The sequence below is a fragment of the Phocoena sinus genome, chromosome 4 (genome assembly GCF_008692025.1).
Source record: "Phocoena sinus isolate mPhoSin1 chromosome 4, mPhoSin1.pri, whole genome shotgun sequence".
NCBI lineage: Eukaryota > Metazoa > Chordata > Mammalia > Artiodactyla > Phocoenidae > Phocoena > Phocoena sinus.
The window spans coordinates 32,824,361-32,896,449 of NC_045766.1; the positions used below are offsets into that span (position 1 = coordinate 32,824,361).

General features: G+C 39.4%; 1 long non-coding RNA gene across 1 annotated transcript; it reads left to right on the plus strand.

Annotated features, from left to right (window-relative positions):
- Positions 1-2,625: 2,625 nt before the first annotated feature.
- On the plus strand, positions 2,626-40,368 carry LOC116753371. The gene is made up of 3 exons (XR_004349745.1): positions 2,626-3,005; positions 36,617-36,736; positions 37,797-40,368. It is a non-coding gene; the product is annotated as an uncharacterized LOC116753371 (long non-coding RNA).
- Positions 40,369-72,089: the final 31,721 nt, after the last annotated feature.

The window sequence follows — 72,089 nt, forward strand, 5'->3', positions numbered from 1 at the left end:
ACATCCCACTGTGTTAAGGAACGGCAGACCCTGATGTTTTGATTCAGTATCACACTCTCAGTTGGATAATCCTCTTTCTCCCTCCTCTGTCCTCACATATAATGCTTTCTTTTTCTTCCACAATGTAAATAACCTACTCTGCAGTCTGGTTACTTGAATGGATGTTTGTTTCAGAGACTTTAAGCTTTCTGAGGGCAGGGACCTTATTTTACTCATTCATTCTTCTATTAATTTATTTATGCAGGGAATGTTTATTGTGGAATGATGATTCATTCCTGCTTTCAAGGATCTGATTATCTAGTAGAAGAGGAAAAATCATATATCAGTTTGTAAAGAATGTGTAACCTTAACATTGAGTCCTGGCAAAACGTTGTGTGAGCACAGAGAAGAAAGCATCGCCTTGGCCCCTCCTGCACCTGTATCCTAATTTGTCTTCCTGCTTCTATACCTGACCCCCTAAAACCCAATGTGCACTCAACAGCCAGAGAGGTTTATTAAACTATGTTAGATTCTATCAGTCCTCTGCTTTAAATTTTCGATTTAAACTTCTTACGGGCCTCACAAAGCCAGTGGGGTCTGGTGGCTGCCTTGCCCTCTGGCAGCACCTCAGTCACGCTGGCTCCTTTCAGTTCTTGGGAACCAGGCTTGCTCTCTAGCTTAGCGCCTTTGAATGAATGGTTCCTGGCTCTGCACGACTGGCTCCTTCTTGTCATTCAGAGCTCAGCTTAAGTGACTGGATTCCTGACATCCAGTGTCACTGAATGTCATATGGCCTGCCTAACCCTAACCATAATGAGTTAGCAACTCCCCTCGTGCCTTCTTCTTTCCTTCCTCCCACTGCCCTTCCCTTGCTCCCTTACTTCTTTCCTTCCTTCCCTCCCTCATCCATGCTTTCTTTTTTTTCTTTCTTAACTTTGTCTCTCTTTCTGCAGTAAAATGAAAGTTTCATCAGAACAGTGACCTTCTTCCCTCTCCCATCTCCCCGTGTCTGCCTCATAATAAGTGTTCAGTAAATACTCTTTGAGTGTATGAACAGATGAATAGAATTCTGAATGCTGCAGGCACTCCCTGGGTGGAACAGAGGGGGAGAAAAGAGAAAAGAGCACCTTATTCAAAGACACATAACAAGGGACTTCCCTGGTGGTGCAGTGTTTAAGAATCCTCCTGCCAGTGCAGGGGACACAGGTGTGAGCCCTGATCCGGGAAGATCCCACATGTCATGAAGCAGCTGAGCCCGTGCGCCACAGCTACTGAGCCTGTGCTCTACAGCCCGTGAGCCACAACTACTAAAGCCCGCGCACCTAGAGGCTGTGCTCTGCAACAAGAGAAGCCACTGCAATGGGAAGCCCACGCACCGCAACGAAGAGTAGCCCCTGCTCGCCGCAACTAGAGAAAGCCCACGTGCAGCAACGAAGACCCAACGCAGCCAAAAATAAATACATTTATTAAAAAAAAAAAAAAAAAAAGACACATAACAAGGACCAAGCGCGCTAAAAGTATTCTGGCACGGTCAGAACACAGGGTGTGAGCTGAGCTTGGAGAGAGCGGGAAAATAAAAGGAGGTGAGAACTGAAAGGTTATATATCATAACACACAGGAATGCAGACTTCTGCCACTTTCTGACAGCAGGAAGAGAGGGAAGTGGCCTTGACAAAAGATACTGACAAATTTGGTCTGCTGTAATGACTCATTTCAGAGTTTTAACCTGAATTGGAAATGTACTACTGAACTTGGCCAGTTGTGAGAAACATGTGTATAATCATTTTGTGTCACTTATTCATTGGACTCTTCCAACAGATCACTGTGAGCAGCAGGTTCATTTATGATTTTTTTTTGTTTTTGCTTGAGCTTTGTTTATTATTTGTGAGGTTTCCAAACAATTTAGGGAGACAGTGGAAAGGCTTTCATTCATTTTGATAACTTCCTCATTTGTAAAATGGGAACAGTAATAATGCTTGTCTCGAAGGGTATTTGTGAGACTTAAATGACTTCAAATATATAAAGTGCTTAGGGCAGTTCTTAATGTAATAATTGTTAGCCTTTATCATCATGATAATCATTTGCTGCTCTCATGAAGAGAAACATAATGTAACTTTATTGAAGCAATTTTACACTAGGTTCAAAACACTGCTGTAGATGTGTTTACATTTTGCTGGAGAGACACTGCCGTCTTGCATTGTGAAGGCATTGCTTGATAATGATGATTGATATCATTCCTCGCGTGTTTTTTAAACAGAGTATAAATGAGGACCACTCAATTAACTGTGTCAAGCCCACTGTTTAAGAACAATGCGAGGGCCAGAATATACCAGGCAGATACTGCATAAAAGTGAAAAGAGAAATCTCAACAGAAACAGTGCTCTGTAGGATGAGTAGAGCATGTTTTCCTGGCAGCTGGGTCCTGACGTTTTAATCCATTTGGCGAGCCCACCGCAGTGGCCCAGACTCTGCCTGTGGCTCTAGCCCTGCTCCCCAAGATTCTAGGCTCCTTGTGGCCTGTGGTTCTGCAACTCAGCTGGTCGGGAGGGCAGGAAGGAAGGGTGGACCCGCTTGACATTTCCTGTCTTGCTGTGAGTCACTGATACCAAGTACTTTTCTTGCACTTCTCTGCCTGCTATCCGGAGAGCAGGAATGCGGCCACAGAAGTCAAACCGGAACCATCCTCTGCTTCACGATAACGGCTCTCACCGCGGTAAACTAGTGCGGTCTGCACCGATATCAGGGGGCACACCCTCCCTGTGCAGGCAAGGAACTGAAGGATGGGCTCGCCATTACATTATCCTTTGTGAGAAGAGGATGATGACACTTAGGAGAAAGAAAATCCTCCTGTATCACTTTGGTGCAGTGGAAAGGAGACTCATTTTGGAGAAGGAAGGCAAAATTTCCAGTTCTGACTTGGCTGGGAAAGATTGTAAGCCCGTCTCACACCTGCTTCCCTTCTACTCCCTGCCTGCCTGCCTGCATTGCAAACAAACTGAAGTTGAATATGGGGTTTTGAGATTCCTGTAAGTAGATGCCTTAAAAATAAAAATTTTAAAGTAATTCTTGCTTGTGGAGTATAACGTGAACGGGCTTAATCTTTGTAGGAAAAGTCTGTCAGGGGGGCATGATGACAGTTGTACTACTTAACTGCTAAGCTTGCTGGGAGGATCAGTAATAATAATAATAGCTACTGAGCACTTGTCTTACATTGGATATTATACTTTATATACATTATTGCCATTCCTCACAACACCCCGCAACAAGCACCCCATTCTACCAGCTGCCTTGAAATGGGATGATGTATACGATAGTGCTTTGAACATATTAGTCATTAAATAAAAGTATTTTTATATAAAGGTATAATTAACATTAGTAAAAATTCCAGGGGCAATATTTTACTTAGGTTACAAAGAGCATGAGCTATGGAGTTACACACAACTAGGTTCAAACACCATTTTGCCCCGTAGCTATTGCTAAGTCTCTCTGGGCCTCAATTTCCTCCTCTGCAAAATGGGTACAATAACAACTACCTCTTGTGATTATAGCAATCACAAGGACTATTTGTAAGAATTCCACATCTTTGTATTTGACACAATAGGTTCACCCCAAATATGGACTCCCCTTTCTTTGTACTCAGTAACTTGTAAATGTACTCAGTACATTTTTCCTCAAGGTAACAGAAATAAGACAAAGATCTTTAGAATCATTAATTAGGTATTTGAAAAATTTTCAGAGTGCCTACAGCAATACTGAGGAAGAGGAAGGACAAGTATAAGAAAGAGGAATAACAGAATAGTATAAATGAAGGAGTTTGCTGACCATGAGGAAAATAGTCTGATTGTTCTCATAAAGTGTATTTGGAAGTAACTTTGTATCAGAGACTTGAAAAAAAGTTGTGATGGAAGAGGAATTATTAATGCATTTTACTTTCTTTAACATTGTCTGATCATAACAATATAACTTGATTCTAGGGTTCTGGTAGGGAAGTTGTTATGAGTTCAGTTGTAGGAATGAATTTAAATTGCTAGTCGTTGAGTAGCTGCCTCAGAAACCTGGCCTGTCATACTGAGTATTCACTGGAGGGGAGAGATTAAGCTGTATAGTGGTCACTGCTGTGCAGTAGAAAATTAGATATTTTCAATATTTTACTTTGTTCACACAATAAACTTTTTATCCACGAGAGCTGGATCAGTTCTCAAGATGGTAACTATTTGATTAAACAAACAGCTCCTTTTCTCAATCTCTTGCTAACTTTACACTTCAGAGTAGAAAATAACAAGTCAGTATCTTTTTTATATCAGTGCAGGTTACATTCAGTACACTTCATGATATTCTCTACTTTTCATGGACACTTTTATGAATGTGGAGTTTGTTAGTACACTTGAAAGACTGCTTGTGTTGAAAAAAAACAGTCTTGAGAACTATCTCAGCAAACACACCGGCACCACCCTGTTACATGCCTGAAGCATCATAGTTTTCTGTTCAGGCAAGCTTTGTAGAGATTTGAGCACCGTATCATTGTGTTAGCCCTAAATACTTAAGTACATAAGTAGCATTCTTTTCCACAATTTTGGAAACATAAAACACTGGGTTCTGATTATATCTGCACATCTAAAAATAAAGTATACTTTGCAAAGGAAAGACACAAAGACCAGAAGAAACATTCTTAAATAGTAACAAACTTTTTACTACAAGGTCTTCATTTTATTTCACAGTTATCTCCTAACAAAATTCTTACTCTCTTTGTACCTACAATCTCTGCTATGGAAATGGCTTCAGTTATGGGTGGTAAATACAAAGCTATCTGACAAATTGAGTATACGGCCCTGATAATTATCTTGTATATTATGGTGTCAGGTACTGAGCTGCATTTTCCTACAGTAGTTGATAGTTACTGAGTACATATTTGATAAAGAGTTTAAAAGGTATTATCCAGAAAAATGAGTCCACGTCTTTAAAAAGGATAGAGGGGGATAAAAGGAAATGAGTGAAACGTAGTATAGCTTTTAGAAGCGGTTTATAAGATCTTTGTGTGAGCCACATTTAACTAATGGCAGCAGTGTTGGTTGTAGCTTTCATTATTCATGGATATCCCGAGGACATAACATAAAAGTATTTTAATGCTACTAATATCGCTAAGCTTAACATGAGTTTCTCAATCATGAAAGGGGATTTTCTACTTGTTTAGTTCCTTATTCTTACACCAAATGTAAGCTGTGATTTTTTTTTTCATATTTTGGTTATTTGATATCCCTGATGCACACAATACAGGATCCACATCTAAGGAACAGAAGTTTGCTAGTGAGTCACATGGAAAAGAAACTTGAGTATTTTTCAAGGTGAAGGAATTTTACAGTAATAATGTAAAATAGGCAAACTCAACCTTGCCTCATCTCTGAGGTTTTTTTTCCTCCCTTCCCCTTAATCTTCCATATGTCACATAAACTAAATTTAGAGAGGTTTTTCATTTTCAAAATAATTATGTTTAACACAGGAAGCAAAATAGGTCAATTTTGAAAAGTGACTTTTTCATTATAAAATTAGAAATACACCCTTACAGTTCCCAAATCCACACAGTTGAAACTTACTGAAGGAGTTAAGGTGGAAGTAAGGCTTAGGCCGTAAAAGACCCCGTCGTTCTTAGAGAATTGGAGTTCTTACTTAGATCCTGAATTTGGAATTTCCCTTCTACTATTAACCTTCTACTTCTTTTACTATTTAACCCAAAAGTCCATCTCCCCTGTCAGAGTGAGGCCTCATTCCTCCCACGAATGTTCCAGCTTGGTGCTTGGCTTTCTGACTGCATAGGTACAGTCTTGGTCCGAATCAGCCTCTCCAGCCTTCTGTGACAGAGCCACATGGCGGTGCAGTGGTTCTCAAACTTTAATGTGCATCAGAACCACCTGGAGAACTTGTTACGACACAGCTTACTGGGCATCACCCCTGGAGTTTCCGATTCATTGGTCTGGGGCGGTGACTAAGAGGTAGCATTTCTAACAACTTCTCACACGATGTTGATGCTGCCAGTTGGAAACCACCAGTGTGATGCAAAGTGCCCCAGACCGAAAGCTGAGATATCTTGCCTTCATCTAGTTTCATAATTTCCCTCCACAAATACACTAATGTGTGACCTCTGGGCCTTATATTTTTTTGTTGTTGTTTTTAAAACAAAAAAAGTTTGAGCCGGTAAACTCTTGCTCAGAATTTCCCAATAACCGTATTTTGTTATCTTGATTATTAACTAGTCTTCTAATGTTTGTCACCCTCTTTTTATATAGCAAATTCCCACTCTTTAGCAAGCCTTTCTGCTTGCTGAAGCATCGTTTAATTTATTGCTTATGAAATAGTTTAAGCTGACCCATGGGCTCTAAGTGAGCTGTTTTCCATCTCCAGTTGCCTCCTTCACCCAGAAAAACTATGCAAAAGCTCTATAGCGTCTTCTTCTGGAACCAGATGGCTCTCACACAACCATGAATAAAGTTAACACGTAAAAACCTATCATTTTTGTGGTAGTACCAAACTGGTTTTTACCTCCAGTTAGTCAGTCACTTTTAGCAGAGGGAAAGCAGATGACAACATTGGGATCCTTGTGAAAAACAGACAACGTCCAGAAGATACTTAAGGCTGTCCTAGCTCCAAGCTGGGGAAAGATCATTTCCCTGGGGCTTAATTCCATTTTATACTTCTCCTTCTAACTTAATTTCTCAGTTTATTACTCATTACTGATAATTCTGTGTTTGACTCTGGTTGGTCAGGATTTTGAAATGGCAAACCATGTATTATTTTCGTTTAAATTTGCTTCAGGGTTAAAGGAGTCTGAAGATCACTGTTTTTTGACAGGAGAATCATCTAGATGTACATTCCAACAGATATGGAATTCCTTTCCTTTATTATCCACATCTGCTTTATGTAATCCAACCTTCTCCTAGCACTGAGAGACAACCATCTACCCATCTAATTTGCAACCATCTAATTTGCAAATTTCTATTCTGCTGAATACCGTCCTGCCTGGTTTTCGTAAGAATATTCCTACTGTTATTCTCTTGAGCATTAAAAGCAAGTATAAGCCAAGAGACATACTATGCATATATTAATTTAAAAAAACCAAAAACCAAGTCTAATAACACAAGACAGCTCCTTGCTAAGGGGCACTGCCACCATCAACACCCTCATTCCCAAAGCTTCACCTGTTATCTCATAGTACTCCATCTGGTTCTTATCTATCTACCTTTCAATAGGATTTCCAGCTCCTGGGGGCAGGAATCCTGTAATACATCTTTTGCATCCTTCCTAGTGTCTGATGGAGTACTGAGCATCACAATGGATATCCAATAAGCAATTGCTGAGTCATGCTGAATTGAATTAAAAATTCCCATATTCCTGGTGCTAATGAAGGAAGCAACTGAACCTACCCCTGCTCTCCACAGTCTGAGAATTATCATCAAAAGTAAGGATTATCAGATAAATGAAGATTACCAGGAAGGAAAAGCCAAAGACCAATGAAAAATAGTGCAAAGAAGGGTTACAAGAAAGATAACTCCCCTTTAACCTAGTCGTCTCTCTGCTGCAAAAAGGGAGTGTTTGGTAAATGTTTGGTGAAAGTTATAGCCCACATGGTCTATTGTGATTGTCACATGTACCAGCTGCATAGAGCAAAACAACTTTTTTTTAGGCCTGAATTTCTAATAAAAAAGTTTAGTGTTTATTTCTTTGATTCTATGATTAGTAAGCTTGTGTATAAATAATGAAAAGTGCTTCTCCAAGTCCATGACTAATTCCTAAATATTAATTCAGTGCTCAGACACTAGTTTTTACTGCACATTTTCCTCCCTAATGTAAACCTTGTGAGTGTCATGTGCAGGAAGTAGGACAGAGAACAGAGGTCTTCTGTTAACTTTAGTGCTATTACATGGACTTCCTTGAGGACTGTGTGTTGGGTTCCATGTTCTACAACCGTGAATAGTCATCTTTACCATGCCTTGGCTAGCTGCTGGTTTTTAAAATCTACTTTTGAATCTCTTGCTTTTTAGAGTTGTATTATAAAGTCTGTCACTTTATACATTGTTTTCCCCAGTGTCTAGTGGAGTCATGAGCATCTTGTGGGTTTCCAATTAACAATTTAATCATGTTGAACTGAATTTTAAAAATTTAAAAGGAATTTAAAAATACAATTCTTTGTTTCCAGGATGAAAGTTTTGCATGGCATCTATGGTATAATCGAACAATTATTACAAACTAAATTATTACAAGCTAAATATCATAAAATATTGAAAAAATATTGTAACCAAAAATTGTCATTGCATACAAATACAGACACACCTTTGCCATTTCCTATAACATATTTGTCTTATAGTTTTTATATAAAGATTTTATGTAAAAGCATTAACCACATTTTTTGAAAAGTATTTGGAATTCTTTGTTGTGTACAAATACTAAGGTAGGACCACATGGACCCACTGTTTTGGCTTTTGAAAAATTAAACTCAAATTTTCCAATAAGTCTATGGACATTACATGGTAGGTAATGTAGGGTTGGTCCAGTAACAAATCAAAGTCTTAAAAAAAAAATTAATGTCTTGGCACCACCCCACCTCAACTTTAAGGAATTCTCTGTAATAATGAATTTTCACCCTTTATAATAAAGATTTTCTTCTCATGCAGATGGTGGTATTTTGAATGAACACAAGTGTATATAAAAGATCAATAGGAAACAAAGTTATACCCATGTGAAAGGTGCTTTTCTCTAAATAACAAAAATTGGACTATAAAATAAAGATGATGGTTTTAGTTTTCTAAGTTCTCCCTCATTGTAATTTCATTGGCCCTTGTTCGGCAAAATGAAAATTGAAAATTAGCCTTCGTTGTTTTATTATACATACATATATCTTGCAATCCACTTGATAGGCCACCATTGTCACTGGCAAAGCTAGAACATTTCATCAGACTGTTGTTGTGACTAGAAGTTTGGGATTGTTTAGCAAAACTGAGCTGGGATCAGGCCTGTTTTGCTGTGCTCACAGACCTGATTAACTGCCACTTTTCATATACAGTAGAACCTAAAGCAGTAGTTTCCAAAGCATGGCCTGAGAATCATCTAAGAAGCTTGTAATTATGCATATACCCAGGCCCCACACAGACCAACAGAATCAGAACCTCTGGGTGCAGGGCCTGGAGATTTACATTTACACAAGCGTCCCACGTGATCATTACGCTCACCAAATTTGAAAGCCAATAACTGCAGGCTCACACTTAATAATTAAAAAATATACAACTCATCTTTTGGTTAAAAAAAAAAAGATTAGTTTGGTAAAATTTATCTTTCGTTTTTATATTTGCTTTGCCTCTCCATTCAGTGTGCTTCCGTTATTTTCTGCTCTCCTTTTCTCTCTCCTCTTACTAAAGTAAGTCTCAGAATTTTAGAACTACGTGCGATTAGAATCCTTTGGTTACAAGCAGCAGAATCTAATTCTGAATGAGTTAAGCTAAAATAAAATTTATTGCAATTTATGGAGTAGCTCATAAGTCAAAAAGAAATCTGAAGACCCAGTGTTAAGAAAAAGTATATATGAGTTAGAGTAGAGTAAGAAGGACCTACCGTCTTCACTTCCTGTGTCATTTTATTCACATTACATTTAAAAAGTATAGGCTTTGTCTACCATGGTCCTCTTCCCATATCTTGGCCAGGAGAGGGAGTGTAGCTTAGGAGTGCTTTCCAGAACTGTATCTAGTGACTGAGGGGAGATCTCTAAAGCAAAATAGTAGTACCTTTACAAGAAGACTGAAGAAAGATTTCCATGTGGTCAAAAATGATAGATTCACCATGATGCAGAAAACTTTAGAATACTGAATGTGAAGTCGTCATTTTAATCATAAGTCACCTAATTTCTGAGAGTTAGTTAACAAATACTTATTACACAACTAGTACTCTGAGTCAGGTGCTATATTAGGTGTTAGGGAAATAATAACAAAGTTACTAGAGGTCAGGGCAACAAATTAAGGCAAATAGTAGGTGGGCTAGGTTAGATTGAATATGTTTATAATAGGAAGTCTCTAATCAGGACTAAGGGAAGAGCCTGTTTATGTAAATAAAAGTCTGAATCAGATGCCTTTTCAATGGACTGTTGTTTCCATTAACTAAGGAAGGCAGGTAAACACTGTTTGCCTGCTGGGTGTTCTTACCGGGCCTTAAGGAATAGATACCCGGGCTTGCAATTTGTATAGTAGTGGATTAAATAATTATTGAATGAATAAAATGACCTGATTACAAGTTTTTCTCTCAGTTAAGTAGGAGAGTAGTCTTTCTGAAATTATTTTGTGTTATATTACGTTACATTATTTATTTGAACAGACCCCATCATTTCAACCAACTTTTATTGAGCACCTAATATGTGCTAGCTACTGGGGATACAGATTGTTCCTGCACTCAAGGAGTTCACATTCACTGTCAGGGAGTGCCTTTATTCAGCAATAATGGAAAAGCAAACGTTAACCTGGTTGTATATTAACTTATCACAAGTTCAATGATTTGCTCTCTTAACTTGTTCTTGCAACAGGTGGTCCTGCCAGCAATGCTCCAGTCCCCAGTCACTCCACTAACCAATACAGATTCATCCTTCATGTTTGACATAAAAAGACCCTCTGGGTCGAGTTTTCTTGCTTCCCCTAAAATTTAAGTCTCCTATGGTATTTTATGCCAATACTTCCATCCCATAATTGCTTACCTGCCTTGCTCCCCACTAGACCTTAACTTCTTCATCTTCCAGGAGCCTAGAGCCTCCGTAGACAATGTCTTAAGTTTCAACCACCATTTATACTCTGAGAAAGCTCAAAGCTATGTCTCCAGTTCAGAAATATCTGTTAATTTCTGGATTTATACAGCCTACTGCACACACAGAATTTCCAAATCTGATCTCGCTGATCATTCCCTCATTTGTTTCCTCCTCTTGGAATCCTCAATTTGGGTGAAGGCAACTGCCTTCTATCTAGTTTTTCAAGACAGAAACCTGGAATCTCCTCTGCCTCTTCCGTCTCCTCCTCCTTCCACATGAATTCAGAATTCCTCACCTTAATATATTTCTATACCACCCACTCTACTGCATCTCCGCTGTCACCACCTTTGTTCAAGCAAGTTTGTTTTTAACGTTTTTATTGGGAGTATAATTGCTTTACAATGGTGTGTTAGTTTCTGCTTTAGTGAATCAGTTATACATATACATGTATCCCCATATCTCTTCCCTCTTGCGTCTCCCTCCCTCCCACCCTCCATATCCCACCCTTCTAGCTGGTCACAAAGCAAAGAGCTGATCGCCCTGTGCTATGCGGCTGCTTCCCACTAGCTATCTATTTTACATTTGGTAGTGTATATATGTCCATGCCACTCTCTCACTTTGTCCCAGCTTACCCTTCCCCCGCCCCGTGTCCTCAAGTCCATTCTCTAGTAGGTCTGCATCTTTATTCCTGTCTTGCCCCTAGGTTCTTCATGACCTTTTTTTTTTTTTTTTAGATTCCATATATATGTGTTAGCATACAGTATTTGTTTTCCTCTTTCTGACTTACTTCACTCTGTATGACAGACTCTAGGTCCATCCACCTGACTACAAATAACTCAAATTCGTTTCCTTTTATGGCTGAGTAATATTCCATTGTATATATGTGCCACATCTTCTTTATCCATTCATCTGTTGATGGACACTTGGGTTGCTTCCATGTCCTGACTATTGTAAATAGAGCTGCAATGAACATTCTGGTACATGACTCTTCTTGAATTATGGTTTTCTCAGGGTATACGCCCAGTAGTGGGATTGCTGGGTTGTATGGCAGTTCTGTTTTTAGTTTTATAAGGAGCCTTCATACTGTTCTCCATAGTGGCTATATCAAATTACATTCCCACCAACAGTGTATGAGAGTTCCCTTTTCTCCACACCCTCTCCAGCATTTATTGTTTGTAGATTTTTTGATGATGCCCATTCTGACTGGTGTGACATGATATCGCATTGTAGTATTGATTTGCATTTTTCTAATGATTAATGATGTTGAGCATTCGTTCATGTGTTTCTTGGCAAGCTGTATATCTTCTTTGGAGAAATGTCTGTTTAGGGCTTCTGCCCATTTTTGGATTGGGTTGTTTGTTTTTTTGATACTGAGCTGCATGAGCTGCTTGTAAATTTTGGAGATTAATCCTTTGTCAGTTGTGTCATTTGCAAATATTTTCTCCCATTCTGAGGGTTGTCTTTTCATCTTGTTTATGGTTTCCTTTGCTGTGCAAAAGCTTTTAAGTTTCATTAGGACCCATTTGTTTATTTTTATTTCTATTTCTCTAGGAGGTGGGTCAAAAAGGATCTTGCTGGGAAATATGTCACAGAGTGTTCTGCCTATGTTTTCCTCTAACGTTTTGATAGTGTCTGGCCTTACATTTAGGTCTTTAATCCATTTTGACGTTTTTTTTCTGTACGGTGTTAGGGAGTGTTCTAATTTCATTCTTTTACATGTAGCTTTCCAGTTTTCCCAGCACCACTTATTGAAGATGCTGTCTTTTCTCCATTGTATATTCTTGCCTCCTTTATCAAAGATAGGGTGACCATATGTGCATGGGTTTATCTCTGGGCTTTCTATCCTGTTCCATTGATCTATCTTTCTGTTTTTGTGCCAGTACCATACTGCCTTGATTACTGTAGCTTTGTAGTATAGTCTGAAATCCGGGAGCCTGATTCCTCCAGCTCCATTTTTCTTTCTCAATATTGCTTTGGCTATTCGGGGTCTTTTGTGTTTCCATACAAATTGTGAAATTTTTTTGTTCTAGTTCTGTGAAAAATGCCAGTGGTAGTTTGATAGGGATTGCATTGAATCTGTAGATTGCTTTGGGTAGTAGAGTCATTTTCACAATGTTGACTCTTCCAATCCAAGAACATGGTATATCTCTCCATCTATTTGTATCATCTTTAATTTCTTTCATCAGTGTCTTATAGTTTTCTGCATACAAGTCTTTTGTCTCCTTAGGTAGGTTTATTCCTAGGTATTTTATTCTTTTTGTTGCAATGGTAAATGGGAGTGTTTTCTTGATTTCACTTTCAGATTTTTCATCATCAGTGTATAAGAATGCAAGAGACTTCTGTGCATTAATTTTGTATCCTGCTACTTTACCAAATTCATAGATTAGCTCTAGTAGTTTTCTGGTAGCATCTTTAGGATTCTCTATGTATAGTTTCATGTCATCTGCAAATGGTGACTCCTTTACTTCTTCTTTTCCGATTTGATTTCCTTTTATTTCTTTTTCTTCTCTGATTGCTGTGGCTAACACTTCCAAAACTATGTTGAACAATAGTGGTGAGAGTGGGCAACCTTGTCTTATTCCTGATCTTAGTGGAAATGGTTTCAGTTTCTCACCATTGAGGACGATGTTGGCTGTGGGTTTGTCATATATGGCCTTTATTATGTTGAGGTAAGTTCCCTCTTGCCTACTTTTTGGAGGGTTTTTAATCATAAATGGGTGTTGAATTTTGTCGAAAGCTTTCTCTGCATCTATTGAGATTATAATATAGTTTTTCTCCTTCAATTTGTTAATATGGTATATCACATTGATTGATTTGCATATATTGAAAAATCCTTGCATTCCTGGGATAAACCCCACTTGATCACGGTATATGATCCTTTTTGTGTGCTGTTGAATTCTCTTTACTAGTATTTTGTTGAGGATTTTTCATCTATGTTCATCAGTGATACTGGCCTGTAATTTTCCTTTTTTGTGACATCTTTGTCTGGTTTTGGTATCAGGGTGATGGTGGCCTTGTAGAATGAGTTTGGGAGTGTTCCTCCCTCTGCTATATTTTGGAAGAGTTTGAGAAGGATTGGTGTTAGCTCTTCTCTAAATGTTTGATAAAATTCGCCTGTGAAGCCATCTGGTCCTGGGCTTTTGTTTGTTGGAAGTATTTTAATCACAGTTTCAATTTCAGTGCTTGTTATTGGTCTGTTCATATTTTCTGTTTCTTCCTGGTTCAGTCTCGGAAGGTTGCGTATTTCTAAGAATTTGTCCATTTCTTCCAGGTTGTCCATTTTATTGGCATATAGTTGCTTGTAGCAATGTCTCATGATCCTTTGTATTTCTCCAGTGTCAGTTGTTACTTACCCTTTTTCATTTGTAATTCTATTGATTTGAGTCTTCTCCCTTTTTTTCTTGATGAGTCTGGCTAGTGGTTTATCAATATTGTTTATCTTCTCAAAGAACCAGCTTTTAGTTTTATTGATCTTTGCTATTGTTTCCTTCATTTATTTTTCATTTATTTCTGATCTGATCTTTATGATTTATTTCCTTCTGCTAACTTTGTGGGTTTTTTTCTTCTTTATCTAATTGCTTTAGGTGTAAGGTTAGGTTGTTTATTTGAGATGTTTCCTGTTTCTTAAGGTAGGATTGTATTGCTATAAACTCCCCTCTTAGAATTGCTTTTGCTGCATCCCATAGGTTTTGGGTCCTTGTGTTTTCATTGTCATTTGTTTCTAGCTATTTTTTGATTTCCTCTTGGATTTCTTCAGTGATCTGTTGGTTATTAAGTACTGTATTGTTTAGCCTCCGTGTGTTTGTATTTCTTACAGAATTTTTTCCTGTAATTCATATCTAGTCTCATAGCGTTGTGTTCGGAAAAGATACTTGATACGATTCCAATTTTCTTAAATTTACCAAGGCTTGATTTGTGACCCAAGATATGACGTATCCTGGAGAATGTTCCATGAGCACTTGAGAAAAAAGTGTATTCTGTTGTTTTTGGATGGAATGTCCTGTAAGTATCAATTAAGTCCATCTTGTTTAATGTATCATTTAATGCTTGTGTTTCCTTATTTATTTTCATTTTGGATGATCTGTCCATTGGTGAAAGTGGGGTGTTAAAGTCGCCTACTATGATTGTGTTACTGTTGATTTCCCCTTTTATGGTTGTTAGCATTTGCGTTATGTATTGAGGTGCTCCTATGTTGGGTACATTAATATTTACAATTGTTAAATCTTCTTCTTGGATTGATCCCTTGATCATTACATAGTGTCCTTCTTTGACTCTTGTAATAGTCTTTGTTTTAAAGTCTATTTTGTCTGATATGAGAATTGCTTCTCCAGCTTTTTTTTTTTGCGTTACGCGGGCCTCTCACTGTGTGGCCTCTCCCGTTGCAGAGTACAGGCTACAGACGCGCAGGCTTAGCGGCCATGGCTCACAGGCACATCCTCCAGACCCCAGGCTCAGCGGCCATGGCTCACGGGCCCAGCCGCTCCACGGCATGTGGGATCTTCCCAGACCGGGGCACGAACCCGTGTCCCCTGCATCGGCGGTCGGACTCTCAACCACTGCGCCATCAGGGAAGCCCTCCAGCTTTCTTTTGATTTCCAGTTGCATCGAATATCTTTTTCCATCCCTTCACTTTCAGTCTGTTTGTGTTCCTAGGACTGATGTGGGTCTCTTGTAGACAGCATATGTGTTGTTCTTGTATCTATTCATCCAGTCTATTTCTTTTGGTTGGAACATTTAATCCATTTACAATTAAAGTAATTATTGACATGTATTTTCCTACTACCATTTTCTTAATTGTTTTGGGTTTGTTATTGTAGGTCTTTTCCTTCTCTTGTGTTTCCTGCTTAGAGAAGTTCCTTTTGCATTTGTTGTAAAGCTGGTTTGGTGGTGCTGAATTCTCTTCGCTTTGCTTGCCTATAAAGGTTTTAATTTCTCTCTTGAATCTGAATGTGTTTCTTGCTGGCTACAGTAATCTTGGTTGTAGGTTTTTCCCTTTCTTCACTTTAAATATACCCTGCCACTCCCTTCTGGCTTGCAGTTTCTGCTGAAAGATCAGATGTTAGCCTTATGGGGATTCCCTTGTATGTTTTTTGTTGCTTTTCCCTTGCTGCTTTTAATATTTTTTCTTTGTATTTAAGTTTTGATAGTTTGATCAGCATGTGTCTTGGCGTGTTTCTCCTTGGATTTATCCTGTATGGGACTCTCTGTGCTTCCTGGACTTGATTAACTATTTCCTTACCCATATTAGGGAAGTTTTCATCTATAATCCCTTCAAATATTTTCTCAGTCCGTTTCTCTTCTTTTTCTGGGACCCCTATAATTCGAATGTTGGTGCATTTCATATTGTCCCAGCTCCTTCAGGCTGTGTTCACACCGTCAACCCCAGTCCTCTCTCTGCACTCCGACCGAAGCCTGAGCCTCAGCTCCCAGCCCTGTCCGCCCCGGAGGGTGAGCAGACAAGCCTCTTGGGCTGGTGAGTGCTGGTCGGCACCGATCATCTGTGCAGGAATCTCTCCGTTTTGCCCTCTGCACCCCTGTTGCTGCGCTCTCCTCCGCGGCTCTGAAGCTTCCCCCCGCTCCGCCACCCGCAGTCTCCGCCCTGAAGGGGCTTCCTAGTGTGTGGAAACCTTTCCTCCTTCACAGCTCCCTCCCACTGGTGCAGGTCCCGTCCCTATTCTTTTGTCTCTGTTTTTTTTTTTTTTGTTTTCTTTTGCCCTACCCAGGTACGTGGGGAGTTTTTTGCCTTTTGGAAGGTCTGAGGTCTTCTGCCAACGTTCAGTGGGTGTTTTGTAGGAGTTGTTCCACATGTAGATGTATTTCTGATGTATCTGTGGGAAGGAAGGTGATCTCCACATCTTACTCTTCCGCTATCTTGAAGCTTCTCCAAGCCAGCATAATTTTTGTGAGGAGAACTGCAGTAGCTTCTAAATTAGCCTAGCACCTTATGGTCCATTTTCCAGAGTTAGCAGAAGACAACTTTATAAAACAAAACTTATTTCCCTTACCTCTTTTAAAAAACGTTTCAAAAGCTCTTGTAATGTTAAGGAGAAAGTTCATGTTCACAGGCACTATATGAAAACCTCTTCATCGTCCATCCTTGCCCATCAGTCTAATTTCTAGGTCTGCCAAAGCCAGCAAGTAGTGTTTAAGATCCCACCCCACCACCCTATCCCAAGGCCTTACCATTTTAGTGAGAGTGACTTCCAGCTGCCTGATGTCTTTCTCCTCTAGCTGTCCTCAACCAACAAATATCAAAAACTGATGCACGAATGAGTAATCCAACTTCCCTCCTCTGGTTAGATAACTCTAAGGCCTGTGTCCTATATCAGCTCCCAGAATTCCCCAATGTAACTGATTTCCATTCATCTGTATTTACCACAGTGGTAACAGACTTGATAAAGTAACCTTTGTGGCTGTCTCTCCTTTCCCAGCTTACTTTCCCACGGTCCTCCCAGTGTCTCCTGGGATCACCCCATTGATACAATGAATCCTTGTCTCTAAATCAGATTTTTAGGAGCCAAATAGACACCCAACATGTATCCGTTGCTTCAGAAAAAAAAAAAAATTGTATTTTTAAAAATGTCATGTTTCCCCTGGAATGATTCTGGCTCCTACCTCCATTACTTTGCTAAACTTTACTAATTTCTTAAAATTTTTGCTCAAGCACTGCCTCTTTAAAGGAAGCTTAACACTGAATTGTGGACTGGAAGCTCTACCTCACTGTACACAAGCATACCTATATCATGGCAGACAGCTTAATCTTTGATTTGTTTGTCTGGCTTCCCTAGTAGACTGTGATCTCCTTGAGAGTAGGGATCAAGATATATTTGAATGTTTAGTCCAGCCCTAAAAATATAAGGGAAGACAACATTGATTAAGCTCACTAAATGTTTGCTTGAATGAATGGTTTTTAATGAATACATTTTGAATGAATGAGTAAAAAAAATGAAACCAACAAGGGCAGATTTAATTCAAGTAAAGAAATCTATTGCTGAATGAAAATTTATGCAATTAATCCCAAGTTTCAGAAGAAATAGTTTAGTTTATTTGCACCATTGTTCTTCCAGTAAGTGTGGATAACAATAAAATATTACATTATAAGCAACTGTTATGTCCCAGACACTGTGTAAGCACATTAAAAATATTACATATCTAATCTTCCCATTGTATATGACATTATGATATCATATTACATTACACCTATTAGAATTTATTATTATGACTGTTATAGTTAATTTAACAAAGAGTTAATTATGCTCATGCTGGATATTTTAAAGCAGTTTCTTTTCACAAGAGTCTCAGAAAGTCTCATTATCCTTATCAAGGTGGTACAGAATAATAAATTCAAATGATGGGTTGAGTTTGGGAACTTTCTTCCTTTTGCCTTGCTCAATACAGAGGGTTAATAATTGTCAGGGGCAATCTTCTGGCCTCACACTGTTTTGTAACTTTTTTTTAAAATTTATTTTTGGCTGTGTTGGGTCCTCATTCCTGCGCGCACGCTTCCTCTAGTTGTGGCAAGTGGGGGCTACTCTTCCTTGCGGTGTGTGGGCTTCTCATTGCAGTGGCTTCTTTTTGCAGAGAATGGGCTCTAGGCACGCGGGCTTCAGTAGTTGTGGTGCGCAGGCTCAGTAGTTGTGGCTCGCGAGCTCTAGAGCATAGGCTCAGTAGTTGTGGTGCACGGGCTTAGCTGCTCTGCGGCATGTGGGATCTTCCCGGACCAGGGCTCGAACCCACGTCCCCTGCATTGGCATGTGGATTCTTAACCCCTGAGCCACCAGGGAAGCCCTGCTTTGTAACTTAATGCAGCCAAAATACTCTTATTATGACCATAGGCTAGAATTTCCTAAAACCAGTTTCAGAATTATATTTTACAAACACATTCAAATTTTAGGTTCACAATAAAGTAGTAAAACATTTATTTAACAAACGTAGTAAGCCCTTTTTGTATATATTGCATGGTATTAACTTCTGGGGATACAGATTTAACGAAATCAGGATTCTGATCACTGGCATGTGGTAGCTTATCTTGAATAATACAGCTGACCCTTGAACAACATGGGTTTGAACTGAGTGGGTGCAACTTATACTCAGTTTTTTCAATAAATACACAGGCCCTCAGTATCTACGGGGTTCCATATCTGTGGATTCAACCAACCGCAGATTATGTAATATTTATGATCTGGATCTGCAGTTGGATGAATCCATAGATTTGGAGTCTGTGGATACCGAGGGCAAATATGGGACTCAAGCATCCATGGATTCTGGTATCTGTGGTGGGTCCAATCCCCCTCAGATTCTGATGACTGTAATTGCCCTTTCCAACTTCAGGATCGATGACCAAAAGGTACCACCTAAGTCTTTTTTTCTCTACTGTGACTAGAATTAAAAATAAAGATTGACTTGGTCTTTGATAATTTTATATTTGTTTAGTCTTTCTGCTAAGAAACTCCAGATGCTTTATAGACATTAGCATGTTTTTATCTTGAAATGACTACTCCCTTTGTGTCAAAACTGAACTGAACAATACTTTCATTTTATCTATGAATGAATGAATGTATTAATTTTGCTTTTCTCTTCCGGCTTTCTCTCTGTAAGAGTACTTGTTTTTTTTTTTTGAGGAAAGGGACTGTGTTTTACCTATTTTTGTATCACCAGGACCAGCCATGGCTTTAGGCACCTCATAAGCCCTCTATAAGTGTTTCTACAACGGATTAAAAAACAATTCTGTAAACTATTTCATGCTTTTAAGTGTAAAAACTAGAAATGTTTTTGCAGAGTAGTTCTTTATAAATTTTTATCAATAAAGGCATTTAGGTTTAAGTCCTATGAACTAATCGGTACCTTAGTTAATCCCCACCCCAGTATCTTTTCTTCCAGACGTAACTTGAAATCAGTGATAAATTCTAATTCATAAAACTAATCTCTAGTGTTACGTCCTGTCTGCCTCATTCACTAGCTTTCCAACAATAATCTGAAGTAGTCAGCTTGTAGTAATCAGGAAACCTTCACTGGCGTGCTTCCAGGCCCTAGTCATCATTTATGAGCCTTAACACTATTAAGTCACATTGACTTAGGCTCAACCACATGAATGAAAATTCCATGATACTCTAAGCCAGGATGTACATACAGGTCCACAATTTACAAAGAGGCTGTACTTAGAAGTTCGTTTTCACATCAGTGTCTGCAGCTTGGAGAGCATTTTCATAAATTCCCAAACTAGCCCATCAAATCCTTTTGTAAACTTTATTTAAAGACAGCTGAATCATAAATGCTAATAGTTGTACTCAAAGTTATGGATTCTGGGTCGTGGACCTCTGATGCAGAAAACTGGGGAGTAGGGATGGGGTTTGTCAGAGAGAGATGTATACCCCGAAGGCCTGAATAGACCAGTGTAGCAAATCCCCCAGTCTTTGCAAAGCCTATGCAGCACCACTTTCAGGTCACACATACCTTCCGGAACCCAACAGCAGGACGAAGGCAGAGGGCTGGCTTCCCAATGTCTAGACTTACAGCTTTCTTTGGACATCCCTGCCACCTTTTCTCTAAAGGGCCAGACAGTAAATATTTTAGGCTTTTCAGGCCATACATTCCCTGTCACAAGTATGCACCTCTGCTGCTGTGGTGTGAAAGCAGCCGAAGATGATACATAACATATGAGCATAGCTGCGTTATAGATAAACTTTACTAACAGATACTGAAATTTGAATTTTATATAATTTTCACTTGTCACAAATATTATACTTCTTTTGAGGGTTTTTTTCCCCCAACCATGTAAAAATATAGAAACATTCTTAGCTGTGCTGGACAAAATAGACAGAAGGCTGGATTTGGCCCGCAGACCATAGTTTGCCAACCCTGCTTTAAAACAATCCGTGTTTGAGACTTCCCTGGTGGTCCAGTGGTTAAGAATCTGCTTTCCAATTCAGGGGGTGTGGGTTCGATCTGGGGAACTAAGATCCCACATGCTGAGGGGCAACTAAGCCCACACGCCACAACGAGAGCCCTCGTGCTCTGGAGCCCATGCGCCACAGCTAGAGAGAAGCCTGCACGCCGCACGAAGAGCCCGCGTGCCACAACTAAGAGCCGACGCAGCCATAACTAAATAAATAAGTAAGTAAATAAATATTAAGGAAAAATATCTGCGTTTAACTTCACATTTGCTAAAATTCTCTTTCTGCCTCCTGTTCCATCTCCCTCATGCATGCTGAACACCTGTTTTGTTCTAAATCTCCTGCAGGATGATACTAGGCCAAAGTATCCCATGCTCTGATGTGTCTAAATTTTCCTTCCTGCCTTCCCATTTCTCAGGTACAGCTTTCCACATAGTTCTTAAGAAAAATTAAATGGATTCACCAAGAAGTGCTGTTACCAGAGTATTCTCTAGAAAATACAAATCTGGACCTGTCATCCCAGTTCCAACATTTCCCTATCTTTCCTTTGACTAAAAGAAATTAATCTTTTAAAGTCAGCTGTTAAGTCTTTGGCCACCTGTCATCTCCCGTCATATCTTGCTTCTTATCAGTGCTGTGATTCTCACGTGCACTACATACCCTGTAGCCAGGCCAATTGTTTGCCCATTGCCAAGCAGGGCAGTTTTTGGCCCTTTTGCCCTCGTGCAGACCACTCTCTCTGTAATTCTTTGACCCCTCTTCCCTGATATGGAACTTCAGTTGACCCTCCAAGGCCCGGCTCTAAAGTCACACTCACAGTGAAGCCTTTGCTAATACCTTGAGAAATCGCTTTATAAAAAAAACTATAATGTATATATATATATATTTTTAAAATTTATTTATTTTTGGTTTGTGTTGGGTCTTCGTTGCTGCGTGCAGGCCTTCTCTAGTTGCGGCAAGTAGGGGCTACTCTTCGTTACGGTGCGTGGGCTTCTCATTGCAGTGGCTTCTCTTGTTGCGGAGCATGGGCTCTAGGTACGTGGGCTTCAGTAGTTGTGGTGCACGGGCTCAGTTGCTCCGCGGCATGTGGGATCTTCCCAGAGTGGGCCTCAAACCTGTGTCCCCTGCATTGGCAGGTGGATTCTGAACCACACTGTACCACCAGGGAAGTCCCTACAATGTATTATTTATTATGACATATAACACATTGTGGTTTAACTATCTGTTTATATACCTTTTCTTCCTACCAGACTGGTTTCAGTTGGTTAGGGATTGTGCTTTCTTCATCTTCACCGATACCTACCTCTACGACCTGCAGGTCCTAGCCCAGATTTGGCAAATAGTGTATTCCTATGATAGGTATTAAATTTAACCCTCCAAGAGTGTTAAATGTTTTTTTTAGAAGTGTCTATTCCTTAACTCTAGTGAATTTGGAATTGGCAGAGTTTCAGGCTATAGTAAAATAAAGTGAACACATTTGGGCATAAAAAATAAATACGCTGTTTGTCCTCAGGGTCAGCTTCCCCAAGGGGTGTCCATGGTTTACAGTCCTTGTTTCTTTCTGGTCCCGCAGGCTCACTATCACATCCAATGTCCCCATGGCCTTCATGGGTAAGGCTTCAGGTCTGAGGAGGGAAGTGGAGTGAGAGGAGCTGCCATTCAAACTACCAGTCAGCTGTCACTTGTTTGAAAGCTAGTGACTGAGGCAATACCTGGTTCTGCCATTTTCCTTACCTAGCACATGTGGGGAGCAGAGTGGGGTTTAAATGGGAGTGACACAGACTCTGAAGTGTGCCACTTCGAAGTAAGTAATTTTACTAAATGCAGAAAGAGTTAGGGAAATGAACAACTTTTAGTCTAAAATATATGGCAGTGATTCAATGAAGGTCCTGTCAGGAAGGTAAAATGTAAACAGTTTTCTGATTTCTCCTTGGAAACTTTTCTACCTTTTAGACCTATTCAATTTGATTTCTAAGGGAAAAAAAAGTAAAACTAAAAACAACAGAAAGAAATTATATATATATATATGTATGTATATATGTGTATATATATATATTTTTTTTCTTCTTCTTTTTTTTTTTTTGCGGTACGCGGGCCTCTCACTGTTGTGGCCTCTCCCGTTGCGGAGCACAGGCTCCGGACGCGCAGGCTCAGCGGCCATGGCTCACGGGCCCAGCCGCTCTGCGGCATGTGGGATCTTCCCGGACCGGGGCACGAACCTGTCCCCTGCATCGGGAGGCGTACTCTCAACCACTGCGCCACCAGGGAAGCCCTCATTAGATATTTTTAAATGGTTATTCACTAATTTGTATCCTTTTCCTGGTTAGCAAAGTAGTTTCACCTTGATTACTATTTTGATTTTGACGTCCCTGAAATTCAGAAATAGAGATTTGATTATCTACGGATCATAGCAACGTTCCAAACCTGGTTTTCTTCCAACTTTGTAAACAGGACATTGTGGACTCATTTCATCTTCCCATTGCAGGGATTACAGACTAATTTATATATTTATTTTTAAAATTTTTCATTTATATACAACTTTTAAAGATTGCTTTCCATTTACAGTTATTGCAAAATATTGGTTATACACCCTGTGTTGTACAATACATCACTGAGCCTATCTTAAACCCAATAGTTTGTACACCCACCTCCTCCGACTTCATACTGGCCCCCTCCCTGGGAACACAAACTAATTTTTTTTTTTAAACATCTTTATTGGAGTATAATTGCTTTACAGTCTTGTGTTATACAATTTTGGCAGTGTAACAAAGTGAATCAGCTATATGCATATGTACATCCCTATATCCCCTCCCTCTTGCGTCTCCCTCCCACCCTCCTTATACCACCCCACTAGGTGGTCGCAAAGCACTGAGCTGATCTCCCTGTGCCATGCAGCTGCTTCCCACCAGCTATCTATTTTACATTTGGTAGTGTATCTATGTCAATGCTACTCTCTTACTTCATCCCAGCTTACCCTTCCTCCTCCCCATGACCTCAAGTCCATTCTCTACGTCTGTGTCTTTATTCCTGTCCTGCCCCTACATTCTTCAGAACGATTTTTTATTTTTGGATTCCATATATATGTGTTAGCATATGGTATTTGTTATTCTCTTTCTGACTTACTTCACTCTGTATGACAGAACCTAGGTCCATCCACCTCCCTACAAATAACTCAATTTCGTTTCTTTTTATGGCTGAGTAATATTCCATTGTATATATGTGCCACACATTCTTTATCTGTTCATCTGTCACTGATGGACACTTACGTTGATTCTATGTCCTGACTACTGTAAACAGTGCTGCAATGAACATTGTGATACATGTCTCTTTTTAAATTATGGTTTTCTCAGGGTGTATGTAGTGGGATTGCTGGGTCATATGGTAGTTCTATTTTTAGTTTTTTAAGGAACCTCCGTACTGTTCTCCATATTGGCTGTACAAATTTACATTCCCACCAACAGGGCAAGAGTGTTCCCTTTTCTCCACACCCTCTCCAGCATTTATTGTTTGTAGATTTTTGGATGATGGCCATTCTGACTGGTGTGAGGTGATACCTCATTGTAGTATTGATTTGCATTTCTCTAATGATTAGTGATGTTGAGCATCCTTTCCTGTGTTTGCTGGCAATCTGTATATCTTCTTTGGAGAAATGTCTATTTAGGTCTTCAGCCCATTTTTGGATTGGGCTGTTTGTTTTTTTTAATAGTGAGCTGCATGAGCTGCTTGTAAATTTTGGAGATTAATCCTTTGTCAGTTGCGTCATTTGCAAATATTTTCTGCCGTTCTGAGGGTTGTCTTTTTGTCTTGTTTATGGTTTCCTTTGCTGTGAAAAAGCTTTGAAGTTACATTAGGTCCGATTTGTTTATTTTTGATTTCCATTTTCCTAGAAGGTGTGTCAAAAAGGATCTTGCTGTGATTTATGTCATAGAGTGTTGTGCCTATGTTTTCCTCTAAGAGTTTTATAGTGTCTGGCCTTACATTTAGATCTTTAATCCATTTTGAGTTTATTTTTGTGTATGCTGTTAGGAAGTGTTCTCATTTCATTCTTTTACATGTAGCTGTCCAGTTATCCCAGCACCACATACTGGAGAGGCTGTTTTTTCTCCACTGTATACTCTTGCCTCCTTTATCAAAGATAAGGTGACCATATGTGCGTGGCTTTATCTTTGAGCTTTCTGTCCTGTTTCATTGATCTATATTTCTGTTTTTGTGCCAGTACCATGCTGTCTTGATTACTGTAGCTTTGTAGTAGAGTCTGAAGTCATGGAGCCTGATTCCTCCAGCTCCGTTTTTCTTCCTCAAGATTGTTTTGGCTATATGGGGTCTTTTGTGTTTCCCTACAAATTGTGGAATTTTTTGTTCTAATTCTGTGAAAAATGCCAGTGGTAATTTGATAGGGATTGCACTGAATCTGTAGATTGCTTTGGGGATTATAGTCATTTTCACAATGTTGCTTCTTCCAATCCAGGAACATGGTATATCTCTCCATCTGTTTGTATCATCTTTAATTTCTTTCATCAGTGTCTTATAGTTTTCTGCATACAGGTCTTTTGTCTCCTTAGGTAGGTTTATTCCTAGGTATTTTATTCTTTTTGTTGCAATGGTAAATGGGATTGTTTCCTTAATTTCTCTTTCAGGTTTTTCATCATTAGTGTATAGGAATGCAAGAGATTTCTGTGCATTAATTTTTTATCCTGCTGCCCTACCAAATTCATTGATCAGCTTTAGTAGTTTTCTGGTAGCATCTTTAGGATTCTCCATGTATAGTATCATGTCATCTGCAAACAGTAACAGTTATACTACTTCTTTTCTGATTTGGATTCTTTTATTTCATTTTCTTCTCTGATTGCTGTGGCTAAAACTTCCAAAACTATGTTGAATAAGAGTGGTGAGAGTGGGCAACTTTGTCTTATTCCTGATCTTAGAGGAAATGCTTTCAGTTTTTCACCATTGAGAGTGATGTTTGCTGTGGGTTTGTCATATATGGCCTTTATTATGTTGAGGTAGGTTCTGTCTATGCCTAATTTTTGGAGAGTTTTTATCATATACGGGTGTTGAATTTGGTTGAAAGCTTTTTCTGCATCTATTGAGATTATAATATGGTTTTTATCCTTCAATTTGTTAGTATGGTGTATCACATTGATTGATTTGCGTATATTGACGAATCCTTGCATTCCTGGGATAAACCCCACTTGATCATGGTGTATGATCCTTTTAATGTGCTGTTGGATTCTCTTTGCTAGTATTTTGTTGAGGATTTTTGTATCTATGTTCATCAGAGTTATTGGCCTGTAGTTTTCTTTTTTTGTGACATCTTTGTCTGGTTTTGGTATCAGGGTGATGGTGGCCTCATAGAATAGTTTGGGATTGTTCCTCCCTCTGCTATATTTTGGAAGGGTTTGAGAAGGATTGGTGTTAGCTCTTCTCTAAACGTTTGATAGAATTTGCCTCTGAAGACAGCTGGTCCTGGGCTTTTGTTTGTTGGAAGATTTTTAATCACAGTTTCAATTTCAGTGCTTGTGATGGGTCTGTTTATATTTTGTATTTCTCCCTGGTTCAGTCTCGGAAGGTTGTGCTTTTCTAAGAATTTGTCCATTTCTTCCAGGTTGTCCATTTTATTGGCATATAGTTGCTTATAGTAACCTCTCATGATCCTTTGTATTTCTGCAGTGTCAGTTGTTACTTCTCCTTTTTCATTTCTAATTCTATTGATTTCAGTCTTCTCCCTTTTTTTCTTGATGAGTCTGGCTAATGGTTTATCAATTTTATCTTCTCAAAGTACCAGCTTTTAGTTTTATTGATCTTTGCTATCGTTTCCTTCATTTCTTTTTCATGATCTTTATGATATCTTTCCTTCTGCTAACTTTGGGTATTTTTTGTTTTTCTTTCTTTAATTGCTTTAGGTGTAAGGTTAGGTTATTTATTTGAGATGTTTCTTGTTTCTTGAGGTGGGACTGTATTGCTATAAACTTGGCTCTTAGAATTGTCTTTGCTGCATCCCATAGGTTTTCAGTCGTTGTGTTTTCATTGTGATTTGGTTTTAGGTATTTTTTTGATTTTCTGTTTGATTTCTTCAGTGATCTCTTGGTTATTTAGTAGTGTATTGTTTAGCCTCCATGTGTTTTTATTTTTTACAGTTTTCTTCCTGTAATTGATGTCTATTTCCATAGCATTGTGGTCAGAAAAGATACTTGATACGATTCAATTTTCTTAAATTTACCAAGGCTTGCTTTGTGACCCAAGATATGGTCTGTCCTGGAGGATGTTCCATGAGCACTTGAGAAGAAAGTGTATTCTGTTATTTTTGGATGGAATGTCCTATAAATATCAACTAAGTCCATCTTGTTTAATGTGTCATTTAAAGCTTGTGTTTCCTTATTTATTTTCATTTTGGATGATCTGTCCATTGGTGAAAGTGGGGTGTTAAAGTCGCCTACTATGATTGTGTTACTGTTGATTTCCCCTTTTATGGCTGTTAGCATTTGCCTTATGTATTGAGGTGCTCCTATGTTGGGTGCATAAATATTTACAATTGTTAAATCTTCTTCTTGGATTGATCCCTTGATCATTACGTAGTGTCCTTCTTTGTCTCTTGTAATAATCTTTGTTTTAAAGTCTATTTTTTCTGATATGAGAATTGCCACTCCAGCTTTCTTTTGATTTCCATTTGCATGGAATAACTTTTTCCATCCCCTCACCTTCAGTCTGTATGTGTCCCTAGGTCTGAAGTGGGTCTCTTGTAGACAGCATATGTATGGGTCTTGTTTTTGTATCTGTTTCACCAATCTGTGTCTTCACCAATCTGAGCATTTAATCCATTTACATTTAAGGTCATTATCGATATGTATGTTCCTATTACCATTTTCTTAATTGTTTTGTGTTTGTTATTGGAGGTCTTTTCCTTCTCTTGTGTTCCCTGCCTAGAGATGTTCCTTTAGCATTTGTTGTAAAGCTGGTTTGGTAGTGGTGAATTCTCTTAACTCTTGTTTATCTGTAATGGTTTTAATTTCTCCATCAAATCTGAATGAGATCCTTGCTGGGTAGAGTAATCTTCGTTGTAGTTTATCCCCTTTCATCACTTTAAATATGTCCTGCCACTCCCTTCTGGCTTTGAGTTTCTGCTGAAAAATCAGCTGTTAACTTTGTGGGGATTCCTTTTGATGTTATTTGTTGCTTTTTCCTTGTTGCTTTCAATATTTTTTCTTTGTATTTAATTTTTTATACTTTGATTAATATGTGTCTCGGCGTGTTTCTCTTTGTGTTTATGCTGTATGGGACTCTCTGTGCTTTCTGGACTTGATTATTTCCTTTCCCATGTTAGGTAAGTTTTTGACTATAATTTCTTCAAATATTTTCTCAGACCCTTTCTTTTTCTCTTCTTCTTCTGCGACCTCTATAATTCGAATGTTGATGGGTCTAATGTTGTCCCAGAGCTGAGACTGTCCTCAGTTTTTTTCATTCTTTTCTCTTTATTCTACTCCCTGTCAGTTATTTCCACCATTTTATCTTCCAGCTCACTTATCCATTCTTCTGCCTCAGTTATTGTTACTGATTCCTTCTAGAGTATTTTTAGTTCCAGTAATTGTGTTGTTCATCACTGTTTGTTTGCTCTTTAGTTCTTCTAGATCCTTGTTAAATGTTTCTTGTATTTTCTCCATTCTGTTTTAGAGATTTTGGATCATCTTTACTATCATTACTCCAAATTCTTTTTCAGGTAGGTTGCCTATTTCGTTTTCATTTATTTGGTCTTGTAGGTTTTAACCTTGCTCCTTTGTCTGTTAGAAATTTTTTTGTCATTTCTTTTTTTTTACTGGGTGGTGATGTATTCCTGTCTTACTGGTTGTTTGGTGTTTGGACTTCCAGCACTGGAGTTTGCAGGCAGTTGGATAGAGCTGGGTCTTGGTGCTGAGTTGAGAACCTCTGGGAGGCCTCACTCCAACTGATATTTCCTGGGGTCTGAGGTTCTCTGTTAGTCCAGTGTTTGGGCTCGGAGCTCTACCACAGGAGCTCAGACCCGACCTCCAGCCTGGGAACCAAGATTCCACAAGCTTTGTGGTGCAGTTAAAAAAAAAAAAAAAAAAAAAAAAAGAAGGAAGAAAGAAAGAGAAAAAGGAGTGGTACAATATCATGGAATAAAAAACAAAATAAAACTAGAAAGATTAAAAATATATTAGGGAAAATAAAAGTATAATGGAAACAACTGCAATGATGTAAAATAAAACTGCAACAGAAAAAAGAAAAAAAAAAACTGGGGTGGGGGGTGAACAAGCCAAAAGGAGAGAACACTAACAAAGTATAAAAAATAAAATTAGGAAAATAAAAGATTTATTAGGAAAAATAAAAATATAAAATAATCAACAACAATGAATCAACAAGGTAAAACAGAACCCTAATCTAAAAGAGGAAAAAAGAAAAGAAAAAACAAAAAAGCCTTCGCTGTGGGGGCAGAGTTTAGGCAGGGGCGGGGTTTAGGGTGGGGTGGGAGTGGTGACATTCAAGCATAGGGCTGGGCCTCTGCTTGGGACCTGCGCCGAAGGGGTGTGGCAGCATGTCAGAAGGAGGTCCTCTGGAGTGTGGAGTTCCGGAGTTTGGAGGTAGCGCCCTGAGTGAGGGTGTGTGGGTGGGGTTTAGGCCCAGCTTGTTGGAGGGGGTCTCGGAGTGTAGAGGTGGGGTGTTGGGTGGGGGTGTAGGGGTGGGGCTTGGGCTCTGCACGGCAGGAGGGAGGCTCCAAGGGCAGCGGATTAGGCCCAGAAGCCCAACATGCTTCCCGGTGCCTACGTGGACAGGGAAAGCACTGGCCCCGTTCCCTTCCATTCCTCCACGTCCCTCCTTCACCATCTCCCCCAGGGTTTCCCCCCGTCACGGCTAGACCCCTAACCGTGCGTGGTTAGGGGTCCCCTCCCCCAGCCGCCCCTCAGGGGTGCCGGTTCCATAGGTCTGGCCTTTACTTTAGCTCGCCCTTCCCTCCCTCCCACTCCCTCCAGACCCACATGGCTGGAAGAGGCCTTGGTGGGCAGAGAATCAGGCCTGGGATCTCAGCAGGTTCCTGGGGGCCCATGTGGGCAGGGAAAACCTGGCCATGCTCCCTTTTGATCCTCTGCCCTCCAGATGGTTCCCCAGTTTCCCCCTTCGGGCGTGGGATCCCTTCCCCTCCCCCAGCCTCCCCTCAGGGCCACCAGTCCTGTCCCCCCTCCACTTCTCCTCCCCCATCACTCTCCCCACACCCCATGTCCTACCTGGTCGCTGGGGGCTTCCTCCCGTCCCCTCAGGTGTCTGTGGTCCCCCACTGGTGCCTGGTAGGTGCCCTAGTCGTGAGGAGACACAAATTCCACGTCCTCCTAGTACGCCGTCTTACACAAACTAATTTTTAAATGAGTCTAAAACAGGTGTTCATAACCTGGAAACTGTGGGCCCTTGAGGAAGCCAAAAAGACAACCAGACGTGGTTCTTGCCTTCATGAAACATTCCTATTTACTTATGCATTATTTGTACTCTAGGCTGTTTGGCTATCATTTCTGAATTATTCAGCCCTCAACAGTTTGCATCATGTTTGGTGCTCAATAAATGTTGGCTGAATATTAATAGAGGAAGGAGACCAAGAGTTTTAAGATGCTGGGGAGAAAAATAAATAATAAATGTAGTTGGTCACGAGTGAACCGAAAATAAATGACTCACTGACTGCCAATATGGGAAGTTCTTATTGGAGGAAAGTGGTACAATTATTCAGCAGTACAGGGAAAAAGTTACTAAGTTTAGAAAGAGCCCAGTTGAATTTGTATTTCTTGGGGTCCTTTCAGATATCAACATGGACTTATTTATTAGTCAGGTTAGTTTGATGTTCCAACCAAGGGAGCTTAGATATGATGAAGGAGGGGAGAGCAGGACAGTAGTCTAGGGAGACAAACTGCAGGCAAGAGCAAAATCTGGGGACAAAACGTTGCTGAAAATAATTCCCCACTGGCTACACTGGCCTAACTGAGGGTAAAAACACTCTAACTCCAGGATCTTTGGGTCTTTGGAACATGGAAATGAAACCTTTAAAAAAAAAAAAGAAATCTCTTTTTAATGGAAATGAATGTTAAAAAGCTAATTTCTTTTTAAACACTTCTTGTGATATGAGGTGCATTTTAAAAACTTGGGGGGAAAAAAGTCCTAAAACAAGTTTGGATCAGTTTAACTTTAGAATGTCAGTTTAACTTTGTATCGGCCTTGGGTCTCCTCTGAGTTGACTTCTCAAAAGCAAAATCTACTTTGTGTAGTTAGGTTAGAAACTGTGTTAACACATGCTATTTTCAAAGAATCCAGAGCCTCAATGAAATTAGAACTGTAATGGGATCTAGGGCATTATCTGTAACATTTGAACAGCTTTTCTTCAGCAGGCCTGCTACATAGTTGCAATAAATTCCTGCAGAAGGTGTTGCAGGATCTTTCTGGTTAAGTGCACTAAACTTTGCTTAAGTATTCTGTGCTGATACTTTTTTTTTTAGCAAATAGAAGCAGAGAGACCAGATTCCAGCAGTGGCCGCCATGGCCCACTTTTGAATTCCTAGCAACTAAAGATTGTTTGATAAGTATCTTCAGCCCAAGTTACAAATTCAAAGGTTTTCTTCAACAAGGGTAGAAAACAGGCACAAGGGTTTATCTTCTATCAGATGGCACAGCTGCTATCTTCAGGGCTGGCTGAGTCAGTGAGATTAGGAGAAAGGCAGGTATTTAGATAAAGAAGAGTTTATCAGAACAGGAGTCTTACCACTGGACATTCAATCTAGCTTTTAACAATCCAAAAAGAACTAGTTTAATCGGCCTTTCCCAGCATTACTACGTGGTCTGTTAAGAGAGCTGCGTATGGTAATGATGTATCACAGCATTCTGTAGATCCAGATCACAAGGAAACTGTGAAATTAATTCAAGACAGTGAAATTTCATTTGATCAATATCTCCTTTTTTCCCTCTTTAAATAAATTCTTATTCCTGGTCTTTATTTTACGGTGGTTACTTCTCTTGTAATGTAACTCTACATAGGGTTTTGAAAAGTGACATACTCATTTTCAGTCACGATTTGTTTAAAAAGTGAATGTATGAGGCATATTATAAAAAACTATAGACCCTTATACCTACAAATATAGATAATTTAATACATTTCCTGGCTCTTTCCTTTCCTTAACAATTTACCTATGTAATCTTTACATGATAATTGATACAATTGTGTCAGCTTTGTTTTTATATAACATTACTTTGCATCTCTAAATAGTGTTCATATTTTAATTTCTTAAGTTACATTGTAATCTATGGAAATAATATAGTTTGTTAAAATGTTTCTGATTGCAGGTTTAGTTTTTACAATTGATAAGTGAGTAGATCTAACAATAAGGATAATTCTGTATATGTTATATTAAGGAGTCTGTATAACTTGACACTATCATAGGAAACACTTTTTTCTTTGTAAAGAAGTAACTCAGAAGCACAAGATGTGGTACAATTATATTGTTGTTTAGATTAATCATTTTCTTCTGTGACAATTAACTCAGATTGTAAGTTTTAAGATTATACAAAAGGAAACACAGGACGATGTAACTTATTACAGATCTTGAATTTTCTAACAGTTATAAGTGGGCCACTGGAGACAAATTATAATGGGCCTTCATCTCATCTTTTTCAAGAAATTGTGTTTGGCAGGCTGTTCTGAGCCTATACCCATTGCCAATGTTTTTTTTTTTTCTTAATGACCAACTATTTTCTCTGCAACAGAATTTGTTCACTCTAAGTCTAAGGTGGCTGGCATCTTCTAACTAATACTATAAGGGTCGCACATATTTAATCGATTGAAAGGACAGTCTTTTATAAAAACTAATTACTTACATGTGTTGTATGAGAGGGAGGATGGAGACATTCCATGGCACTAATAGTGTGAGCTTTCTGACGTCTTCATTTTTAAATCTCCTCTGACTAACCAGTAGTAATGATTCCTCCAGTGATTTGGGTGTGCTACTTCCTCATATTCCTGTACATATAGAACAGCAAATAGTGAAATAGCAAGTTTCCACAGGCAAAGTGCTGTTGTAGGCACTTTACTTACATTAATTATTTAATCCTTCCAACAACACTGCAGCAAGTATACTATTAATAGCTCCATTTTATAGTGAGGAAAGTAAGGTATAGAGAGGTTAAGTGACTTGCTCAAGGTCACTGCTCATCATGGGGGGCTAAGACTCAGACAGTCTTGCATCAGAGCCCGTGTTCTTCACCATATGCACAGCATCTCACAGGCCAGGGCAGGAAACTGGCACACACAAGACATCATGCCATCTTTTAATATTGAGTAAGAGAGGATTAATAAAAGATTAACATTCATCATCTTGAAATGGAAAAGTAAACAAAAAATTGGGGAGAGAAATTCATCCTAGGTGGCCACTTATTCAAGTCAGTATCTGTGCTCTTTCCTCTTACGATTACAGCTTACACTGGCACTGCATGGAATCTCATATATCATCTTTAAAAAAAATTCCTCTGAAAATGTGTCTTCTACATAGGAATATTATGTTTCCCTTACACTTGGCAGCTCACATATTTGTTTATGGTACTAAGTAGTTTTGCAATTCCTTAAATCATTTTCAACCTTTTGAGAAGGGGGATCATTAGTCTTAAGGTCACTTCAAAAGCAGCTATCTGGGGCTTCCCTGGTGATGCAGTGGTTGAGGGTCCACCTGCCGATGCAGGGGACACGGGTTCGTGCCCCGGTCCGGGAAGATCCCACATGCCGCGGAGCGACTGGGCCCGTGAGCCATGGCTGCTGAGCCTGCGCGTCTGGAGCCTGTGCTCCGCAGTGGGAGAGGCCACAGCAGTGAGAGGCCCGCATACCGCAAAAAAAAAAAAAAAAAAAAAAAAAATCAGCTATCTGTCAAATCTTTGGATATGATAGAACACGGGTCATTTATCTACAGCAGGGGCAAGGGCAGATGAGGAGAGGGTAGGGATCTGGAGCTACAGGCCCCCGTGGGGCTGATATAGGCAGGAAAGCAGTTCTTTCTGGCCAGTGGATTCCAGGAATGCAGGAGCATGCAATGTTGTGAAGAGAAAAGAGCATGGGATTTGGAGCCAGGAGGCTTAAATCTGATCATTGACGCAACAAATGTTAACTACACGAGCTCATGTGAGTTATTTAATTTTTCACTGTTCTGGATTTTTTTATGGCTGTTAGGATTAAATAAGAAAATACATTGTGTGCTCTGTGAACTATAAATTATTAAGTACATTTGAGCTAATTTAAAAAAAAAGAAGATGGACAGTGGACACTACATTAGACAATCAAGCTGAGCCTGAATCACTGATGTGGCATAATAGTGGTGTCCTAGCCGGTGGTCAGGTGCCATGATGGGTAATCCAGATCTGAGCAAGGTCGGAAGCTTAGATCTCAAGGACATCTGTGAGCAGCTATCAGAACTCCAGCCTCTGGTCTGGGGTTCAGGCAGAAAGCCCCAGGTTTAAGTACATTAAGATGCTAGGCAAAACTTTGGGTATTTAAAAAGGTTGTAACAAAGCCACTGCCCAGATACTGGGTCATAATATCATCTGTGAGAACAGCAAGGATTCCTTGAGTCTGCATCCCAATATTTGGCTAAAGTGCCACCAATCCTTTTATCAGGCTCTGACCATGGGATGTAATGGCTGCCAAGTCTGGGAACCTGATACTAGCCTCCCAAACTAATGGACCACACATGATTCTTGGATTACAGAAATAGAGACAGCTTCAAGGCGGTGGAAAATGAGGACTCAAAGGTGACTTTGTGGTTTTTAGCCAGGGTGGCTGGGGCCACAGATATCTCATTTACAAAGGTTGCTAAGTTGGGGGCCAAAGGTGAGAAAGAAGGGAGATGGGAGAAGAGTAATATTCTGGAAAGGCAGGATCATGGTTGCATAGTCATGAGTTGCTGTTGATACCATACACCTAGAACTCAAAAGGAAAATTAGGACCAGAGGTGTGAGTTTGAGACTGTTCACAGAATAGTTGCCTCTAAGCCCTTGGAAAGTGTTTAGTTTCCTGGGGCTGCCATAGTGAATTACCACAAACTAAGTGGCTTAAACAGCAGAAATTTATCATCTCACAGTTGTGGAGTCTAGAAGTCTGAAATCAAGGTATCAACAGGGTTGGTTCCTTCTGAGGGCCTGAGGGGAGAATCTGTTACATCCCTCTCTCCTGGCTTCTGGTAGCTCAGGTGTTCTTTGGCTTGTAGATTGTATTTTCTTTGTGTATTCACATAGTCTCCCCTCTATTCATGTCTGTGTCTGTGTCCAAATGTTGCCTTTTTATTAGGACACAGTCAGATTAGATTAGAACCTGCACAAATGACCTCATCTTAACTTGATCCTTTGAAAAGACCCTATTTTCAGATAAGTTCACATTCACAGGCACTGGGGGTTAAGACTTCAGCATCTTTTTGGAGGACACAATTTAACCCATAACAGAGGAAAGATGGTTCCTGGGGAATGTAGAATAAGCAAAGAGGGGGGCTGAAGTAAGGTCTTTGAACTTGTGAGCATGAACAAAGGCATAGAAGACTGAAGAAGGAGATGTAACTATCTCATGGAAATAGGAGGAGAACCAAGAAAAATGTAGTAGCCAAGAGAAGGAAAGTTTCACGTAAAAAGGATCATGATTTTAAATGATAGAGAAAAAATTAGGCAGTTGAATGAGGACTAAGAAAAGATAGCTGGATTTGGTGATCAGGAGGTCACTGATGTCCATTATAAGAAGTGGGCGGGGGGGCTTTCCTGGTGGCGCAGTGGTTAAGAATCCACCTGCCAATGCAGGGGACACAGGTTCGAGCCCTGGTCCAGGAGGATCTCACATGCTGCGGAGCAACTAAGCCTGTGCACCACAACTACTGAGCCTGTGCTCTAGAGCCTGCGAACCACAACTACCGAAGCCCAGGTGCCTAGAGCCTGTGCTCCGCAACAAAGAGAAGCCACCGTAATGAGAAGCCTGTGCACCGCAAGGAAGAGTAGCCCACTTGCTGCAACTAGAGAAAGCCTGCACACAGCAATAAAGACCCAACGCAGCCAAAAATAAAATAATTTTTTTAAAAAATTAAAAAAAAAAGGATGAATTCAAATTTGAGAAAACAGCAAAAAAAAGAAGTGTGTGTGAGACATAGTGTTTCTGGGATACCCCCCATGGGCTCTGTCTTAGTTTGGGCTGCTGTTACAAAGTACCATAGACTGAGTGGCTTATAAACAAAACTATTCATTTCTCAAGTTCTGAGGCTGGAAGTTTCAGATCAGTGTGCCAGCATGGTTGGTTCTGGTGAGAGCCCTCTTCCAGGTCATAGACTGCCAAATTCTCATTATGTCCTCACCTGGAGGAAAGCAGAGAGGGGATGCGAGCTCTCTCATGACTCTTATAAGGGCACAAATTCCACTTGTGAGGGCTCCACTCTCATCACCTTATCTAATCCTAATTACTTCCCAAAGGCCCCACCTCCTAATACCATGACATTGAGGGGTAAAGTTTCAACATACGAATTTTGGGAGGACACATTCAGTCCATAACAGACTCAAATCTAAGCTCAGTCATTACCATGGGGGATGTTGGCACATTATTTAAACCCTCTATGTCTCAGTATTCTTATCTGTAAAATAGGGATGATAATAATAGTTCCTACCTCATAGAGTTGTTACCAAGATAAAATGAGTTGTGCTTAAAATAGTGCCATGTTATTTATGTGCGTCAAAGGACACTATCAACAGAGTGAAAAGGCAACCCATGGAATGGGAGAAGATATTTGCAAATCATTTATCTGATAAGGGATTGAGTAGGTTTTAATGATTACAGGTATTCGATTTTTAAAGCCACTTTGCTTTTACAGAAGACCTACATTAGTACCCATTTTTGCTAACTGAAAAAAATCCGAAGAGGATTTTCCTTTTTACGAAAAAAGACGAAAAGTGAAAATAGCATTCAGTGTTTGTTTTGCAGTAGCACTTACAGACGCAACACATACCTTGAACTGTGCAGTGGTGAGAGTGGCGCCACCAAGCTCCTTTCCTGGGAACTACACTCAGCATTTCAGCCTCAAGCCACAAAGCTTTGAACTGTGTGAGTATCTCTGCTTTATCTCAATTTAGTCTGTGCATCTGTTAGCAATAAGTGTCCTAAGGCAATTGCTTTGCCACTTTACCCCATTTTAGCTTAACATTTGGATATCGGGGGGAATCTGTAATTGCAACTAAATTTGTAGCATTAAAGGCTGTTAAACTTGAAGATCAAATATATTTCAAGTATTATGAAAATTAATGTTTAGATATAGAAGTGTTCCTGGCCAAAAACAGAAATGTAAAAACAGTTATCATATGTTAAGTACCCCAAAATCTAAACCTTTGATGGGGTTATTCTGAAATTAAATCTGAAGAATTAAACTAACCAAATGGGAAAAAGAAATGAAAGCTCTAGGGCTTTAATTATTTGTGTACTCTCATAATTTTGCTAAAATATCTTTTAATTGGAAAGGTAATTAAGATATTCTCAGTTTCTTAGTCAACTCAAAATAAGTACAGTCCTGCCTTTTTAGTAATTTCACAGTCTATGTTTATTGAACTGTGCTATTAAGATTAACTTCTCAAATTAATTTTCAGAACATTTCGTAGTTGCTGCAATATGATAAAACAAGGTTAAGCTTTCCAGTTTTAGATATAAAGGGCCATTATGTATTCAAATGTTGATAGAGGGAAAACAAATTTTATTGGTCCATTCACAATTTAAAAAAACACTACATTGATGTGTTTAAAAAAATTAGTTTCCCCCAAATTTATCATTTCATGCTTATTTCATTTAGTAGGATAATAGGTTCTTTACTCTCACTCTACTTTCCCAGGATTTAGATACTGGATGATCCCACCAGATTTTAATTTCTAGCTAGGTATGAATGGAAGTTCAGATTATCCAATGAGATTAGTAATTAGATTTATATTTTCTTTATATAATATTCTAGTAAATTGAATGCTGGCTTCCAAAGATATCATATCTTAATATCTGGAACTTTTTCTTTACCTTATTTGGGAAAAGGGTCTTTGCACATGTGATTATGTTAAGAATTTCAAGATGGGGAGATTATCCTGGATTGTGTGGTCCCTAAGTGCCATCACATGTATCCTTACAGAAGTCACGCAGAGGGGGCTTGAAAATTACACAGAGGAGGACATATGAAGACAGAGGCACAGACTGGAGTGAAGAAGCCACAAGCCAAAGAATGCCTGTAGCCACCAGAAGCTGGAAAAGGCAAAGATTTCCCTCTGGAGCCTCCAGAGGAAGTGCAGCCCTGTGACACCTTGATTTTGGCCCAGTGATGTCAATTTTTGAACTTCTAGCCTCCAGAACTGTAAGAGAATGAATTTCTGTTGTTTTAAGCCACCCAGTTTTGGTAATTGGTTATAGCAGCCACAGGAATCTAAAACATACTTTTACAGTGGCAAATTTTCACCCCATCTCTTTAATGTTGCAGGTAGTTCTGATGTTTTCACAAAAAACCCTGGAGAGGAATAGTCCTATGAGTTGAACTACAAGAGTTCTATATATAGGGAGATATAAAGAACTAGAAAAGGAATGTTGCTGACATGATGATTCAATAGAAATGGTATCCAATTGCATAAGCTATTGCATTAGCCTTTAAGGTTTCTGTAAGGCCAAGAAGAAACTTCATAAATGTTAGAGAAATAAACACTGATTTGAGTATTTTAATCTTCCCTTTAATTACTTAAACAATTATTTTTCAAACTATAAGGATAGCATAATCACATTGAGTAACCTTTGCAAAATAGGCAGGAACAAATTCACATAAAATCCTCAATACAACTACTGTCATCGCTTTGTTATAATCGCTTACATTCACTTTCTCCTTTTAAATGGTAGTAGTCATTTAATGCCTACACTATTGTATACTGAATTTTTTCACTTAATAAATATGCAACTTTTGCTATTGTTACTTAGTCTTTATAACTGTTTTTTTTTTAAAGATAAAACAGTTTTAAAGATAAAACTGAGCACAGGCTCAGTAGCTGTGGCTCACGGGCTTAGTTGCTCCGCGGCATGTGGGATCTTCCTGGACCAGGGATCGAACCCATGTCCCCTGCATTGGCAGGTGGATTCTTAACCACTGCACCACCAAGGAAGCCCAGGGCTGGATAATTCTTTGTTGTTGGGGGCTGTCTTATGCAATGGAGAATGTTTAGCAGCATCCTGGTTTCTATTCCACTTGATGCCGTAGCTTTCCCCTCACACAGTTGTGACAACCAAAAATGTTTCCAGACATTGCCAAATGTGACCTGGCAGGCAAACCATCACCTTGTTGATAATCACTGTCATAGAAGCTAAGTTCAATCATTGGACAATCCAATACTAAAATCCAAGTTTGGTGCTTTTTATCCACTTTTTATGGTCTTGTTCCACCATTTCTATGGAAACTTTTGAACTCATGATAGTAAGATGGCTGCTGCATCTCCAAGCGTCACATATACATTTCTGGCAGGAGAAGATTAACAAATAATGAGAGGCATGAACACTCCTCCCAAAGAGGCCATCTTTTTATTGAGAAGGGATGCCCTCCCTAGTGACTCTACCTACATATTATTGGTCAGAAGAGTATCACATGGCCACCTCTAGTCATGGTAAAAGCTAGTTCAAATTCTTAGCTTTAACAGCATCTATAATAGAGCAGGAAGAGGGTATATGTGAATGGTTTTTGAATAGCCCGTCCATAACATTTGCTAAACTTCCCATTCTAGTTCACTTACTTCCCTGTGGCAGATGGGATGGGCAAGAATTTGGAAGCTGCTCAAGATGTTTAGTCATATATATGTGAAGTCTTACTGTGCTGTGATTTATTATCTAGAAAGTGCTTCATGAAATCCTTTCCAGCCGATTGATTTGGTGATTTTTTAAAAATTCTGTTTTCTCTGCATTAGGAAAGTGTATTCATTCATGGACAAGTAGTGTCATTGAAAGAACCCAGTTAATTTCAGCTAGAAAGGTCACTACTTCAAACCAGCAGTGCTTTTACCAGTTGTAATAAACATGCCTATCAATTCATATCATCCACAGGCCAATGTTTAGAAGACCCATATCGGTTTCATTTCCCATCCAGCAATATTCAACAGTGTCCCAAAGCGCTAGGTGCTAGCTGCATCTGAAGATGTAGAGGATGTGGATACATCAGACATATAATAAGGATACAATACAAGCAGCAGAACAAATCACTACCTAAAAGCAGAACTGTTTGCTTATATCCCAAGTAGCTGAGAAATTTTAATTATGCACTTTTTAATTTTTCCATTCAAAGAAACATGCCCCTACCCAAGTGCTGGGGTTGAACTGTATCTCCCCAAAAGATACATTGAAGTCCTAGCCCTGAGTATCTGTGACCTTATTTTGAAATAGTGTCTTTGCAGATGTAATCAAGTGAATATGGGGTCACTAGGGTGGGCCCTAATCCATTATGATTGCTGTCCTTCTAAGAGAAGAGACATAAAGACATCTAAGGAGAAAACCATGTGACTACCCAGGCAGGGATTGGACTCATGAGCGATAAGCCAAGAAACACCAAGGATTGTTGGAAATACCAGAAGCTAAGAGAAAGGCATGGAAAAGATTCTCCCTTAGAGCCTTCAGAGAGAGCACGGCCCTGAAGACACCTTGATTTCAGACTTCTAGCCTGCAAAACTGTTTGAGAGAATAAACTTCTGTTGTTCAAAGCTGCTTAGTTTGTGGTACTTTATTATGCAGCCCTAGGAATCTAACTAATACACTAAGTATGAAAAAATAGTAAGTACTTGCTAACTGAAAAATAAGTAGTACCTTCTATTAGGCTCTTCAACAGATAATTTTAGACAAGTGCTTCTATTCTTCATGTACGTTCTCTTCCACTTTATTCGAGTGGTCCATTTCCCAATGCTAATTTCCTTTCCTTTGCTTTTATCAAATGACAAGATCCTTTCCAAGTCGAACCTCTTTCTGGAAGAAGGGCAGATGTGAGCCTGGCAGTCAGTATCAAGGGAAAGGTGGCAATGGGAAATGGAGAGTCTCTCCTTCTTTGTATGATTGCGGAGGGTTTGGAGGCTTGCCAGAGAGAAAGACTTCATCTACAACCCTAACAGAATGAAACCTCATAATGGATTGCATCATAGTTGAGTATCTGTGTTAGTTGGGGTCCTCTAAGAAGCAGACAAATTAATATTAGATGTGCAGAAAATGTATCAGGGGAAATGCCTGAGAAGGATAAAGGGAAGGATAAGAGAAGTATCTGGAGAAGGCAAGGAGAGCCTTCCAATCATAATGCTGGTCTGACTCCTGTGAAGGGGACAGAAAAGGAAGGATGGTTGGATAGGAAGAGTCTCAGTTTTCAGCACAGTTCCAAGAAAAGTTCAGCCAGATCAATGGGAAATCTTATACCTAAATTGCCCATCAGGACAGTCCTGCATCCCAGGAATGGGCTTGCCCCAATCCTCCCCATGCTCAGTCACTGGCCAGGAGTGCTCATAGGAAATGTAGCCTGAGATCAGATGTGGTGGTGGATCCAGAGGGGCAACATCTGGGCCATCAGTCAACCATGCTCCCAGCAGCAGGAGATCTGAGCAGTGTATTTTCATGGCCACAACTCTCAAAACCAGAACAAATTTTGAGTGTTGCCAAAAGATCATGAGAGGGCTAGAATTCTTGAGTAATAAGCAACTTCAGCCTGTTACATTTGCTGGCTTCTGAGATGATAGTTCCCGATGCCAATGGCTGGTCAGAGACAGTTTTCTTGTTTGCCTACCTCGTGTTTCCAGGTTCCTGTCAGAGGCTCCCAGCTGTGCTTCTTGACAGCAGCTCTTGCCCAAGGCATCTCCCACTGAGAAAGACTCTATGGAAGCATGTCTCTGGGGAGCCCCACCCTGGGCTGCATAGTGCCTAACCTGACTGCAACAGCTCCAGGTGTTTTCTCCCAGCTTCAGGAGTGGTTTGCTCTGGCAGTGCTTCCTGGTGCCCACCCCCCCTCCTTTGCTCTCATTGTTCCCCCTGCAGGACCCTCCTTCCTCCTCTGCCCATTCAAAGGCTGCCCAAACTTCAATGCTTAGCTTAATTCCACTTCTTTCCCAGAATTCAAAAACATATTGTATAACCTATTCATTATTCAATCAAGGGTTTCTTATGCATTAACTTTTTTTTTCCAACAGAATTTCTTATACTTTAATAACTGATACAACCATAGTGGGGAAAAATTGGCATCACCTAGTAAATCTGAACTTGCACATATAACCCAGTAGTTCTACACCTAAGTATATACCCTACTATATATCCTAAATATATAACCATTACTTTTTCACAATTAAGAGATATATATAAGAATGTACATGGCAGCATTGTTTGTGAAAGCAAAATTGAAACTACTAAAATCCACAAACAGGAAGTTGGATAATCCTGGAAAATTCACACCTGGATTACAATACACATAAAAATGAATAAGCCATAGTTATACGTGTCAACATGGATGAATCACATGAACTTACTAAAAAGGGGGCAGGTAACAAAATAATACATAGAGCATGATTCCATTTTGCCAATCCCAGGCAAAATCAAACAATACATTGTTTAAGTTTATATACAATCACATAGAGTAAAACTATAAAGAAAAGCAAGAGAATAATTCACACAAAATTCATTATAATGGCTACTTAGGGAGTGAGGAAAGAGGAGGATGCAGTTTTGGAGGGACATACGGTAGGCCTCAAAGGAACTGGTCATCTTCTATTAAGTTGGGTAGGGGGCAAATGGGGTATTAGTCCTTAATGGACATATGTTACATATATTCCTATGTACATGAAATAAAGTTCATGCACAAATTATTAAATTTACTGTGCATAATACTTCTTACTTCAAACATATATTAACAGGGAATGTGTTTCAGCACGTCTGGGGAGTAAGGGGACACCTCAGGTTCAGCTTTTTTAAACAAGCATCCCAGGCTCAATAGGGAAGATGGTGGAAGAGTAAGACGCGGAGATCACATTCGTCCCCACAGATACACCAGAAATACATCTACACGTGGAACAACTCCTACAGAACACCGGCAGAAGACCTCAGACCTCCCAAAAGGCAAGAAAGTCCCCACGTACGTGGGTAGGGCAAAAGAAAAAAGAATAAACAGAGACAAAAGGATAGGGACAGGACCTGCACCAGTGGGAGGGAGCCATGGAGGAGGAAAGGTTCCCACACACTAGGAAGCCCTTTCGCGGGTGGAGACTGCAGGTGGCGGAGAGGGGAAGCTTCGGAGCCACAGAGGAGAGTGCAGCAACAGGGGTGCGGAGGGCAAAGCGGAGAGATTCCTGCACAGAGGATCGATGCCAACCGGCATTCACCAGCCCGAGAGGCTTGTCTGCTCACCTGCCGGGGCAGGCGGGGCTGGAAGCTGAGGCTCGGGCTTCGGTCAGAGCGCAGGGAGAAGATTGGGTTGGCGGCATGAACGCAGCCTGACGGGGGCTAATGCGCCACGGCTAGCCGGGAGGGAGTCCGGGGAAAAGTCTGGACCTGCCGAAGAGGCAAGAGACTTTTTCTTGCCTCTTTGTTTCCTGGTGCGCGAGGAGAGGGTATTAAGAGCGCCGCTTAAAGGAGCTCAAGAGACGGGCGTGAGTCGCGGCTAAAAGCGCGGACCCCAGAGACGGGCATGAGATGCTAAGGCTGCTGCCGCCGCTGCCACCAAGAAGCCTGTGTGCGAGCACAGGTCACTATCCACACCCTGCTTCCGGGGAGCCTGTGCAGCCCGCCACTGCCAGGGTCCCGGGATCCAGGAACAACATCTCCTGGAGAACGCACGGCGCGCCTCAGGCTGGTGTAACGTCACGCAGGCCTCTGCCGCAGGCTCACCCCACACTCCGTACCCCTCCCTCCCCCACGCCTGAGCGAGCCGGAGCCCCCAAATCAGCTGCTCATTTAACCCCGTCCTGTCTGAGCGAAGAACAGACGCCCTCCGGCGACCTACACGCAGAGGCCAGGCCATATCCAAAGCTGAGCCCTGGGAGACGTGAGAACAAAGAAGAGAAAGGGAAATCCCTCCCAGCAGGCATCAGAAGCAGCGGATTAAAGCTCCACAATAAACTTGAGGTACCCTGCATCTGTGGAATACATGAATAAACAATGAATCATCCCAAATTAAGGAGCTGGACTTTGAGAGCAAGATTTATGATTTTTTTCCCTTTTCCTCTTTTTGTGAGTGTGTATGTGTATGCTTCTGTGTGAGATTTTGTCTGTATAGCTTTGCTTTCACCATTTGTCCTAGGGTTCTATATGTCCGTTTTTTCTGTTTTTTAAAAAAAAATTTTTTTCTTAAAATTATTTTTTATTTTAATAACTTTATTGTATTTTATCTTACTTTATTTTATTTTATCATCTTTCTTTTTTTCCTTCCTTCCTTCCTCCCACCCTCCCTCCCTCCCTCTTTTCTTTCTTCCTTCCTTCCTTCCTTTCTTTCTTTCTTTTTTCTTTCTCTCTTTCTCTCTGTCTTTCTTTCTTTCTACTTTTTCTCCCTTTTATTCTGAGCCATGTGGATGAAATGCTCTTGGTGCTACAGCCAGGAATCAGTGCTGTGCCTCTGAGGTGGGAGAGCCAACTTCAGGACACTGGTCCACCTCCCAGCTCCAAATAATATCAAACGGCAAAAATCTCCCAGAGATCTCCATCTCAACACTAGCACCCAGCTTCACTCAACGACCAGCAAGCTACAGTGCTGGACACCCTATGCCAAACAAATAGCAAGACAGGAACACAACCCCACCCATTAGCAGAGAGGCTGCCTAAAATCATAATAAGCCCACAGACACCCCAAAACACACCACCAGACGTGGACCTGCCCACCAGAAAGACAAGATCCAGCCTCATCCACCAGAACACAGGCACCAGTCCCCTCCACCAGGAAGCCTACACAACCCACTGAAGCAACCTTAGCCACTGGGGACAGACACCAAAAACAACGGGAACTACGAACCTGCAGCCTGCAAAAAGGAGACCGCAAACACAGTAAGATAAGCAAAATGAGAAGACAGAAAAACACACAGCAGTTGAAGGAGGAAGATAAAAACCCACCAGATCTAACAAATGAAGAGGAAATAGGCAGTCTACCTGAAAAAGAATTCAGAATAATGATAGTAAAGATGATCCAAATCTTGGAAATAGAATGGAGAAACTACAAGAAATGTTTAACAAGGACCTAGAAGAACGAAAGAGCAAACAAACAGTGATGAACAGCACAATAAATGAAATTAACAATTCTCTAGAAGGGATCAATAGCAGAATAAATGAGGCAGAAGAACGGATAAGTGACCTGGAAGGCAAAATAGTGGAAATAACTACTGCAGAGCAGAATAAAGAAAAAAGAATGAAAAGAACTGAGAACAGTCTCAGAGACCTCTGGGACAACATTAAACGCACCAACATTCGAATTATAAAGGTTCCAGAAGAAGAAGAGAAAAATAAAGGGACTAAGAAAATATTTGAAGAGATTATAGTTGAAAACTTCCCTAATATGGGAAAGGAAATAATTAATCAAGTCCAGGAAGCACAGAGACTCCCATACAGGATAAATCCAAGGAGAAATATGCCAAAACACATATTAATCAAACTGTCAAAAATTAAATACAAAGAACACATATTAAAAGCAGCAAGGGAAAAACAACAAATAACACACAAGGGAATCCCCATAAGGTTAACAGCTGATCTTTCAGCAGAAACTCTGCAAGCCAGAAGGGAGTGGCAGGACATATTTAAAGTGATGAAGGAGAAAAACCTGCAACCAAGATTACTCTGCCCAGCAAGGATCTCATTCAGATTTGATGGAGAAATTAAAACCTTTACCGACAAGCAAAAGCTGAGAGAGTTCAGTACCACCAAACCAGCTTTACAACAAATGCTAAAGGAACTTCTCTAGGCAAGAAACACAAGAGAAGGAAAGACCTACAATAACAAACCCAAAACAATTAAGAAAATGGGAAGAAGAACATACACATCGATAATTACCTTAAATGTAAATGGACTAAATGCTCCCACCAAAAGACAGATTGGCTGAATGGATACAAAAACAAGACCCATATATACACTGTCTACAAGAGACCCACGTCAGACCTAGAGACACATACAGACAGAAAGTAAGGGGATGGAAAAAGATATTTCATGCAAATGGAAACCAAAAGAAAGCTGGAGTAGCAATTCTCATATCAGACCAAATAGACTTTAAAATAAAGACTATTAAAAGAGACAAAGAAGGACACTACATAATGATCAAGGGATCGATCCAAGAAGAGGATATAACAATTGTAAATATTTATGCACCCAATGTAGGAGCACATCAATACATAAGGCAAATACTAACAGCCATAAAAGAGAAAATCGACAGTAACACATTCATAGTAGGGGACTTTAACACCCCACTTTCACCAATGGACAGATCATCCAAAATGAAAATAAATAAGGAAACACAAGCTTTAAATGATACATTAAACAAGATAGACTTAATTGATATTTATAGGACATTCCATCCAAAAACAACAGAATACACACTTTTCTCAAGTGCTCATCAAACATTCTCCAGGATAGATCATATCTTGGGTCACAAATCAAGCCTCCGTAAATTTAAGAAAACTGAAGTTGTATCAAGTATCTTTTCTGACCACAACGCTATGAGACTACATATAAATTACAGGAAAAGATCTGTAAAAAATACAAACACATGAAGGCTAAACAGTACACTACTTAATAACAAAGTGATCACTGGACATATCAAAGAGGAAATCAAAAAATACCTAGAAAGAAATGACAATGGAGACATGACGACCCAAAACCTATGGGATGCAGCAAAAGCAATTCTAAGAGGGAAGTTTATAGCAATACAATCCTACCTTAAGAAACAGGAAACATCTCGAATAAACAACCTAACCTTGCACCTAAAGCAATTAGACAAAGAAGAAAAAAAAAACTCCAAAGTTAGCAGAAGGAAAGAAATCACAAAAATCAGATCAGAAATAAATGAAAAAGAAATGAAGGAAACGATAGCAAAGATCAATAAAACTAAAAGCTGGTTCTTTGAGAAGATAAACAAAATTGATAAACCATTAGCCAGACTCATCAAGAAAAAAAGGGAGAAGACTCAAATCAATAGTATTAGAAATGAAAAAGGAGAAGTAACAACTGACACTGCAGAAGTACAAAAGATCATGAGAGATTACTACAAGCAACTCTATGCCAATAAAATGGACAAACTTGAAGACATGGACAAAGTCTTAGAAATGCACAACCTGCCAAGACTGAATCAGGAAGAAATAGAAAATATGAACAGACCAATCACAAGCACTGAAATTGGAACTGTGATTTAATATCTTCCAACAAACAAAAGCCCAGGACCAGATGGCTTCACAGGCGAATTCTATCAAACATTTAGAGAAGAGCTGACACCTATCCTTCTCAAACTCTTCCAAAATGTAGCAGAGGGAGGAACACTCCCAAACTCATACTACGAGGCCACCATCACCTTGATACCAAAACCAGACAAGGATGTCACAAAGAAGGAAAACTATAGGCCAATATCACTGATGAACATAGATGCAAAAATCCTCAACACAATACTAGCAAAGAGAATCCAACAGCACATTAAAAGGATCATACACCATGATTAAGTGGGGTTTATTCCAGGAATGCAAGGATTCTTCAATATACGCAAATCAATCAATGTGATACACCATATTAACAAATTGAAGGAGAAAAACCATATGATAATCTCAACAGATGCAGAGAAAGCTTTTGACAAAATTCAACACCCATTTACGAGAAAAACCCTGCAGAAAGTAGGCATAGAGGGAACTTTCCTCAACTTAATAAAGGCCATATATGACAAACCCACAGCCAACATCGTCCTCAATGGTGAAAAACTGAAAGCATTTCCACTAAGATCAGGAACAAGACAAGGTTGCCCACTCTCACCACTCTTATTCAATATAGTTTTGGAAGTTTTAGCCACAGCAATCAGAGAAGAAAAGGAAATAAAAGGAATCCAAATCGGAAAAGAAGAAGTAAAGCTGTCACTGTTTGCAGATGACATGATACTATACACAGAGAATCCTAAAGATGCTACCAGAAAACTACTAGAGCTAATCAATGTAGTAAAGTAGCAGGATACAAAATTAATGCACAGAAATCTCTGGCATTCCTATACACTAATGATGAAAAATCTGAAAGTGAAATTAAGAAAACACTCCCATTTACCACTGCAACAAAAAGAATAAAATATCTAGGAATAAAACTACCTAAGGAGCCGAAAGACCTGTATGCAGAAAATTATAAGACACTGATGAAAAAAATTTAAGATGACACAAATAGATGCAGAGATATACCATGTTTTTGGATTGGAAGAATCAACATTGTGAAAAGGACTCTACTACCCAAAGCAATCTACAGATTCCATGCAATCCCTATCAAACTACCACTGACATTTTTCACAGAACTAGAACAAAAAATTTCACAATTTGTATGGAAACACAAAAGACCCCGAATAGCCAAAGCAATCTTGAGAACGAAAAACGGAGCTGGAGGAATCAGGCTCCCTGACTCCAGACTATACTACAAAACTACAGTAATCAAGACAGTATGGTACTGGCACAAAAACAGAAAGATCAATGGAACAGGATAGAAAGCCCAGAGATAAACCCACACACATATGGTCACCTTATCTTTGATAAAGCAGGCAGGAATGTAGAGTGGAGAAAGGACAGCCTCTTCAATAAGTGGTGCTGGGCAAACTGGATGGGTACCTGTAAAAGTATGAGAGTAGATCACTCCCTAACACTATACACAAAAATAAGCTCAAAATGGATTAAAAACCTAAATGTAAGGCCAGAAACTAACTCTTAGAGGAAAACATAGGCAGAACACTGTGACATAAATCACAGCAAGATCCTTTTTGACCCACCTCCTAGAGAAATAGACGTAAAAACAAAAATAAACAAATGGGACCTAATGAAAGTTCGAAGCTTTTTCAAAGCAAAGGAAACCATAAACAAGACCAAAAGACAACCCTCAGAATGGGAGAAAATATTTGCAAATGAAGCAAATGAGAAAGGATTAATCTCCAAACTTTACAAGCAGCTCATGCAGCTCAATTAGAAAAAAACAAACAACCCAATCCAAAAATGGGCAGAAGGCCTAAATAGACATTTCTCCAAAGAAGATATACAACTGCCAACAAACACATGAAAGAATGCTCAGCTTCATTAATCATTAGAGAAATGCAAATCAAAACTACAATGAGATATCATCTCACATCAGTCAGAATGGCCATCATCAAAACATCTAGAAACAATAAATGCTAGAAAGGGTGTGGAGAAAAGGGAACACTCTTGCACTGCTGGTGGGAATGTGAATTGGTACAGCCACTATGGAGAACAGTATGGAGGTTCCTTAAAAAACTACAAATAGGACTACCATATGACCCAGCAATCCCACTACTGGACTACCATATGACCTAGCAATCCCACTACTGGACATATACCCTGAGAAAACCATAATTCAAAAAGAGTCATGTACCGAAATGTTCATTGCAGCTCTATTTACAATAGCCAGGAGATGGAAACAACCTGAGTGTCCATCATCAGATGAATGGATAAAGATGATGTGGCACATATATACAATGGAATATTACTCAGCCATAAAAAGAAATGAAATTGAGCTATTTGTAATGAGGTGGATGGACCTGGAGTCTGTCATACAGAGTGAAGTAAGTCAGAAACAGAAAGACAAATACCGTATGCTAACACATATACATGGAATTAAAAAAAAAATGTCATGAAGAACCTAGGGGTAAGACAGGAATAAAGACACAGACCTATTAGAGAATGGACTTGAGGAAATGGGGCGGGGGAAGGGTAAGCCGTGACAAAGCAAGAGAGTGGCATGGACATATATACAGTATGAAACGTAAAATAGATAGCTAGTGGGAAGCAGCCGCATAGCACAGGGAGATCAGGTCAGTGCTTTGTGACCACCTAGAGGGGTAGGATAGGGAGGGTGGGAGCGAGGGAGATGCAAGAGGGAAGAGATATGGGATTTTATGTATATATATAACTGATTCACTTTGTTATAAAGCAGAAACTAACACCATTGTAAAGCAACTATATTCCAATAAAGATGTAAAAAAAAAAAATAAAATAAAATAAAAACAAAACAAAACAAGTATCCCAGGCGCACCTGCAGGTAGTCCATGCAGGGCCATGGACTACCTTATGAGATATACTAGATTGTTCTTCCTGAGTTATCAAGGTTTATACCAAATGTTTATGGACTTTCTCAAATGAAATCTTATTTTAAAAGAAAAAGAACAGGGCTTCCCTGGTGGCGCAGTGGTTGAGAGTCCGCCTACCGATGCAGGGGACACGGGTTCGTGCCCCGGTCCGGGAAGATCCCACATGCCGCGGAGCGGCTGGGCCCGTGAGCCATGGCCGCTGAGCCTGCGCGTCCGAAGCCTGTGCTCCGCAACGGGAGAGGCCGCAACAGTGAGAGGCCCGCATACAGCAAAAAAAAGAAAAAAAACAGTTTGTAAAAAGGATCAAAACAAGGGGGTTTTGGTTAGTGTTGGGAAGGAGGCCCCAAGACTTTTTTTTTGGTTCTTCCTCTCCCCACTCCGACTGCAACCTTGGAATCAGCTCTAGAAGTCCGTAACTCTATGACCAATGGGAAAAAAACTTCCAGTGTCAATCCCATTCAATATAATCGAAATAAAAAAACTCATTATTTAGGCTTGACTAAAAGACAAAGGCAAGCTGGGAAATAAACCTTGGGTATATTTTAGCCAGAATTTGTAAAATGTGTTTACTAGTATGACTTGATTATGCACACAATTTGCATATGTGAAAGCGCCATGTCTAACACATAGTAGGTATGCAATACAGCTTAAGTGAATAGGTACCTGATACATTCAGAACCTTTGATAAAATAGGATTTAAGGCAAGAGACATTATTCTGTGATTCTAAGTTTTGGGTTCAATTTACCACATAGTAATAGCCACAATTTTTTCCACTGGAATGCTTCTAGGCAACAAAAGTAATGGATTTGTTAAGGTACCCATGGCAAACCACAGCACCCTGAACACCTGCTGAAAAGAAAGAATTTTCTAGTTACAAATGTACTTTGAATGTGCTGTCTAGAGCAGATCTACTCTGCATGAAACAAGTAGCCAAAGTCAGAAAGGAATGGAATGGAATATTCAAATAGAGAAAAATAGGTGGGTGGCTACATATTGGTGTAAATGGAACATCATGTAGAGAAATGTGTTCTTTCTCTCTGAATTTACATTTTATACACAAATCATATAATTAATACTAGGCCATTATTCGTTAACTTTTCACATGGGGCCTATCTTATTTCTCTAATAATGCATATGACAAATTCTTAAATATATGAGCCACGATAAATACTTTTCTACGGGGCTAAAAAAAAATTTAGAAAAACACTGACGCTGTTGATATTATTCAATAATATCCAATGAATATCTGCAATGACAATGGGTCTAGTCACCCAGTAACTATTCCTGGTTCCCTAGCTGCTGATGACGTTGTCCCTGTTTCCAGACCCTTATGATTCGTTGTGAGTTGACAGTACAGTATTCTGAATGTTAAAAAGTATTCCAAATTATTTTCTAGTCGAAATAATTTTGCAAATACTGGATAAAACAGTTATATATTTTTTTCCTGCAATATATTTTGGGGCCTTTAATATGTTTCTTTCTGGGCATTGTGAGGTTTAAAGAGTTAACAAAGTACGGAGCATTTACCAAATTTCTTTGACCACAGAGGTTTTTTTTCCCCCGCATGAAACATGTTGAGAGACTAGAACTATATATTTTTGGAAATACTGGATTAAATATCTGATCTTCCCAGGGGTGATTTTCATTTTGATGGGAGGTTCTAGAAGACCAAAAAGACTTCATGACCTAAATGAGTGACACTCCAATGGTGGAATTTCAGGCGTTAAGGAAGTCAGGAAAGTTATGAAGAGGAGGAGAGACTATTTTGGCATGGGTCTAATGCATCCTGCCTGATAACACTGCCCCTCCAGTGACCTCATGGAAGCTCTTATTAAGAGCTCCAATTTTGCAGCATGTCATCCCGATTTGGATTCAAACTGAATTGTTCTGTTATTCACAGACTTCATGTTATCACTTGCCCCGCCTCTCCCCCACTTCAGTGTTGCACTCCTTCCCTGTGAAACTTCTTATTGAGACTAGAAAAGCAGTCTGAGAAATTGCATGACTCCTCTATTCTCAGAAATGATATCCTTAGTTTTTAGCCTAAAATCAGGATCCTATCTTAAGAGAAGCCATTGCCTATCTGGTTGGGGACACTTCAAGGTTATTAACTCAGCACACGTTCACTGAGCAACCAAAATGTGCAAAGTCCTATGCTTTATGTTTGCCTAATGTCATAATTTTCTCTATTCCTTAGGAACAATCTAGATTAATGGAACAAACCTAAATTTAGTAGTCTGATTATTTAATGTTTAACCAAATGTCATGATCTTATTTAGAATGCAAAATGAAAGCAAAGTAATATCTTTGTTAAGGTCTCCACTAAAACTATTTTCTATATAAGCTATACATATAATTGGGTCATGATCTGTCCCTAAAGCTTTCTGCTTCAGAATATTGTTGTGTACTCCATTATTAAAAACTCTATTCAGAGATTTGGGAGTCTCTCGTGGAATATACACACTTAACTATTAGACTGTGATCATCAATTTTTTATGGATTACCCACAGTCAGTAAATGTTAATAAATGTGGTTGATATATTCATTTTAAATAATCAATATTAAAGAAATTTCATGGATGCTTTTCTGGTGGGAAATTGTTATTTCCTACTCTTTCGAAGACATTATTATTACCACTAATGTAATTCCCTTTCCCAGGGCTCAATAATGCCATGTAGCCATCATTTCACTAATTTTGCTTCATTATAAAATTTTTCAGAAACGGGGCAGATGCAATTATCAATACTTAATGACAGAGATGGGAAATAATCAAGTTTTTTCTGTAATTCATAATAGGCAAACTTATTAACTGGCCTTGGCAATGAAAAGGTTATTTGCTCTCCTTTTTTTTTTTTCTTTTCCCCATTGGGATAATGTGTTGATTACTGAGCTTAGACTGGGCTTGCCACCCAGTGGTGTCTCAGTTCTGGATTTGTTTTGGCCATCTTGGCCTGGGTGTGTCTTGGGGGAGGGAGGATCTGTGAAGTGGAGTTTGCTGTGTAGGCAGCTGGAGACAGCCTGGTAGACAATGGAGAAGACAACATGGGTCAACACCCCAGCCAGCCCTGGAGACTAAGTCGGAGGCCTGTGAAGAAAAGGAAGGAACTGAAAGAGCTGTTTTGGGCTTCCCTGGTGGCGCAGTGGTTGAGAGTCCGCCTGCCGATGCAGGGGACACGGGTTCGTGCCCCGGTCTGGGAGGATCCCACGTGCCGCGGAGCGGCTGGGCCCGTGAGCCATGGCCGCTGAGCCTGCGCGTCCGGAGCCTGTCCTCCGCAGCGGGAGAGGCCGCAACAGTGAGAGGCCCGCGTAACGCATAAAAAAAAAAAAAAAAAAAAAAAAAAAAAAAAAAAAAAAGAGCTGTTTTAACTCAATGACTGGTGAAGAACCAGGAAGTAGGCCCATTGCCTGAGTGCCCTGGATGAGACCGGAACCATATATCTGTTGACTGTATGTCCTGGTTTGCCTGGGATAGGTCAAGTCTATTCTTCTGTCTTGGGGTAACTGTTAATTAGAGCCCCCTCTCACTCTCAAAACTGTTCAAGCTAAGAAAATAAATTATATATTCACCCTCAACATAGAGTGGTGAGGCAGAAAGGAGACTCTCTCCTTGGTGAACAAGGAAGGAACTGTGCGCCTCTGAGGTCAGAGGGCTGAAGGGAAGGCAGGGACATTTTGCCATCTCATGGAGGGCCTGGGCTGTGGTGACCAGTGTCCCCCAGGTGGCTTTGTGGGTGCCAGGCATCACTTAGAGGCTGCACTGGAAGAATGTGAGCTGATTTGTTTGGGGACACATGGAGTGTTGTCCTGAGGACTACCTGAAATACTGAAGAGAGACTTGTTAGGAGGGAATTTTTGTCATGTGACCTCACTTGATCTCCAGGCTGGTAAGGCAGGAGGAACCTAATACAGGACCTGGCAGTAATCACAAGGGCCCATATTAATTCTAAGAATTTATTTGTTTAATGCATTCAGCAACATTTTGGAATGGGTATGATTCAGTCACAGTGAATCCTAAGTAGTTTCCTCAAGTTAAATGGATCTAAATAATGCTGAACCCTTTATCAAATAGTAGAGTTCAACAATTTATCAGTCTGGATCTGGGTCTTTCGAAATCCTGCGGCTCCTGTCTGAGGCAATCACTCAAAAATTCCCAGTGATGACAAGATGAGGATGATGACTAAGTTCGCTTCCAGGTGTGGAGCCAGCTTGAAAATAACTATAGTGCATTTTTGACTGATTAGCTCATGCTCTCACTTTAACATGATCATGTCTGTCTGACTTATTTTTATTATGTTATATAACCAAAACCTTTCCCAACACAGGAATAAAAATAGAACTGCCATAAGTAGTTATGCGTTATTTGTTCTAGGGATGGTTTCATATTTTGTTGGTTCTCAGAGAACTGCCTTAAATTTACTTGTGCTTCATTATAATAAGGGTTAAAGTCAAATTACTACCCTCATTTTTGTTTTTGGTGATTTAACCTTTGGATTGAAAAGGACATTTGCATTAGTGCTCTGAATAAGTTAATTTTAAAAAATCTCAACAAATCTAAAAGAACTGATGTACCTCCCCAAGTTGAATAATCAATTCCTTTCCTTCCCCCACCATCACTACTTTTTTATTGGTATATATAGGATGTTTCCTTATAATGCATTAATAAAAAGGCTTTTTTTTCTGCTTTTCCACAATTTTTTGTGCATAGGATTCGCTCTCTTAAAGAAAGACACTAAGTTCTTTTAAATGTTTTAGCCCCGACAGCAAAATAACTAGCAAATATAGATATTTATGAATTTGCATTCATGTACTTTAATTTTATGTTGTATTTTGTTTCTTGGGGCAATGACTCTGAATATTATGAATTATTCTATTTTTAAATAATCTGATTATTTTGTTTTCCCAATGTTTTAGTATGTTTAATTCTTTCATATTTGTGTATTGTATATTTACATTACCCTTTTTATTTTATGATGTCCTAAGAAGAGGAACCATTTTTATTATTGAATTTTTCCATTGTAAGCTCAGCTTTTTCTTTTTTTTTTTAATCAGAAAAGCGAATGTGAAAAATGGTTGTTTAGCACTGACTGAATTATTTGGGTATAGAAATTATCTGACTACTGCATCTTTTAAAAATAAAAATGATCTAATTATAAAAAATACATTCCTCAGGCCTTTAGCTTTCCTTCCTTACCTACAGTAACCTGTCCAGCTATGCTATTTAACACATCATCTTTCACCTTCTCCAGGATCTTCCTCCATGAAACAGCTCCTTTTTCCTGAAATAATCAACTCTCTTGACTGGCCCCTTCCATTCTACCTACAGACACCATCAACCCTTCCTTATTTATAAAAGCAAATGAAAGCAAACAGAAAAACTAAACCACCATTTTCTTCACTGTCTTGCAGCTTCCTTTACTTTCTCTTTTTTTTTTGCGGTACACAGGCCTCTCACTGTTGTGGCCTCTCCCGTTGCGGAGTACAGGCTCTGGACGCGCAGGCTCAGCGGCCATGGCTCAGGGGCCCAGCCGCTCCGCGGCACGTGGGATCTTCCTGGACCAGGGCACGAACCCGCGTCCCCTGCATCGGCAGGCGGACTCTCAACCACTGCGCCACCAGGGAAGCCCCCTTTACTTTCTTTACTACTAGATATCTTGAAAAAGCCACCCTGGGCTACTTTGCATCAATAACCTCTCTCTTATCATCTGACTTGCTCCTGTCTCAACTGCCTTTGATGTCTTAAAGGTCCCCAGTAATAGACAATTCTCCGATGTGCTGCTACAGCCTCCTCAACCTGTCTGAGCACTTGATGATTTAATCACATCCTCCCTTTCTTAAAACTCTGTTTTCCTTGGTTTATTTTGATGTGGTCCTGTTTATAATTGCTGGACCATTTTGAACTATCACCACTGCCCCCAATGCAATATGATATATTCATCCAGACTCTAGTTCATCATTTAGGAAAAATAATAATTCAGTTATGTAAACATTTAACATCAGGATATAATACAAATGGCATAGAATTTTCTGCCTTTGAACACTTTCACCATCAAAGCTCCTGAAAATTAAGTTGAGGTCAGCAAGCCTTCTGGTTTTACGGCTGGTACCTTGGGCCCCAAGTCCTTAATGCATCCCATACTAGAACTTTCAGTGATTCAGTGGCAGAGTTAGCACAAAACTACAGGGATGTGGTACAATTTTAGTCATCTCATGAGCATTCTTATCTGTTATTAAAAAGAGAGAAAGATTTAAATGAAGCCTATCTGTGACTGATGTCAGCTGAGTATTAAGGCAGTGAATATTTCAAAGTAATTTAAAGGTTAAGAGCTACTTCTTGACACTTCTGATCCTCTACACATTGTCTGGCCTTGGCAACCCCTGTACTCATACACTCTGATGTGCTTCAGAATTTATTTCAGCACAGTCTATCCTCCTCTCCCTCTTCTCTTCCTAGATGGTTATTCACATTCTTTTACATTATGTTTATTCAATCAGCATTTACTGAATGCCTACTAGGGGTGAGTTCCTTTACTAATACTGAATATAGAGAGATTAATAAGACACAGCCTTTGTTCTAGCATGTAGTCCATTAGAGGAGATGGACACAGTCAAATATGCATGAACAGATGCAGAGTTCATGTCTCCCCACAACTATGGCACCTGCTTGATGCTGGTGGGGGACCCTGATGGCCAAGGAGATGGGAAGAACCCCCAAGTGAACTGGTAGGACGTGGGGGACTAAGTGGGGAGGAGAAGTGGAGGTCAGACAGGATCGGTGCCCCTGAGGGGTAGCTGAGAGAGGGGAGGGGTTCACACGCCTGGAAGGACCCTCAGGGGCTCAGATCGGGGGGGGAAAAAGGCCCAGCGTTTCCCCTGCCCAATCGGCCAGGGAAGTCTGCCCGGCTCTTGGGCCAGGTCCTACGCCCTCAGGCATCCTCTCCAGGACCAGAGGAGGAGGAAAGGAGCAGAGGGTGTTTGCCTCGCCCACTAGGGCCCAGGTTAGGGGTTGGAGGGGAGCCTGCTGAGCTCCCAGGCCACTTCCAAACCCTCCAAAGCCCCCCGCCAGGCTGCATGGGTCCTAGGGGCATAGGAGGGAGGCCAGGGAGATCAGGGGATGCAGGCAGGAGGGTCCTCCATGACAGGAGCAGCAGGAGAGGAGCAGAGGGCATCTTCCCTGCCCACTTGAGCCTAGGAAGCCTGCTGGGCTCCCAGGTGGGGCCCCCTGCCCTCTGAAACCAGAGATGGGAGGCATGCCTGGGCCCCTTCTGTTCTGTTGAGCCTAAGCCCCCCAATCCCCCCGGACTTTTCCAGCCCTGTGAGTCCTAAGCATAGGCCTTGCCCACTGCTCAAACTTCACCCCTGCTTAGGCCCTACCCTCCACAGCCAAGGCCTTTTCCACCTTTTTTTTTCTCTTCTTTTTTTAGTACTGTGGTTCTGTTTTACCTTCCAGTTGTTGTTTCATCTATATTTTTATTTATATATATTTATTTTTATTTTTTACTTTGTTATACTTCTCCTTTTTCTTTTTTTTGCCACCCCATGCGGCTTGAAGCTTCTTGGTTCAGGAGCTGGGGGTCAGGCTGAAGCTCCTGTGGTGGAAGCTCTGAGTCTGAACCACTGAAGTAACAGAGAATCTCAGACCCCAGGGAATATTCATCAGAGTGAGGTCTCCCAGAGGTCCTCAGCTCAGCACCAAGACCCAGCTCTACCCAACAGCCTAAAAACTGCAGTGTTGGAAGCCTCAGGCCAAACAACCAGTAAGACAGGAACACAATCCCACTCATAAAAAAAAAGAAAAAAAATGAGATGGCAAAAAAATATGTCACAGGTGAAGGAGCCAGGTAAAAACCTATAAGACCAAATAAATGAAGAGGAAATAGGCAATCTACCTGAAAAAGAATGCAGAGAAATGATAGTAAAGATGATCCAGAATGGATTGAGAAAATACAATAAATGTTTAACAAAGATCTAGAAGAACAAACAGAGATGAACAACACAATAACTGAAATGAAAAATACACTAGAAGGAATCAATAAAGAATAACTGAGGCAGAAGAACGAATAAGTGAGCTCAAAGACAAAATGGTGGAAATAACTACTCCTGAGCAGAATAAAGAAAAAAGAATGAAAAGAAAGGTGGACAGTCTGAGACCTCTAGGACAACACTAAACACACCAACATTCAAATTATAGGGGTCCCAGAAAAAAAGAGAAAAAGAAAGGGTATGAGAAAATTTTGAAGAGATTATAGTGGAAAACTTCCCTAACATGGGAAAGGGAATAGTCACCCAAGTCTAGGAAGTACAGAGAGTCCCATACAGGATAAACCCTAGGAGAAACACACCAAGACACATATTAATCAAACAAAAACTAAATTCAAAGAAAAAATATTAAAAGCAGCAAGGGAAAAAAAAAAATAGCATACAAAGGAATCCCCATAAGGTTATCAGTCGATTTTTCAGCAGAAACTCTGCAGGCCAGAAGGGAGTGTCAGGATATACTTAAGTGATGAAAGAGAAAAACCTACAACCAAGATTACTCTACTCAGCAAGGATCTCATTTAGATTTGACGGAGAAATCAAAAGCTTTTCAGACAAGCAAAAGCTAAGAGAATTCAGCACCACCAAACCAGCTTTACAACAAATGCTAAACGAACTTCTCTAGGCAGGAAACACAAGAGAAGAAAAAGACCCACAAAAACAAACCACAAACAATTAACAAAACGGTAACAGGAACACACATATCGATAATAACCTTGAATGTAAATGGATTAAATGCCCCAACCAAAAGACACAAACTGGCTGAATGCATACAAAAACAAGACCCATATATATGCTGTCTACAAGAGACCCACTTCAGACCTGGGGACACATGAAGGGCTGGAAAAAGATATTCCATGAAAATGGAAGTCAAAAGAAAGCTGGAGTAGCAATACTCATATCAGAAAAAATAGACTTTAAAATAGACTGTTACAAGAGATAAGGAAGGACACTACATAATGATCAGGAGATCAATCCAAGAAGAAGATATAACAGTTATAAATGTTTGTGCACCCAACATAGGAGAACCTCAATACATAAGGCAAATGCTAACAGCTATGAAAGGGGAAATCGACAGTAACACAATCATAGTACGGGACCTTAGCGCCCCACTTATACCAATGGTCAGATCATCCAAAATGAAAATATATAAGGAAACACAAGCTTTAAATTACACAATAGACCAGATAGATTTAATTGATATTTATAGAACATTCCACCCAAAAGTGGCAGAGTACACTTCCTTCTCAAGTGCACATGGAACATTCTCCAGGATAGACCACATCTTGAGTCACAAATAAAGCCTCAGAAAATTTTACAAAATTGAAATCATATCAAGCATCTTTTCTCACCACAACACTATGAGATTGGAAATCGATTACAGGAAAAAAAATTTAAAAGCCACAAACACATGGAGGCTAAACAGTGCACTACTAAATAACCAAGAGATCACTGAAGAAATCAAAGAAGAAAATTTAAAAACTACATAGAAACAAATGACAATGAAAACACAATGACCCAAAACCTACGGGATGCAGCAAAAGCAGTTCTAAGAGGGAAGTTTATAGCAATTCAATCTCACCTCAAGAAACAAGAAAAGTCTCAAATAAACAATCTAACCCTACACCTAAAGCAACTAGAGAAAGAAGAACAAAGAAAACCCAAAGATAGTAGAAGGAAAGAAATCATAAAGATCAGAGCAGAAATAAATGAAATAGAAACAAAGAAAACAATAGCAAAGATCAATAAAACCAAAAGCTGGTTCTTTGAGAAGATAAACAAAATTGATAAGCCTTTAGCCAGACACATCAAGAACAAGAGGGAGAGGACTCAAATCAATAAAATTAGAAATGAAAAAGGAGAGGTTACAACAGACACTGCCGAAATACAAAGCATTGTAAGAGACTACTACAAACAACTATATGCCAATAAAATGGACAATCACAAAGAAATGAACAAATTCTTGAAAAGGTACCATTTTCCTAGACTGAATCAGGAAGTTAGAAAATATAAACAGACCTACCACAAGTAGGGAAATTAAAACTGTAATTAAAAATCTTCCAACAAAAAAAGTCCAGGACCAGATGGCTTCACAGGGGAATTCTATGAAACATTTAGAGAAGAGCTAACACCCATCCTTCTCAAACGCTTCCAAAAAACTGCAGAGGGAAGAACACTCCCAAATTCATTCTATGAAGCCACCATCACCCAGACCCCCAAAGCAGGAAAAGATATCACACAAAAAAATTATAGACCAGTATCACTGATGAACATAGATGCAAAAATCCTGAACAAAATACTAGCAAACAGAATCCAACAACATATTAAAAGGATCACACGCCATGAACAAGTGGGATTTAATGCTGGGGATGCAAGGATTCTTCAATATATGCAAATCAATCAATGTGATACACCATATTAACAAACTGAAGAATAAAAACCATACGATCATCTCAATACATGCAGAAAAAAGCTTTTGACAAAATCCAACACCCATTTATGATAAGAACTCTCCAGAAAATGGGCATAGAGGGAACCTACCTCAACATAAGAAAGGCCATATATGACAAACCCACAGCACACATCATACTCAATGGTGAAAAACTGAAAGCATTTCCACTAAGATCAGGAACAAGACATGGATGTCCACTCTCCTCACTCTTACTCAACATAGTTTTGGAAGTCCTAGTCATGGCAATCAGAGAAGAAAAAGAAATGAAAGGAATCCAAATTGGAAAAGAAGAAGTAAAGCTGTCACTGTATGCACATGACATGATACTATACATAGAGAATCCTAAAGATGCCACCAGGAAACTACTAGAACTAATCAATGAATTTGGTAAGGTTGCAGGATACAAAATTAATGCACAGAAATCTCTCACATTCCTATACACTAACAATAAAAAATCAGAAAGAGAAATTGAGGAAACAATCCCATTTACCATCGCAACAAAAAGAATAAAATACCTAGGAATAAACCTACCTAAGGAGGCAAAAGACTTCTACTCAGAAAACTATAAAACACTGATGAAAGAAATCAAAGATGACATAAACAGATGGAGAAATATACCATGTTCTTGGATTGGAAGAATCAACATTGTGAAAATGACTATACTACCCAAAGCAATCTACAGGTTCAATGCAATCCCTATCAAACTACCAATGGCATTCTTCACAGAATTAGAACAAAAATGTTACAATTCACATGGAAACACAACTTACCCCGAAGAGCCAAAGCAATCTTGAGAAAGAAAAATGGAGCTGGAGGAATCAGGCTCCCCAACTTCAAACTATACTACAGAGCTACAGTAATCAAGACAGTATGGTACTGGCACAGAAACAGAAATATAGATCAATGGTACAGGATAGAAAGCCCAGAGATAAACCCACGCACATATGGTCACCTTATCTTTGATAAAGGAGGCAAGAACATAAAATGGAGAAAAGACAGCCTCTTCAATACGTGGTGCTGGGAAAACTGGACAGCTACATGTAAAGGAATGAAATTAGAACACTACCTAACACCATACACAAAAATAAACTCCAAATGTAATAAACTCCAAAGACCTAAATGTAAACCAGACACTATAAAACTCTTAGAGGAAAACATAGGAAAAACACTCTTTGACAGAAACAACAGAAAGATCTTTTTTGACCCACCTCCTAGAGTAATAGAAATAAAAACAAAAACAAATGGGACCTAATGAAACTTCAAATCTTTTGCATAGCCAAGGAAACCATAAACAAGACGAAAAGACAACCCTCAGAATGGGAGAAAATATTTACAAATGAAACAACAGACTAAGGATTAATCTCCAAAATATATAAACAGGACTTCCCTGGTGGTGCAGTGGTTAAGAATCTGCCTGCCAATGCAGCAGACACAGGTTTGAGCCCTGGTCCGGGAAGATCCCACATGCTATGGAGCAACTAAGCCCATGGGCCACAACTACTTAGCCTGCGCTCTAGAGCCCACAAACCACAACGACTGAGCCCACATGCCACAACTACTGAAGCCCACCTGCCTAGAGCCCATGCTCCGCAACAAGAGAAGCCACTGCAATAAGAAGCCTGCGCACCTCAACGAAGAGTAGCTCCCGCTCACCGCAACTAGAGAAAGCCTGCGCACATCAACGGAGACCCTATGGAGCCAAAAATAAATTAATTTTTAAAAAAAAGACAGTTAAAAAATATTTACGTGCAAAATATATAAACAGCTCATGGAGCTCAATATGAAAAAAACAATTCAATTAAAAAATGGACGGAAGACCTAAATAGACGTTTCACCAAAGAAGACATACAGATGGCCAAGAGACTCATGAAAAGATGCTCAACATGACTAATTTTATGAGAAATGCAAATCAAAACTACAATGAGGTATCACCTCACACCAGTCAGAATGGCCATCATCAAAAAATCTAGAAACAATAAATGCTGGAGAGGGTGTGCTGATAAAGGAGCCCTCCTGCACTTTTGGTGGGAATGTAAATTGATACAACCACTATGGACAACAGTATGGAGGTTCCTTAAAAATATAAAAATAGAACTACCATATGACCCAGCAATCCCACTACTGAGAAAATTCAAAAAGAGCCATGTTCCACAATGTTCATTGCAGCACTATTTACAGTAGCCAGGACATGAAAGCAACCTAAATGTCCATGAACAGATGAATGGATAAAGAAGATGTGGCACATATATACAATGGAATATTACTCAGCCTTAAAAAGAAACGAAATTGAGTTATTTGTAGTGAGGTGGATGGACCTAGAATCTGTCATACAGAGTGAAGTAAGTCAGACAGAGAAAAACAAATACTGTATGCTAACATATATATGGAATCTAAAAAAAGAAAAATGGTACTGATGAACCTAAGGGCAGGACAGTAATAAAGACGTAGACATAGAGAATGGATTTGAGGACACGGGGTGTGGGGAGGGGGAAGCTGGGGCGAAGTGAGAGAGGGGCATCGACATATACACACTACCGAATGTTAAATAGATAGCTAGTGGGAAGCAGCCGCATAGCACAGGGAGATCAGCTCAGTGCTTTGTGATGACCTAGAGGGGTGGGATAGAGAGGGTGGGAGGGAGATTCAAGAGGGAGGGGATATGGGGATATATGTATGCATATGGCTGATTCACTTTGTTGTACAACAGAAACTAACACAGTATTGTGAAGCAATTATACTCCAATAAAGATCTATTAAAAAATATTCATAAAATACTTGCACTTTTGTCTATACACTAAATGTGCCTTTGAGAAACAACTCCTCCCTCACTCCAAGTTTACTTCTTGGAACTCAGATTGGTTCAAGGATAAGAACATGAGTCAAACAATTCCAATCAGGGCACTTGCATAAAATTCGATGTGTAAATACTGAGTGAGACAAGATGGCTTTTCTGTTTGGATTTCAAATTTGAGACAACTAGCAGCCTCTCATTCTTAGGGCTAGCCTAAGAATGAGAACAGAGGGAACTATAATAACAGATGAAATGTGACGAAATCATCATGACATCATTTGATCACTGATATTCAGCCATCCCTACTGAATTGCTTCCTTGAACCTCCAAGAGTTCAGACTAATACAATTGTATAATAAGTGCACTGAGAGACCACATATAGGCATTACGCAATCACAGATGCAGAGTCCAACCTGGAAGGATAAGGCTAGGCTAGATGGAGTCCCCCAAATTTCTTGAAAAGTGTAAGTAGCACGCTTTGGACAGAAGCTCAGACCCTCAGAATGCAATATCCAGAAGCACCAAAGTCCCACAATGTCAGTTCATGCTGCTACATACTCAAAAACTACATTAATTGGGCTTCCCTAGTGGCGCAGTGGTTGAGTCCACCTGCCGATTCAGGGGACATGGGTTCGTGTTCCGGTCCGGGAAGATCCCACATGCCGCAGAGTGGCTAGGCCTGTGAGCCATGGCTGCTGAGCCTGCGCATCCGGAGCCTGTGCTCCGCAATGGGAAAGGCTGCAACAGTGAGAGGCCCACGTACCACAAAAAACAAAAAAAAAAACAGAAAAAAAAAAGTCATTAATTTATTTTAATCATCAATGTAATTAAAAAATCAGTGAATAATCTGAAAAGTTTTCTTCAAAAGAAATAGTGCAACTTAAAGTGTGGTGTATCACAAATAGAACTGTTTACTAAGTGTACAAATCCAGAAGGTTTGTCATGGGATTCTTTGGGCCCAACCCAATCCCGGTAGTCCAACACATGGCAGGGCTTCAATTTTATTTTATGCTCCCGTAGCTCCCTGCAGTTCACCTTTTTAAAACTCAGTACATTTAAAATGACATTTCCTGAGAGAAAGCACTCTGGGGGTAGGGATGGCATCTGTCCCTCTTGTGTTTCACTGTTACCCACACATATGGCTCAGTGCCTGAACTGCTATGGGTGTTCCACACATTTGCTGTATGGAATTGTCTCCAAAGTAGGAACATCACACATGGCAAAGCTGCAGTCAGGAATCTTTTTGTATGCTGAGGTGGATTGTAGAAGGAGAGGAAAAAATATGGAAAGTAAGAAGAAATGTCCCTGGTGGCAAAGAGGACAGGTGGCAGTTCTGCTGGACTGATATGGAAACACCTTCCTACTTATCCTCCCATCACAGTGTGTACTGTTTGGAAGGCCAGCTTAGAGAAAGGAGTTAGCTACTCCAGTAGAGGTATAACTAGCACAAGTCTTTCTAGAGGCCAAAGTATAAACGTGTTCCATAGAGTTACAAAATGTTGGGTGAACTAAGGCCTGGGGTGTCATGAAGGCTGCTTGTTTAATGATTTCTATTCTTTTCTCTCCTTCTTAAAGAAAATACATAAGTGTATGTGTATATATATATATATATATATATATATATACATACATATATATACACACACACATACATACACATATATATGCATTATATATTTAATTTATTATAATACACAGTAAGATTATTGCCAGATATTTCAGCCTATGTAAAATTATCTATGATGTCAATTTCCTGGGAAAGTGGTGCCTGTAAAAATTTACTTAAATCATTTATTTAACACAAAATAACATACACACATATAAACTTAGCCATTTCAAATTTGAGGAAATGTGATCCTTGAATGTTAATTACATTTTTAAAAAATGTAGAAATTTGCAAACATAGAAATGTGCAGAGAATGAACCCCTTTACATCAACGATTATCAACTCATGGCCAGTCTTCTTTCATTTATACCCTCACTCATTCATGCGCTCCTCATGTTTTTATGGAAAACCGAGACTGCATATCATTTATTATAAATAGTTCCATATGTATAGGATATAGACTTTTAAAAAACATGACCAAAATAATTATACCACTATTTTTTTTGAAATTTACTTTTATGACTTGCAGTTATATTTAGTAACTAGAATTTGCTAACAAGGTTAATTTTTCATTTAGGATGGCAGAGCCTGATTTGATCAGTTTTCATAAAGGATGACTCATTTGAAATTTGTAATTTGTTTCATCATTCAAAAAAATGATGAAGTTATTTCTTTAAATAGATTAAACAAGACTTCTAGGGTCTCATTAACAGCATTAATTTGTTCAGGACACTCTTATCACTTATTAATGGCACCCTGTATTTCTTAAGTCTGACGGGGAGAAGATTCATATCATCAGTGCCATCTGACACTATTCATTCATTCCATAACTCTTGGAGTGTTTTGTACTTTGCAACTTAAAATACTTTAAAAATAGTTATTTTATTCCTTACAATAATCCTGTAAGTTGGTTATTATTAGATTCATCTTTATTTCAAACAAGTGGAACCACAGCTCAGACAGATGAAGTACCCGAGAGTCTGAGTCAATCTCCCAAAACTGGGGGTTCATTTCACCCAATTACACTATTTTTCTATGAATCCTTCCATTACTGCTCTCCTGCAAAGATATCGGTATTTTACATGATCAAACTTTCAGGCCCCTAGGTAAAGAGGAAAGGTAAAAATGAGAGTATGTCTCACATTTCTAATCTGACTAGGCTGTTATGTTCAACATATTTATGTATTTCAGCCTCTTGCACACACATGCCTGATGACACAGCTTGCGCTTCTAAGCTAGTAATATTACCAGGGTCAGAAGGTGGAATCAAATAAATACCTTTTCCTCTCTGCAGAAAAATTACCCTTGTCTGAGAAGGATTTCTTGTCCAAGATAAAGTTCTCTTCCTTCAGCTTTGACTAAAGTCATGTTCTTAAGGACCTACAGGCAACATAATTTTCTAAAACAAATAAAGCAACTTGATTTTTTAAAAATTTGTGGTCTTTCTTGTTGCTTACTTTTGTCTTCCCATGCATTGATAAAATTCACTCCTGAAAGAATTTATTTTCACCATTTCTATTTTCAGTGACAATTTTATATTATATATGTGTTTGTACTATGGATGAATATAAGATTTGATTCACATTACAAATCTAGCACTGATTGTCAGAACACTCAGAAACAATGCAAATAGAGATTATGATGCTTCTCAAGGCAGAATTGCTCGTAATCAAATAAACGGATCATGGTTGTTTAATGGAGAAGAAAAAATAAGTTTTGAACGCTGGAGAAGGAACAAGTAAATTGACCACTTGAGAACATTTTGAAATTAATATGCTAAATAATTATTGCAACTTAGTGATCATTATCATTAATTGTTTTGCCTCTTCTTTTGGGAATAGCATTATTCCTCCTCCCTGCTCCCCACCCCATGTAACTGTAATGAGAGCCTCATCCTAATCAACTCCTTGGCTACAGTTACTGCTGGGGCAGGTCCCTGTCTGAGGCTGGTCCAGTCATAGCACCCTGCACCTCCAAACACAGTGGTAAGTCTAGGGGTAGACCTGTGACTCAATCCAGCCGGGAAAGATCCTTCTATGACTGCAGCTGGGGTTACGGATGAGAGTTTGTCCCCCCTTTGGACATAGGTGAGTAAAGTATAAATCAGGAGCTTTTGGAAGCCAGATCTCCTTCTCAGAAAAACCTGTCTGAGGGAACACAGCCCACCTGCAGAGAGATGTGGAGAAGAAACCTGAAGAGGGTGAGTCCGGGCTGTGTGAGGGCCCCTGGAGCTGCTGACCAGTCCAGCGCTGCCCTTTCCTTTCCCACATTTGGAATATGTAGCCAATAATCACTTCCCTCCCATTTTGGCATGGTTTTTTCGTTTTTTTATTTTTTTGCTTAATCTGGTTTAAGTTTTTGTCATTTGCAAATTTAAAAATCATGTCTTTAATACTATACACAATATTTTATTTCTAACACAGAAATAGATATAGATTAGAATTCCTGTTCTATCAATTACTAGTTGTGTACTCTTGGGCAAATTACTTAAACTCTGTAAACTTCAGTTCGTTATATGTTATAAGGATAATTTTTATTCATAATGGTTCACTTATAGGGAGGTTGTATGGATTAAATAAGATCTGTATATAAAATGCATAACTCTAAATCTCTAAATTATACCAGCTTTTAAAAATTATTTTATTGAGGTAACATTGTTTTATAATACTATATAAGTTTCATGTGTACAACATTATATTTCTACTTCCGTATACACAATAGCATGCTCACCACCAAAATTTTAGTTTCTATCTGTCACCATACAGTTGATTCCTTTTACCCATTTTGCCCCTCCAACCCAACCATTCCCCTCTGTTAACCACTACTCTGTTCTCTGTAACTATGTGTTTGTTTTATTTATTGTTTGTTTGTTTTTTATATTCCACATATGAGTGAAATCATATGAAAGCATACCATACCTGCTCTTATTATTATCTGTGGCACACTTTGTTTACTCATTCAGTTAGAGAATGGGTAGATTGAATTCTTGGGCTCAGTTCTAAATCCCTTCCTGTATCCATCTCCTTTGTCTATAGCTTTGCAGTTTCTCCCTCTAAAGGTGGATATATTCCAATTCCCCCCACTCCTTGACTTTGAACTTGGCTATGGGACTTATTTTGGCCACAGGTTGTTAGCAGGCTTAAACCCAAGTAGAGGTTTGACTAGTACTTATACGAAAGGATTTGTTCTCTTGCACTCTGCCATTGTCCCAAGAAGAAACACATCCCAGCTGGTCCCAGGAGGATGTGAGACACATGGAACAGAGCTGCCCCAGTGAACTCACAGGTTCCTGAGTAAAATAAATGCTCCCTGTTATTCTGAGCCTTTGAGATTTTATGGTCATTACACAGCAGTGACTGAGTGATACATTCCAATAGGTTTTAATTCAAACTGATTTCATTATAACAGAAAAAAACATTCAAGTATGTATATTCTACCAAGGAAAAGAATTATTCATTAAAAATGCTAGAATAAAAAGATTTTATGTCCACAGATACAGTAGAAAATGATCAAGGATCCTGGTTCTTAATCCACTGGAGTTAGAGACTCTTTAGAATATGAGCAGAGCCCCGCACTCCCACGACTGCATTACAAGCACACTATTCTGTATACAATCGATGGAGCTTATAGATGCCTTAATGGCCATTGAGTCTGTAGAGTCTGTAATGCTTAGATTCAGAATCTCTGGTATACAAACACTGAGTTTGCTATGCAGCATTGAAAGTCTGTAGCTTTCAAAGCAAATCTGATTCTGGGAAATGATTTACAAGTATAGTTTGCAGGAGCTTGCATTAAACACATATTTTGGCCTGACCTTACCTGATGTCCTCGGGAATGTTCAGTCTGAAGAATATGCATATAGTAATTATTTAATTTAATATGCATATTCATTTAGGACTTAGCATATATCACCTTATATGGTATTTTTTCCTTTTTTATATATGCATACTATGTGTCTACACATCACTGCTACATGAGTTCAACAGAAAAAAAGAATGATCAGGGGTTGAATGTGGTCGAGAAGGCTTTCATGAAATACGGAGTCATAGGCTCCACCCTGAAGGAAGTATGACTGAAATAAGCAGAAAAAAATAGGGAACGCCGTTTGATGTGGACGTGAGTCTGAGCAAATGCGTAGAGATGAAAACACATGTGATGTCTTGTGATGGTTAATTTTATGTGTCAAGTTGACTGGGCCACAGGGTGCAGAGACACATGGTTAGATGTTATTCTAGGCCTGTCTGTGAGAGTGTTTCTTGATGAGATTAACATATGAATTGGCTGACTTGAGTAAAGCAGACTGCCCTCCCCAATGTTGGTGGGCCTCATTCAATTCACTGAAGATGTGACTAGAACAAAAAGGCTGATAAAGGAAGAAACTGTCCTCTCTGCCTGAGTGTCTTTCATCTGGGATGTCTATCTTCTGGAAATGACACCACTGCCTCTCCTGGTCCTGAGACCTTTGGTCTTGCACCAGAACTACACTATCAGCTTTCCGGGGTCTCCATCTTGCCAACTGCAGACGTTGAGTCGTTCCAGCATCCATAATCACTTTGTGAGCCAATTCCTCATAATATTAAAATAAATTTCTTTCTCTCTTTATATATAAATATATATTATATAAATTATATGTTATATATTAATATATATACTATTGTTTCTATTATATCTATTGGGTTCTGTTTCTATGGAGAACCCAGGCTAATGAATGTGTTGAATGGGACATTTTTAGCATGATATTAATCGATTGCATAAGGTAAGGTGAAGATGTCCAGTTTAGCTAGTAGAAATAAAGAGAAGTTAAGCTAATACATTTAGAAGAAAACTGCCTAGAGGTCAGCTAAACTTTGTGAGAAGGGAGAGACAAAACAGTAGAGTAAACATGTGGAACTCTGGTCTGGTTTGCATTCTTTTAACTATAAGAGTGAGTGTAGCTTAGAGACAGTGGACTTTTGACCAGGTCTAGTTAAAACTTGTCAAAACTCTATGTACATTCTCCTTTTCACCCTGCCAATCATATCTCTGCCTTCTGGCAACCGCATTAAATGCAAATAACGTAAATAAGACTGGGTCAAAGAAGAGAGAATTTCCAGGCACTGTTCACCTATTGCTTTTGCTGCTGACTTTGGCTGGTGTCACTGTTAGGTAAAAAACTTGGGAATATTTTAGCCACACTCCCCTGTGCCTGCAGCTGCAACTGCTGATTTGTGTAGAGATACAGAGAGAGATTAGATCAGAGAAGTCAACAAGGAACTGATTGTGGAGGGCCTTGAATATAAGATTAGAAATCACACACAAAAAAGTGTGTGTGTGTGTGTGTGTGTGTGTATGTGCTGCTTTGGATTGGAAAGGTTATATGCAATACCATGATTTACTGATAATCACATGAAAACATGGATTGATGGATTAGAGAACAAAAATCACATGAATTGGCAGGTGCATACCACACTATCATTCAACGTAAGTTTATGATGTTCAGAATACTGTGTTGGGGATTCAGAAGGTGTAAAGTCAACAGCAGCTCTTTCCTAGCATATATTGACAAGATGGGGCATTACCTCTATTATAAGGGCACCTGTATATGTAATACAGTATTAAAGTACCTGTAATATACTCAAAATAAGTGACAAAGATAGAAAAACAAATGAGTATTTTCATTGTCAATATGGTATTTCCAAAAAGTAAGTGACCATAAAAAGCAGTTTAAGATTAAATGGCAGAGTTAGTGCCACCAATTCTAGTTGTTCCTCCATTAGTAGAGCAGATTATTTAATACTGATACATATTTTTGGCAGTCAATATAATTTCACCATATCAGCTATTGATACTTCATGTTTTGCTTTGGTTTCTAGTATAATTTGAGAATACATGGAGAACCTGGGGGGAGAGGAAGTCTCACTGATAAGCCATTGATCAGTTCTGCAGGCTTGCCTGTGTCAGTCTCAGACTATAGTCTCTTGGGTTCCTGACTTCCTGTCTCCATGTTTAAGAGATGTGAATTAGCAGAACTTCTATTTGAGAAGCAGAGTGAGAGGATGGAGTGGTGAATGCGAAGACAGAAGATCTTAAGTAAGGCATATGGATTTGATTTACTAGGAAATTGAAGAAAAAAAGGTTTCATTTGCAGAGGGTGAAGATGACATTTGCAAAGTCATATTGTAGGCAGCAGGGGATGGCAGAGTGAATGATATGAGAGGCGGAGAGAAGAGTGAGTGTGTGGGCAAAGACTTCCAAATTGGGGAACCTATACATAATAGGTTGCAAGGTAAGAGAGCAGCAGAGATGTTAAGGTAAAAGAGAGGGAGTGTCATGAGATTATAGGGAGATAATCTAATGAAAGCACTAGTGAAATCAACCACTTAGGAGTTGCATTCTGAAAACTGAGTCACTCCAGGGGTTACAGAAAAATGTCACGTGATGATGAGTCCACAGAAGAAGGGTGACTAGCAGCAGGAAGAGCAGTGACTTCGTTTTGTTTGAATAGAGCTGGTGGTGGGAGAACGGTTACAAGCAGATTGCTGTAATATGTTAATTTGCTTAGAGATCAGCCAGGAGGGAGAGGAAATAAATTCTGAACTACAGAGATCAAAGCATTTTTCCTTTGCAATGGAGTTAAGTACAGAGTTTGAGGTACTTAGTTGTAAAAGATTTATTCACATGTAGACACAATAAGGCATGGATAACTACTTTGAGGAGAGATACAATTAATAGAAAGTAGCAAATGAGTTTATTTTCTTCTCTTTTTGATTATTTAAAAATTGAAAAGAAAGGCTTAATTATGTTTTAAATATCAGGTGCTGAATAAGACCAGGGAAGCCCTTTCTATAACAAATTTTTAAAATAAAGCATTATTTCCACAATGCTTAAGAAGGTTTTGAAGATCTACTGTCAATGTTGACAATATAATGAATGTGTCCAAAGGGTGTAATATTTTATTGCTCCACATTTAAAGCCTTAGCCTATTATCACCCTTAATGTGATGCAGTATGATTTTTTTTAAATTAACACATTTACAAAATTAATGTGCAAATAAACAAATGATGCATAACCAAGTTATTTGTTAACGTGTAAAAATACTGCGTTTGTGGAATCTGCATTTTTGAGTTATGAGTGTTTTTTTTTCTCCTGAGTATATTCTTTTAAGTCAGATTCGTGGTCTCCTTTTATACATGAATTTGTGAGCAGGATAGGAAGTTACAGAGAATTCAAAAACCTTCATTTAGTTTCACTTCTTAGGGATTATGACATCTAGAAAAGCC